General features: G+C 38.0%; 2 pseudogenes; both read left to right on the plus strand.

The window, feature by feature from the left end:
• The first annotated feature begins 2,812 nt into the window (after positions 1 to 2,812).
• LOC116467799 (proliferation-associated protein 2G4-like) lies at positions 2,813 to 4,151 on the plus strand (annotated as a pseudogene).
• A 31,466-nt stretch (positions 4,152 to 35,617) lies between these two features.
• On the plus strand, positions 35,618 to 37,249 carry LOC116467800 (pre-mRNA-splicing factor RBM22-like; annotated as a pseudogene).
• The last annotated feature ends 34,840 nt before the right edge of the window (positions 37,250 to 72,089 follow it).

The following is a 72,089-nucleotide window of genomic DNA, read 5'->3' on the forward strand; positions in this document are numbered from 1 at the left end:
CACCACGCCCGGCTAATTTTTGTGTTTTTAGTGGAGACAGGGTTTCACCATATTGGTCAGGCTGGTCTTGAGCTTCTGACCTCGTGATCAGCCCACCTCGGCCTCCCAAAGTGCTGGGATTACAGGCATGAGCCACCACGCCCGGACACCTCTGAGGTTTTTAATCACATAAAACGTGTATATGGGTTTAGAATAGTACCAGCATGTAATCAAAGCTCAGTAAATATTAGTTATTATTATTCGTATTAATTTAATTATTCAAACAATTGTTAGAATCCATTACGGACAGGTAGATGCTATGTAAAAATGATGAGTAAGACACGTAAGTATTCACACCTATGAAACATATTCCATGGATAACCAACTATACAAACATAAGTGTGTGCTGGGTAAGATGCTTTCCTATCAACCATGCCAGCAAAACACATAAACATAAAATGTCAAGCCCTTTTCAAAAATATCTCTTGTTAGTAACATGTCTCCTTTTCCTAAAAACTAAGAATTCAGGGATTTAACAAAAGTTTTAGAGCTGTTTTCAATCATCATAGTCTCTATAATAGAAAGAACCCTATAGTGAGAGCTAGGAAAGTTAGTTCCAGCTGATAGCAAGTTGTCTGTATGACCTTGGGTAGGTCATTGAAACTTACTGGGTCGTGATATCTTCACTTGAAAAACTAAAAGCAAATATCCAGAAGATAAAGCCTAGGAATTTGCAGTTTAAGAAAGCTCCTTAGGTGCTTTTATTACTAAAACCTAGCCAGCCAGTGTCACAAGGACTGCTAGCAATTCTCCTAATTCTTTTACGCTGACAAGAACTTGAAAAACCAGTGAATGAGTGGATGATAGGGTTCCGCTTTTTTGTGCAGTATATAAATGTTACATCTAGAAAGTCCCTAGTGTTAAGATGAGTGTTATTAATGCATTTTGTCAATCAGGCATTACTTTGGATTCAGAAAGGCATCAATTAAAATGACATCCATTTTGTGGCAATTAGACATGTCAGTTCTGCAGCTTAGTATGAATGACTTTACAATCTCATAATTTTAATATCAATCTCAAAACAATAGGAAGCTTTGGCCATGAGAGGAAGAAACACAATTTTGAACTACAGAGTACAGATGAAATTTTTAGAGGCATTGTGACAGCCAAGGGGTAGAGTCAGGTATCCAGGTACTTGGTAGACAAAGAAGAAATTTTTGAAATTGAGACCTGATGCCAGAAAGAAGATGGGAATGCAGAATCTGTTAATCTGCTCATTTATTCCACAAATAGTTACTGAATTCTGGCATTATGCTGGCCACAAGTTTGCACATGCAATTATAATATATTCCTCAGTCTTAAAGTGATTAGAGCTTACTGACCAGCAATTCCCACTTAAAAAACTTGGCCTAGATCATGATTAAACTGTTAAGCACCTTTAAAAATCATCTTACCAGGCCAGGTGTGGTGGCTCACGCCTGTAATCCCAGCACTTTGGGAGGCTGAGGAGGGCAGATAACGAGGTCAGGAGATCGAGACCATCCTGGCCAACACAGTAAAACCCTGTCTCCACTAAAAAAAAATACAAAAAATTAGCTGTGCGTGGTGGTGGGCGCCTGTAGTCCCAGCTACTCGGGAGGCTGAGGCAGGAGAATGGCGTGAACCCAGGAAGCAGAGCTTGCAGTGAGTCAAGATGGCGCCACTGCACTCCAGCTTGGGTGACAGAGCGAGACTCTGTCTCAAAAAAAAAGAAAAAAAAATTATCTTACCTTTGTAATTTGATAAGACTAATTTATTCCAAAGTTTAGTTTCAGTGATGGTATCCTTCATGACCTTTGCCAAATCACATATAATCTCCATGATTTACTTTATATATTTTTCTTTGTATCAACTTGCTATTTATACCTAAAAACAATTGAGATAGCCAGGTGTTATACCTCAAAACAATTGAGACCACCCTGGAGAAACTCCAACCAGCCTCCCCACTAAGGTGGAGCCTCGGGAAGTTCATGCCTTTTGCAGTGGGGTGGAGCTTGGCCCCTCCTCTTCCTGTGTGGAAACTAGGATTCCAACCATCTGGCAGGAAGCACTGTAATGGAGGGTTTCTCCCTTGTTTTTTTTTTTTTTTTTTACCCCTTTTCACCCAATAAAACCCTGCTTTACTCACTTTTTAAACCATCTGTGAACCTAAATTTTCATGGTTGTGGGCCAGACAAGAACCCCGTCTTTAGCTGAAGTAAGGAAAAGTCCTGCAACACAATTATTTAAAATATAAAGTTTAAATCAGTACCATAACTAAGAAATTAATACCATTTGCCATGAATGTATGGTAAATACACAAAAATAAATACAGTGAAAACCAAATAATACTGTTAAGTCATACTTAGATGCAGTTTCCTGATCAGTGGTCAATAATGGCTTTCATGTTTTTAAGAATGGGTACTAGCAATCATTAGAAAGGTGTTAAAGATATATTTTCAACCAATTGTTGCTTTCTCCTTAACCCTAAGTACCCAAAAACAACAAAAAAATTATCAAGTTACTAATGCTGATTCAATTATACATTATACATAATAGGGAGAACACTAGGTTTAACAAATACAAAAATGTCCTAACAGACTTTAAAAAATAAACATTGACATTAAAATGTATCCCCATATATAGGAATCCCCAAAATCTCACTCTCGCCTGCCTGCCTGCTCTCTTGCTTACTTGTGCTTTCGCTTGCCCCCTTCTCGAGGATCCAGGGCGCTCTGACCACAGCCTGCAGCTGGGATGGGAGACAGAGGAGGTGGCTCAGGGAAAATGAGGCTGCAGTGCTGGTGGTAGGAAGATGTTGGGCAGGGATGAGCAGCAGCAGCAAACTATCGCTGAGGACCTGGTCATGACCAAGTATCAGATGGGCGGGTGACATCGCCAGCTGGGTACTTTGGTCCCTGGTGGAAGCATCCAGCTCAGATGTGTGAGTACTGAGCCTGTGTGAGGAAGGTGACGCCATGATTATGGCAGAAACGGGGAAAATCTTCAAGAAAGAAAAGGAAATGAAGAAAGGTATTGCTTTTCCCACCAGCATTTCGGTAAATAACTGTGTGTGTCACTTCTCTCCTTTGAAGAGTGACAAAGACTGTATTCTCAAGGAAGGTGACCTGGTAAAAATTGACCTTGGTGTCCATGTGGATGGCTTCATTGCTAATGTAGCTCATACTTTTGTGGTGGATGTAGCTCAGGGGATCCAAATGACAGGGCAGAAAGCAGATGTTATTAAGGCAGTGCACCTTTGTGTTGAAGCTGCCCTATGCCTGGTCAAACCTGGAAACCATAACACACAAGTGACAGAAGCCTGGAACAAAGTTGCTCATTCATTTAACTGCATGCCAGTAGAAGGTATGTTGTCACACCAACTGAAGCAACATGTCATTGATGGTGAGAAAACTGTTACCCAGAACCCCACAGACCAGCAGAAGAAGGACCATGAAAAAGCTGAATTTGATGTTTTCATCAGCATAGGAGAGGGCAAGGCCAAGGATGCAGGACTACTATTTACAAAGGAGACCCCTCTAAATAATATGGACTACAAATGCAAACTTCACATGCCTTCTTCAGCGAGGTGGAAAGGTGTTTTGATGCTGTGTTGTTTAAGAGCATTTGAAGATGAGAAGTAGGCTTGGATGGGTGTGGTGGAGTGCACCAAACATGGACTGCTGCAACTATTTAATGTTCTGTATGAGAAAAAGGGTGAATCTGTTGACCAGTTTAAATTTACAGTTCTGCTCATGCCCAATGGCTCCATGCTGATAACCAGTGGTCCCTTTGAGCCTGACCTCTACAAATCTGAGATAGTGGTCCAGGATCCAGAGCTAAAGACCCTGCTACAGAGTTCTTCAAGTTGAAAAACCCAGAAAAAGAAAAAAAAAGAAGGCCTCCCAGAGAACACCACCAGTGGGGAAACATTAGAAGAAAAGGAAGCTGGGGACTGGGGTGGGGCCTTCTCCCCAGATTGCTGCTCCTGCCTCAGCCCCTTCCCACTGTATCCCAGGCTCTGTGAAGTGCAGTTCTTCTTCTACACCTGGGACCACCAGCAGAGCAGGGGTCTCCTTGCCCCCATCCCAGTTCCCCATCCCACCTTCTTCCAGCAACAATCAGCTCCAACTGACTCTGGCCTTGGGAGGTGAGCCTTTCCAACCATGGAAGACTACTTTAAATGAAAAAAAGAAACTGAATAATAAATAAAATATATCAGGAGTCAAAATAATAAATAAAATAAAAATCAGGAGTCAAAAACCAAAAAAGAAAGAAGGAAACTCCCACAGATTCAACAACAAAAAAAATGTCTTGGAACAACATAAAGACTTCTTGAAACTATTAAGGGATTATAGCAAGGTTGCAGAATACCGGTAAATATACAAACATCAACCACTTTCCTATATATGAGCAAGGAACAAGTGGAATTTCAAATTAAAATATATCATCTACATTAACAACCAATACCATGAAACACTTAAGTATAAATCTAACAAAATACATTCAAGATCTATATGAAGAAAATGACAAAACTCTGATGAAATAAATTAAAGAACTAAGTGGAGGGATATTCCATGTTTATTACTAGAAAGACTCAATATGATTTTTCTCAACTTGGTCTATAGATTTAACATAATCCCAATCAAAATCTCAGCAAGTTATTTTGTGGTTATCAAAAAACTAATTATAAATTTCATATGAAGAAGCAAAAGACCCAGAATAGCAAAAACAATATTGAAGGAGAACAAAATTGGGACTACTTGACTTCAAGACTTAGTATAAAGTTACAGTAATCAAGACAGTATGCTATTGCAAAAAGAAAAAATAATAGCCTGGTGCAGTGGTTCATGCCTATAATCACAACACTTTGAGAGGCAGAGGCAGGAGGATTGTTTGAGGCCAGGACTTTGAGACCAGCATGGACAACATAGTGAGACTCTGTCTCTACACAAAAATTAAAAATTAGCCATGTATGGTGGCTTGCAACTATAGTCCTAGCAACTCAGGGGACTGAGGTAGGAGAAGAGCTTGAGCCCAGTAGTTTGAGGCTGCAATGAGCTACGATCATGAAATCTCATCGCTGCACTCAAACCTGGATAACAGAGTGATACTCTGTCTCTGAATAATAAAAATTTGAAAAGACAAATAGTTTAATGGAACATAATATAGAGACTGGTTAGAGACAAGAAATAAGCTCACACAAATGTCAATTGATCTTTGACAAGGAAACAAAGGCAATACAATGAAGAAAATATAGTCTTTCAACAAATAGTGCTGGAGAAATATGACATCTACCTGCAAAAAAAATTTTAAAAAGGAATCTAGACACAGACTTTACATGCTCCACAAAAAATATTTTGAAATGAATCATAGACGTAAATGTAAAATGCAAAAACTACAAAACTACAAAAAGATAACACAGGAGAACATTTAAATGATCTTTGACTTGGTAATGACTTTTTATATATAATACCAGAGGCATGATCCATGAAAGAAATAATTGATAAGCTGAACTTCATTAAAACTGAAAACTTCTGCTCTGCAAAATGTGCTATTAAAAGAATTAGAAGACAAACCACAAACAAGAAGAAAGCATTTGCAAAAGTCACAACTAACAAAGGACTATTATCCAAAATAGACAAAAAAATCTTAAAATTCAACAGTAAGAAAATGAACCACTCAGTTGAAAATGGTCAAAAGGCCTGAACAGACACCTCATAAAAAAGATACAGAAGACAAGTATACATATGAAAAAGTACTCAACATCACATGTCATTAGAAAATTGCATATTAAAACAACAATGACATACCACTACTCACCTATTAGAATGGCCAAAATACAAAACACTGACAACAGCAAATGCTGACAAGGATGTGGAGCAACAGGAACTCCCATTCATTGCTGATTGGAATGCAACATGGCATAGCCAGTTTGGAAAACACTTTGGCACTTTCTTACCATGCAATTTAGCAATTCTGCTCCTTGGTATTTATCCAAATAAACTGTAAACTTATGCCCACACAAAAACCAATACATGGATGTTTACAGTAGCTTTAATTTCCATAAACTCTAAATTTCTTTAAATATAAATTTCTGTAAATTTCAGTTTAATTTTTATAAACTGAAAGCAATCCTGATGTCCTTTATTAGGTGAATGGAGAGATAAACTGATAATCCAATTTAACGATGGAATATTATTCAACACTAAGAAGAAATGAGCTATCAAGCCATGAAAAGACATGGAGGAACTTTAGAAGCATTCAGATTGGTGAAAGACTCCAATCTAAAGAGGCTACATGCAGTATTATTCCAACTACATGACATTCTAGGAAATGCAAAGTTATGGAGACAGTAAAAAAAAATCAGTGATTGCCAGGGATTAGGAGGAAAGGAGGGTAAATACATGGAGTATAGAGGATTTTTAAGGCAATGAGGTTATCCTGCATGATACTATAATGGTGATCATGTCACACATTTGTCAAAACTCATAACAATGTACCACTACTATTCATAGAATTTTATTTTAAGAATCCATAGAATATACCACACTAATAGTAAACCCTGCTATAAACTATGGACTTTTGAGTAATAATGATGCATCAATACAGATTCATTGATTGTAACTAATACATCACTCTAGTGTCAGATGTTGATTACAGAGGAGGCTGCACAAGTGTGGGGACAGCCAGTGTATGGGAACACTGTACTTGCTGCTCAATTTAGCTGTGAAGCTAAACCTGCTCTAAGAAAATAAAGTCTGCTTAGGCCGGGCGCGGTGGCTCACGCCTGTAATCCCAGCACTTTGGGAGGCCGAGGCAGGCGGATCACGAGGTCAGGAGATCCAGACCATCCTGGCTAACACAGTGAAACCCTGTCTCTACTAAAAATACAAAAAATTAGCCGGGCGAGATGGTGGGCGCCTGTAGTCCCAGCTACTCGGGAGGCCAAGCCAGGAGAATGGCATGAACCCGGGGGGCAGAGCCTGCAGTGAGCCGAGATCGCGCCACTGCACTCCAGCCTGGGCAACAGCAAGACCCTGTCTCAAAAAAAAAAAAAAAAAAAGAAAAGAAAGTCTGCTTAAAAAAAAAAAGATAAAGGAAAAAGATGCATCCCCATTACATTCCTCTATTTGTTTTAAAATGTAAACAGATTCATCTTATTTTGTGGAGTTTCAGTAATTGATCAATTCATGGAGGGGTTGTGTTCCCAGGTCAACTTGTATGTCAATTGTTGGAACTCAGAACAAACTTTTCCAAAGAGACAACTGTTAAATCGAACTAAATATGGCCTGAGAAGGACTCCATACTTCTATATTTGAGTCTGTGGAGGAACTGCAACCTAACTTAATATAATAGGTAGACAAAATTGAGAACCTACCTTGGGAGTGTGCACCTGTAACAGTGGCTGAGTCTTGGCCAATCCCAGCAGCCATACTTCAAGCATTCATACACTGTCGAGTGTTCAAACTGTGTTCAACTAAGGCAAACGCTGAGCTGTACCTCACTTCTGATTTCTGTAGGTCACTTCCCTTTTTTTGTCTATAAATCTTTCACCACGTGGCTGTGCTGGAGTCTCTCTGAATCTGCTGTGATTCTGGGGGCTGCTCGATTCTCGAATTGTTCATTGCTCAATTAAACTCCTTCATATTTAATTCGGCTGAACTTTTTCTCTTAAGACAACATTCTCAGAGTGTTTAAATTTCTGTTCTCATCTACAAAAGCCTTTTCAGCTCAGTCTACAGCTGAGCATCTGGACTCAATATTAAAAAAAAACCCAATATGTTAGGTACACCAGTTAGAGCTTTCTACCCATTCTCATAAAAGTAGAACTGTATGAGTTCTGAGTTGCTTTTATTTGGATCTCTGCCCCAGAATTTTTTGAATTAAAAAAATAGGGTAAGAATTCTAGATTTATGGAAGGGGGAGGGGGTGGGGGGGTTCCTGGATAATATACCATACTTGGATGCACAAAAGGGTGGTAGTTTTCAGGGGAGAATACAGCTAGGTGAAAATCTTTGGAGGTTACAGGTTTGGAAGTTGGAGAAGGCATTTATGTATGGATTACTATTAAGTGTTTTCTTTTCTTTAGCTAAGAGTTTCTAACTTATACCGGTATTCTTCCAAATATGAGAATCATAATCATGGCTCATATTTAGTGGGTGGTTTTATGTGCATGAAATTAAACTAAAGACTTGGTATGGATTATCCAGTTAATCCTCAAAACAACCCTAAGAGATAAGTACTGTTATTATCCCCATTTTACAATAAGGAATTTTAAGCTTGGATGGTTTCAATAACTTGCCCACAATCTCAGATTTAATAAGTGGCTATGTCTGGATTTAAATTGACTGAGTCTGCTAGTAGAGCTCAAACATCTAACTGCTGCTTACGGAAGTGGCTCAAATAAGAAAAAAAGAAAGAAAATGCCTGTTTAAAAATCAGCCTTGCTATTGGACTTGTGTCCATTAAACACATAATGTGACCAGAAAAATATACTGAAATAATTTGGGGCTCTGAATAATTCAGGTCATGAAATACTGTGCTAACCCAAAGAATCCAGGTGAGTCTCCAAAGCTCAACACAAGTTTACTTACCTGAAAAATTATACATAGTCACCTCAGTTTTAATTTGCAGAACTGAAAGAGGAAGCAAAAATTTATTGCCTTCAAATTGACATGTGCATAATACTTTTTTATGTCACATCAACTGTGGGTTCGCTTTTACTAAGTGAACCTTGGCTGAAACAATACTTTGTTTCCTGTTTGATTATTTTGTAATAAGCCTGGGCTAAATACTGGAAAAAATGCTGTGAAGAGAAGAGAGGAGTAATCAGAGAACAGAGTAAATGACCTATTTGAGCAGTAGCATCTTTGATTCTTTGATCTGGGGAACCCTCTGATCAATGCAACATGCAGAGGCATGGGTCAGGGGTTCTCTCTGCATCCAGTGGTGAAAGAGATGCTTTGCCTAACTGCCACTCAGGGGAAACAATTGGGCTGAAGCTGGAGGAGCAGAAGAGAGAGGTAGTGAGAGACCCAGTAGGGAGCCCGCACAGAAGCATTCACACCATGGGCTATTATGGCATGACCCGGAAGGCAGTGATGTGAAGTGCATCACAAAAGCAGGACTAGCCTTGTAAGCTTCTAAAACTGAGTTTTCAGCATCTGTGATCTGCCTCCTGAGCATTTGTATCTCTCCATAGGAAGGAGGATGAAACAGCTGCACATGTTTTCTCCAGTGCTATAGACCTGTCATCAGCACTGCATTGTTTACATATGGCTATAAGGTCTTTAAGCCCAGGATCCCTTAGCTATACAGCAGGGACAGATATTTACATGACAGCTGTGTCAATTGGAAGCAGCCTTGTGAGCTTGTTTGTTTCACTGAAGCGCCAATCACCACCACCTGCCCCCTCCCCCACTGCCCCAAAGACACAAATCTAATTCTTCCCTCTTTTTAAAATGAACTCCATGTTAATAATAGAACTGCAGTGCAGATGCTCAAAATGGAAATAGCTGGCATTTCCTTAACAAGACTCATAATTCTGCTAGAAATAATGGATTTCAAGTGAAATAGCTCGAGTCCAAGAAGAGTGGTTATAATTCATGACCAGACGCCCAAATGAAATCAAAATCTGGGAAACATGCAAAGTGCTAATTTTCTACATCAGTGGAATTTATCAAGTTCCTACTGATTAATTTGAACAGTGGTTTGGTTGTTCAATTGATAGAGCTTTGTTTGCCTTGCAAAGACATCTGAGTGACATTGATTTAAATATTATTGCAACTTCCTGGTTTTATGAAAAGCTTTTAACACTGTAAAAACCCTCTGAATCACAAGTGGCTAACATTAATGTTTTTATTTTTATTTTTATTATTCTTTACTATTCGAGGCAAGATTCCTATTTACTTCACCAATGAGGTGAAGAGCACTGTATCTTTGAAGAACAATTACCATGTGTATTTCAAGAAGTGGTTTCTAATTCATTCGTGTTGCTTTAGTTTATGATTAGTTTTTCCAGATAAAGTACTTATTCTATAATAATGACTATTTACAATTAGCTTAGTTGAAAAATAAACCACTCCTAAAATGCTTACCAATAGTTCAATATTGATAATACACCCTGATGTGGTTTGAATGTGTCTCCCAAACTTCATGTGATGGAAACGAAGCCAGGTGCAGTGGCTCATGCCTGTAATCCCAGAACTTTGAAAGGCCAAGGCAGGAGGATCACTAGATCCTAGGAGTTCAAGACTAGCCTGGGCAACATAGTAAGACCCTCATCTCTACCAAAAAAAATAAAATTAGCTGGGCATGGTGGATGTGGCGGCACATACCTGTAGTTCCAGCTATTCAGGAGGCTGTGGTTGGAGGATCACTTGAGCCTAGGAAGTGGGAAGTGGGGCCTAATTGGGAGCTGTTTGGGTCATGAGGACACTGCTCTCATGAATGGATTAATGCTGTCATTGTGGGAATCAATTCATTATTGTAGGACTGGGTTATTTTTAGGTCAAGTCCGGCTCCCATCTTGCTCTCTGTCATTCACTGTTGCTCTTCCACTTCCACCATGGGATGAGGCAGCAAGAAGGCCCTCACCAGATGCTGGTAACTTGATCTTAGATTTCCCAGATTTTGGACTGTTAGAAAATAAATTTCTGTCCTTTATAAATTATCCAGTCTATGGTTGTTTGTTACAACAACACAAAATAAAGACATGACCTAAAACCTCTTTTCCACTATCTTACAATGTAAAATAGAAAAATGTTTTCTGACTTGGTATGTAAATAATGCCCTATTCTCCCACACTAAGATGTCTATGTCCTAACCCCAGAACCTATGAATGTTACTTTATCTGGCAAAATAGACAATGCAGATTAATTAAGTTAAGGACTTTCAGGTAGGGAAGTTATTCTGGGTTATCTGGGTGGGCTGATACAATCACAGGGGTCCTTATAATGGGGAGGCTGGAGATTAGGGCGACTGAAGGCTACAGAATATTGGAAGCAAAGAGAGACTTGAAAGTGCTCCACTGCTAACTGAAAATGGAGAAAGGACCATGAACTGAAGAATGTAGCTCTAGGAACTGAGAAAGGCAATTAAATATGTTTTCCCCTAGAGCTCCCGAGAGAGCCCAGTATTGTCAACAACTTGGTTTCAACCCATGTTGGTTTCAGAGCTGTAAGACAATAAATTTGTATGACTTTAAGCAACTAAGTTTGTGGTGATTAGTTACAGCAGCAATAGGAAACTAATAAACTAATAACACTGACTAACCCCAGGACTTAGACCAATTAATGCCCTTAGATTGGTGGAAGGAGTGACTGTTTCATTAGAACTAGACAATATAGATAAAAATTTAGTATATTCATTTAGCTTAAGGTACAAAATTTCTAGTCATTTTAAAGTGAAACACAATGATCCTACTCCGAAGCCATGTTGGGTGATTTAGGATTCTGTTCAGCTGAACATGGCTGGTCCCAAAAGCAGTGTGCCTTTGGAATACCCAAAGGGTGCTGAAAGGACTCAGATAATAAATGAGCTGTCCAATTATTCAGGAAATTATTAACAGGTGCCGTACAATTCATGTTCTATCATTATACATCATTCATCAAGTTAACAGCTTCAAATTGTTAATTGAGGGTCGTATTTCTCTAAGTCTTTTTTTAAAATTCCAATATATCAATACACAAAATCCCCATTTGTTACCTTATTAAAGTAGTGAAGAGATTTTCCAGCAGGGCAGTAGTTTAGAACTTGGGTTTTGAAATCAGAGAGAATGCAGGTTCAAATCCCAGCCCTACCATTTGTTGACTTTGTGACCTTGAGGCAGCAGCCCAATCTCCCTGAGCCTTGGTAAATGGGGAAAGAATCCTTTCTGTGGGCTTGTTGTAAAGATGTAATCAGATGAAGATGATCAGTGATTATCTGAGAATATCATGAAGGTGGCTTCATCTTCAGCATTGAAAACCTCATCCCAGAGAGTCTTGTCAGTCCTGAAGATCTAGGGCTTACCCTGAGGTCTGAAATCTATATTAAAGTTTCTATAGAATGAAGACTGATCTGGCTGGGAAAATATATCTCACCTGCCACTGAGTTGTGAAGAATGTGAAGTCCAGAAATGAACAAAATCAAGGCCATAGAAGCTGTATTGTTCTCCTGATAAGATCTTTTCACATGCCACCACCCCTTATTTCTTGCTTGTTAGTAACAGAAGGTAGATATTGCTATGGAAAAAACTCATTCTTCTCTGGAAATATATGGTTTAAAATGAAAATAGCTTTGGGAAACTCATAGAAAATAAGGATCTTGGGTGAAAACAATCTCTAGGCTTTCACCGTTCTACCTAGAAGGTGGGTTAGAAACCACAGTAATTGCTGGGCATGCTGGCACACACCTGTCATCCCAGCTACTCAGGAGACTGAGACTGGGGGATCCTTGAGCCCAAGAGGTCAAGGCTGCAGTGCGCCATATTCATTCCACTGCACTCCAGCCTGGGCGACAAAGCTAGATCCTGTCAAAAAAAAAAAAAAAAAAGAAGAAGAAGAAACTGCAACAAATCATATCTAATTACTTTTCCTTGGCTAAGTCACATAATCTAAATTAGAAAACAATTAGGTGATTATTTACTGATGTTTTTCTTCCTAATCACCTATAACCAGAAGTCAAACGAGGTTTGAACATAAAATGTTTCTTATCTATTAATTAATGATGTTAAGTTTTTGTTAAACCAGTTTTCAGAATGGTTTGCGAATGACTATTGTGAAAAGAATAATAAACCAGACATGAAGATTCCTGAAATTTAATTTTAATTCTGCCACTTTACATGTGTAGAAACTCTATGTATATAAATCTATGAATTTCTAGTTTCTTCATTCAAAAATTAAAACAAAAATTTCTCCTTGAAGATTACATAGGCAAAAATGCCTGGCATGTAGTTTGCCTACTTTTCAGGGCATATTCTCTACTTTTGCTTATAAAGCAAATATAGACTTTAGTCCACAAACACAAACATGTACGAAATATAATGTAGATTTATTAGTTTGTCAATACTCAATGCTGAACTCAAGGGCACTGAGTTCCTGTGGGATAAAAACTATAATCTGAGTTCATCCTCAAGGCTTACTTCTCAAGCAATGAAAATGTGTTCTTGTGGGAGCCAAATTGCCTGAGTTTCAATCCTGGCTCCATCAGTAATTATTTCTAAGATCTTGTCCAAGGTATTTTACCTTTTCTGCTTTAGGGTACTCATCTGTAAAGTGGGTATAATAGCAATAGTTTCATCATAGAATTGTGTGACGATCAAATGAGTTAACATATGAAAAGCACTTACAATGGAACTAACACATAGTGAGCCCCTTAATAAATTCTAGCTATTGTTTTGTATTATTATGTGACACTACCAAGTTAATAGTTGGTAACTGAAAGTTGATGGAGTTAGGACAGGGAAGACATGTGCAGCTCTGCATCTTAGATGTTGAAGATGCTAATTCTCCGTATGGCTCTGAATTCGGCTCCTGAACTTCATGGTGAATTCCATTGTCTCTCATATTACCGGGCCCAGCTTATACCTAGAATCTAAGTGTTTGCCCTGCCTCTCAGATACGCCCACACTTAATCCAGAGATACTCACTGAGATTGCCTGAGACCACACGTGCCTGGACAAGCCATATAATGAGTTCTTTTCCAGGGGCTGTCTATACTTTGTAAAGCTCCACCCAGATTCTGTTCCTCGTCCTTCGTAGGGACGTCAATTGAGATGGAAAAGCAGACCAAGTGGCTGGGTTCAGAGTGCTTGGCCTTTAGGGATTCATCCTTTGCTAAATTTTCATTGCTTCTCCTTCACTTGTCCTCCTTTTCCCACAAGGGTGTCAAAGCTTTATGGGATGACGGTCATGTTTCCAAATATACTGTTAGAGATATCTGTTCTTTTCAGATCATCTCAGACCTAGAGGTTATGAAGGTATTTTTCTGCTATTGTTAAGAATCCTTATTTCACTTTTCGCATTTATACCTGAGTCCATCTGAAATTGAATTTTTAGTCTGCTGTGAGGTAGGGTGTCCAGATTAACTTAAAAAAATATGTCCATCCAATTGACCTAGCATCATTTAATGAAAAAAGATCATCTTTCACCTACTGTGGTGCAATATAACTATTGCAATTCTGCTCTATTTCTACTGTAGTGATCTATTTGTCTATGCTTGCTCAAATACTACACTATTTTGATAGCTAGAGTTGTAAACAAAATATTGATATTTGATAGTGTAAATCCTCTAGTTTTGTTCTTCTTCAGTATTACTCAGACCATTCTTAGGTCTTTGTATTTCCATATACCTTTTAGAATCAGCTTGTCATTTCATACACACACACACACACACACACACACACTCTTACATACACATGATACTGATAGGAGTTTGATTAGGCTTCACTGAATCCGTAAATCAATCTGGAAGCCATCTATAACTTTACAATAATGAATGTAATCCATGAACATGATACAACCCTCCATACTGAGGCCTTTAAAATCTCACTAAATTTTGTTACATTACAGAGGTTTTCATTCTATTGATTCCTAAATATTTGATGTCTTTGATGCAGTGTAAAAATGTTAAAATTTTATTTTCTATTAGTTTGTTGCTGGTATATAGAAATACAGTTGAAGTTCATATAATATCTTGCCTCTAGTGGCCTTGATAATTTCTCTTACTGATTCCGATAGTTGTCTGTAAAATCCTTTTGCATTTTTGATGCACACTGTATACTAGCATGCCATTTATAATTAATAAGCATTATATGTCCTCCTTTTCAATTTTTATGCTCTTTATTTCTATTTCTTGCTTTATTGCACTGATTAGAATCTCTAGTACAATGTTACATAGAAGATCTCTTTTGACATTGTCTTCTAGTACACTAGTCTTATCTTTTATTCTGTCGGTTGCTATTAACCCTTTTAAATAATTTGGGCTAGTGTTCTGTTCAGGCCTACAATTTCCAACTGATAATTTTTAAGATTCCAACTTTCTGATAAAATTATCTTTTCATCTGTGTTTCTTTATGTCTATTTTCTTGCACATATGTATTATAATTATTTTTAAATCCTGTCTATAAATTTCTATTCATTTATTAGTATACTAGGACAGAATGCCTACTTACTTTAATATATGGATAGTCACAAGTCTCTTTTCATTCTCTTGGTTAAATGGTCTCATCCCTTGGCATTTCTAGTAATGTTTTTTAACATGGAATTGTAGACATTGGGTATAAAAAATCTACAGAGATTACAAATAATACTACCATTTTCCAAAGAGAAATAATATTTTCTCCTGTTCAGCAGGTGGGGTTAGAGAGCTAATCACCTTAGTCTCATCAGGCATGACGGTAGTGATGGTTTGGTAGTGATGCCTCAGTCTCTTGTCCGCCTCGATTCCTAGGCGATAGCCCACCAGGTTTTTCAAATAGGGCCTTAGGGTGTTTATTGAGGTCCTTATCCCTGACAGATTCTGAACTCTAATCTTGTCTTCTCCATACTACAAGATTAAGAAAATTCGACTCTGCTTCTCAGAAGTCTGTGACTTAGCTATTTATTCTCCCACTTTGTGTACCTTCAGAATTGAGCAGAGGTTAGAGGTCAATCAACTATCCAGTTTTATCACCCCACCTCCATAAACCCTTTGGGAGCCTTCATGGTTTCTCTGTCCCCTGCACTGACTCTCTACCCAGATAAATCTTAGATGCACAGCCTCTATCCCATACTCAAAATGGGCAAGTGCCTCCAGGGAAAAACTGCTGACTGCAATTCTCTTCTGTATAGAATCTCAACTCCGCTCATATTCCTTGCTTACGGAACTCTCTGGTACCCTTTAGAAGATAACTTTGGGGCTGAGCATGGTAGCTCATGCCTGTAATCTCAACACTTTAGGAGGCCAAGGCAGGCAGATCACTTGAGCCCAGGAGTTCAAGACCAGCCTGAGCAACGTGGCGAAACCCCATCTCTACAAAAAATACAAAATTTAGCCAGGTATGGTGGTACACACAGGTGGTCCCAGCTACTTTGGAGGCTGAGACGGGAGAATCATTTGAGCCCAGGAAGTTAAGGCTGCAGTGAGCCATGATCGCACCACTGCACTCCAGCATGGGTGACGGTGCAAGACCTTGTCTCAAAAAAAAAAAAAAAAGATGACTTTTGTATTTTGTATTTACATAAAGTTGTTCATAGTGTGTGCATTGATCTGCCACAAATGAATCCACCTAGTCAGGAAATACACACTTCTATGGATTTTGAGAGCTACTCTTTAGACTTATTTTAGAGAACAGTTCTTTTAAAAAGTAGATTGAAGTGGGGGGGTTGGGCAGGGAACGCAGGCATGATCCATCCTATGGAAGAGTAACAAAAGTAAAATAACTCCAAACTCTAAGGATAAACAAGACTAATCTGGAGGATGGCCACTGTACATGATCACCCTAGACCTATACCCAGCTGAGTTTTATGTGAAGTTTCATTTTTAGTGATATTATTTCAACACCTATGTAAAAAGTTTCTGTGGGGTTTAGGCCAAAAATTGCCCTATTTTCTCCCTTCCCTACTTGTCTCTTAAGAAAGCATTGTCCTGAACATGGATTATATTGCCACTGAAAATGGCTAATTAATATAGTATGCGACCATTTTATCTGGGGCACGATCTTCAAATTTATAGAGCTAATTATAAATTATCTAATGCTTTTGATTACAGTTTTTTTTCCCTAGGAGTCATTCATTATTACACATTTTACCCCATTTTTTATCCCCTCAAAAATTCTCTCCTGCCCGGATTTTGAAGTTCTCACACAATGTAAAAACATAGTGTGCCGCCTTTACCAGTCAGTCAGTTGAGATGGTCTGGTTTTAATTTTTATGCACCAGTCTTTCCTTAACTTGTGCAAATAAATTATTATTTTTTGTATGTTCTATGTCCTGTCTCTAAGCTATCAAATTCTGACTGTCAGGGACATTGAATGATGCTGACCGTGTACATAGAGTAGATGTCCAAAGCAATTCCCATATAATTCTTTCCCATTCCATTATATCTTGGCATAGTGATAGCACGTGAAAAGTAGATTTACAATGACTATTAATATTTGAGGAGCAAAGTCAGTATCCATGCAAATGAGGGATTAATGCTGATCCCTAAATGAAGTGTTGGAGCAGCCAAATGCTGTGACAGCATTGCCTTGCAACCTATTTAAGAGGCATTTCAATCATGATATGATAAATTTCCTCACATTGGTCTATGTAAACTCACTAAAGCAGGAAAGGCCATTCATCCAAAACATAAGCCATTTGGGAACCTGAAAACATTTTGTTTAGCTTCTAAGAGATAAGCCTACACTATTTTGGTTAGATCTTAAAAGAAGAGGTTTGGCCCTATCACTATCAGTAAGAAGTAGTGCTCAGCTTTCATGTTTAAGTAATTTTAACGATGACCACAGTCACTGTTAATCATATATTTTTCATATTCTAGGTTGAGCTGTAAAACTTTGGCAGCAGAATGGCCCCTAGATATTTATGAAATAGTACTGTATAGCACATAGGAAATTTGTACTTGGAAAAAGTAGGAGTAAGTCTCTCTGGCCAGTACATTGTTTAGGGAGTATTGAATTTATGTAAACAAATAGGTCAGTATGATTGGCCCCATCAAAGTAGCAAGCCTTATTTCTAATTCATTTTTGTAATAGATTACAGTAACTTGGGAGCAAAACATAGACTACTTACTTGAAAGTGTCAAATGCAATTATCACTTAGTGATTTTTCACTTTTAAGGGTCACAGAGAATACCTAGGACCTGGAATAATTTGTTCTCGTCACTGTTGCCATTTTGCTTTGAGATTCTGCTTTGCTTTTATGACCAAATAAAATGTAACAAATCTCTCTCTTCTTTCCAACCTCCCACCTTCTGCCTCCTCCATGCTCACGAAAGATACCCTCCAGTCTTTTCAGGCAATCCAAAGCAAATAGAGATCTGAGACACTGCCTCATTTGAGCCTCTAATTACGAAGATGTTTGGTAGATCATAAGCTGTCTTTACTAAGCTAATCATAAACACAAAGAGTTTTATGAATGACCAATGTTTAATCTACATCTTTGAGTTCATGTATTTTTCTTCCAATTTGTGAAACAATTATCTGCTATTATAATTTAAATATGAATTAATTCAACCAGAGACCCAGCCTCTCTCTTAAAAGGCATTGTAGATTAATGAGTAAATATGTATTAGCATGTCTTCAAACTGTACATTATTGACCTGAGAGACAACAGGGAACTATAATGACTGATTATGTAAATCCTCAATTGCAAATTGTTGCTAAACTCCATAATGTCATTAATTTACATTAATGTCAGTCTTTCTTTACTAGACACTTATTAATTAGCTGTTCCTTGACACATACTTTGATATAGACTTTTTGTGAGTCATTAAAGTCCTTTGTGTAGAGACCTTCTTGAAGACCTTTTAGTTTGTATATAATTGACAAACCAGATGACAGCTTTTACTGTTGATCATAGAACTGCAGCCAATTCACTCAGACATTGAATTTATGTTTTGAAACCTTTCCTTTTAATGTTTTTATAGAGAAAAAGTTTAAATGCAGGTACATTTTATTTATTAGATAGTCTAAAATATGCCCTTTTTTGCAAGGTCAAGTTTACAGGAGTTTTCTAACCAAATGCACAACTGCTTTTAGAGATTTTGTAATAGGAAATTCTTCTCAGAGTCACCCACTATGTATGAATTCTCTACAAAAAGTCTCGTGTTTTAAATTAGTTTTTTAAACTAGTACAGATTTTGACATGTTCAATATGCCATCTAACTGAATTCAGCCTCCTGAACATCCAATGACTGACAGCAGCTACCTCCTGGAAAAGTCCAATATCATTTAGATTCAAGGCAGTGCTTACCAACTAAGGGTACTCCAGGTCACAGATTCTTTCCATTTTGTGTTTGTTTCATTTGTACTAATTATATTGTTATTCACTGTAATTCATTCATTTATTTATGCATTCCAAAATACGTATTAAGCACTAATAATTCTACACCCGTAACTATCTAGACAGCAGTGAATAAAAGAGACAAAAATCTTGCCTTCATTCAGATTACTTTCTAAGGTGTGGAGGAGCTAGACAATACACAAGAAAATCACATAGAACTTTAGAAAATAATAAAGTAGAGAGAGCTGCAAAGGTGTAGTAGAGGAAGTGCAATAAAAGCAAGGATCACTATGGGGAAAGGGGATTGCTGTGGGGAGAGAGGAGGGGTAATTTTAAGTCAGATGGTCAGGGAAAATGTATTGGACAATGGTTTGAATGAGAAGAGGGAAGGAACTCTTGCAGACATCTCAGGGAAAGGGGTTCTAGGCAGAGGAAACTGTGCCTGGAACTTCAAGAAGGCTAGTGTGGTGGAGCAGAGTCAGTGAGGATATAAGGAGGAGACAGGTTCAGACAGGAGGTAGGAGAGGTATAGGCAGAGCAGGAGGATCTTGGGGCCACTGAAAAGATTCCAGCTTTGGAGGGCTTGGGGAACATCGAAAAGATTCCAGCTTTTAATCAGTGGTGAGGAGCCCTGGAGAGATTGGAGCAGAGCAGTGACAGGTTCTGAATATATTAACAGAATCTTTCTCCTTTATATAATAAAATAAGCTGTTTGGGATAGGTGAGTAGGCAAGGGCAAAAGCAGGGAGAACTCTTAAGAAGTTATTGCAATAATTGAGGCTGGGTTCAGGGGGTAGTAATGCCGTGTTGAGAAGCGGACGGATGCTAAATACATGTGGAGTATGTAATACAATATGTATAATATAATATATAATCAAGATTTGCTTGTTGATTCAGTGCTACATACAAGAGAAAATCAAGGATGACCCAAACTTTTTGGCCTCAGCAATTGGGCTAGAGAATTGCCATTAACTGGCTGGGCACAGTGGCTCATGCCTGTAATCCCAGAACTCTGGGAGGCCAACGTGGGCAGATCGCCTGAGGTCAGGAGTTCGAGACCAGCCTGGCCAACATAGTGAAACCCTGTCTCTACTAAAAATAATTAGCTGGCCATGGTGGTGGGTGCCCATGATCCCAGCTACTGGGGAGGCTGAGGAAGGAGGATTGCATGAACCCAAGAAGTGGAGGTTGCAGTGATCCACAATGAGAAGAAGCATAGGAGAAGCAAGTTGAATGGGACAGAATTGAACAAGACTTTGTTTTTTAAAACATGAATTATATGATTTCTATTAGATATCTATTGGAGATAACCAGTGGCAGTTGAATATTCAAAACAAGAGTTCAGGGGAAATTTCCATGCTAGAAATGTTCACTCAGGAACCATGAGAATGAAGATGGTATTTAAAGCCATAAAACTGAGAAAGATCACCAAGATACAGAGGACAGAGTAAAGAAGACCCAAGAATGATCACTAGAGAATTCCAGTGGTAAAAGGTTAACATGAATATTAAAGAACCAGCAAAGGAGACTAAGGAGGATTGATTGAAAAATAGGACAAAAACCAGGAAAGTGTTGTGGAATCTGGTGAAAAAAGTGTTTTAGGTATGGAATGTTCAACTATTCCAAACTGCTGATGATAAGTCAAGTAGGAAGATTAAAGGTTAGTCATTGGATTATGTAACATGGAGGTCCTTGGTGACTATGGTAAGAGAGCTGTAATGTAATGGGAGTAAAAGTCTAATTGCAGTCAGTTTAAAGAGGATGGGGGAAAAGGGGTTGGAATCCATGATTATAAGAAACTATTTTGAGAAATTCTCTTGTAAAGGGAAGCATACTGAAATCCAGGATAAGATTTAGCTGATTACAAGAAATGATAGGGCTCTTGAACATGGATGTTGATGTAACATTTTTCTTGAACATGGGTGTTGATGAAATATTTTCTTGGTGTTAGAGAGAGCTCTATTACAGATATTTCTCACTCTGTGTTCCTCCCATGCCCAGAAGTACACCTTCTGGAGCTTTTAGAAGCAACAGAAGCATTCATATAAGAAGAGATTTAGAAAACTACCTGAAGTATTAGGGTCATGGACTTCCTAAATAACCCCCCTTACCTCTAGGAGCCAGAGATCACCACCATCCTGGGTGTTGTTATCAATGAACAGTGCTTGAAAACTCCAGGTCCTTCATCTTTGGTTTTATTTTTGACTCTCAGAATAACCTTAGGTACCCTTTCAAGTTTCAGTTGGTTCAAATTAAAATGAAGAGGCCAAACTAGATTGTCTCTGTGGTTTCTGTGGGGCTGAGATTCATGATGTTGGGTATTAATAGCACTGTAGATTTCTAAATAGTGTGAACAAACTGCATTTTTAGATAGGCTAATGTTGTTTTCCTATTGTAGTTGGAGCCTTGATCTTAAAATTATGTCATCTGGAAAGTGATATTTGAAAGGTTTTAGGCCCTCAATTTATTCTAGGAGCAAGCCTTTTAGTCATATTCATACATTTTCTAGGTAAAAAATATTCATTTGCTTTGTTCTCAAATAACTTCTGGGAAAGCCCCAAGTGAGGAAAATGATCCAAATGCAGATGCTTAAGATGAAGGTTCAAAGTACCAACTTTAAATCATTCTCCATAGATTTAATTGTATCAGGGCATCCCTGCATGAATTTTTATAATGGTAACTGTTTTCATCTTCTTTTAGCTAGCGTAGAAAAGGAAAAATGGGGTTTTCTAGTCTTAATGAAGAAAGATCATGGGAAAGGGGCTTCCACCTATACAAGATGATCTGATCTCTGCAATGTGGTATGAGGCAGGAAATTAGCGGAGAGTTATGCCAGGAATCAGCACTTAAAAGGACATGGCTATTAGACTGTAGGAATAGTGATGTCTGATACCTCAAATAGAAGGTCTTCATTTCTGAGCTGCAAGATTCTTACGTTAATTCAAGCCTCAGTTAAACTAAACAAACAAACTAACAAAGATTTAAAGTGTAGACTTGTGTTAACTGTGCTTTGGGGAAATCAGTGGAGAGAAACTGTGTGCATGTCTGAAAAAGCAGCTGTGAACTAGCTAGAAGTGATGAGAATCTCCGGATAAGGTCTATGGTAAAAGACAACCAAAATAAATCTGTGAAAAACATCAGTGGTCTTGTGGGATTCTCAGAAATGATAATAGAAAACAAATTCCCAGTAGAGAGTGTAGAGTTTGTGAGGTCATTTCCTCTGAGATTTAGATTGTTTAGTTAGACATTAAATAGACAGGTAACCCCTGGGGCTGGAAAACTTGGGGGCATTGGAGTTTACTCCCATTTGGATCTCTGAGCCTATTACTCACAAGAGAATATAGATTGTAAAATAATTGGAACACATTATTCATTGAAGGAAAAATGTTGACAAGATAGGAGTTTTTGATAGACACTGTTAATTGTCTATCCCAGATCCTTTCTCTTCTTCCTCTTTCCTAACTGACCGTAAATATTTTCTTGGGCAGCTTTATGCCCAGCGGAAAAACCGAGCTTCCCAAGCTCTCAGGTAAGGAAACCATGTGGCATGTAAGTTAAAGTCACCAGATGGCACTTGTGGGAAACTCCTTAAATGAGGGACACTCACAGCATGCAGCATTTTGCATTTTCCCCTTTGCCTTTGCTCTTCCGCTTTTAAAATATCTGTAGGGACAGATACCCGGGGATATAGCAGACATCTTGCAATCATGAAGATGACATCTGCTCATTAAGCGTGAGGAAACAGAAAAAGAACAGGAGTCTTGTCCCTTATAGTGTTGTGGAGCCACGAGGCAAACTTCGGACTTCCAACTTCTGGCCATCTCATTGTGTAAGAAAGATAAACTTTTGCTGGGCACAGTGGCTCACACCTGTAATCCCAGCACTTTGGGAGGCTGAGGCAGGTGGATCACTTAAGGTCAGTAGTTCAAGACCAGCCTAAACAACATGGGTCTCTACTAAAAATACAAAATTAGCTGGGCATGGTGGCTGGCGCCTGTAATCCCAGCTACTTGGGAGGCTGAGGCAGGAGAATCACTTGAACCTGGCAGGTGGAGGTTGCCGTGAGCTAAGATCATGCCACTGCACTCCAGCCTGGGCAACAAGAGCAAGACTCCATCTCAAAAAAAAAAAAAAAAAGAGAAATAAACGTTTTTCCTACTCAAGACATTATTTGTGTTTCTGTTATATGAAGCTAAACAGAATCCTAATGTTATACTTTTTACTTCAGTGATTTTTTTTTTTTAATCCTCAAACTTCTACTTATTGTTTCCCTTTCTTTCATTTCCAAAGGGAGTGATCCTGGTCTGGCATTTCTGATGTCTGCATTTAAAGTTGCCATCTAAATCATCAATCTGTTTTCTGCTACTATCACAGAATACCACAAACTGGGTAACAAAATTTATTTGGCTTACGGTTCTCGAGGCTGGGAAGCATGGCACTGGCATCTGCTGAGGGCCTCATCCCATGGTGGAAGGCAAAAGGCAGAATGCAAAGGACAAGCAATCATGAGAGACAGAGAGAAAAAGTAGGCAGACCCCTGCTATAATTAACCCACTCCTGAAATGAGAGCATTGACCATCTTATGAGAGCTCTACCTCTTAAATGTCCCATCTCTCAACACCATCACAGTGGCAGTTAATTTCAACAAGAGTTTTTAAAGGGGGGATGTTTAAACCATAGTAATCATGATAGAAGATTTTTTTGTTTGTCTTTATTATACATATGCAGCCCCCTTGTTATTAACAGTAAGATGGCCCCCTGAGTTTTAGCAGGGCCAGGGGATAAAACCAAGGTGACTTGCCTACCTGAAAACTGCGTCCTGCTGGCTAATTTCATTAGCCTTGTTGCTTGACTTTATGAAATGACTGGTCCAAGATGAAATTCTACTAGTTTTTCTCCCTAATTATGTTTATATATTAGCTGTTTTACCACCTTTTCAAAGTTGTAAGTTTCTGACTCTGTAATCTGATTTCAAAGTCCTGAATTCTGTTATCTCCAAGTAGTTGTACTTATAATATCAAAAATTTGTTATTTTCTAAGTAGATGATATGAAACCTTTGAATTCATTTTTTGGCTGTTACTGTCTTTATGCTGATAAAACGTGGTAATGAGCAGAAATGGAGGTGAAATAAGATTAAACCCATGATAACTTGAACTAAGCCCACCTTTCAATTTTCAAATGTGGAGAACAATTGGATTGTTGAACAGGCTTATCAATCCAGTTTTGTTCCATGTCACCACAAGAGATTCTTGAGGGAATGGGGTGAGTGTTGATTACTGTTTGAGAATTTGATCTCTCCAGGACATAACCTTTTTAAGAACACCATCCTTCAGCACCATTTTTATAGTCCGAGTAATGAAATACAGCTTTGCATTTTATTTTAGTATGTTATCACTGAAGCGCTTGTCACTTATCTGAGTTGGGTATTAGTCTCTTTGATAGGTTGTTATCTAAATTATGTATTAGATTATGTTCCAAATTATTTTGTAATAAATTTCATTGTGTAAATTTAAGTTATATAGCATATTATGGGACATATAGACAGTTAAAAGGTTACTATAGTGAAGCAAATGAACATATTCATCAAAATTGTTTTTCTAATAAATTTCAGTGTGTAAATTTAAGTTATACAATATATTATGGGATATATAGAGATAGTAAAATGGTTACTGTACTTAAGCAAATTAACATTCATCATCTCACATAGTTACCTAGTTTTTTTTTTTGTTTTTGTGATAAGAGCAGTTAAAATCTACCCATTTTACATAAATCCCATATATAATAAAATTTTATTACCTATATTTCTCACGTTGTACATTAGATTTCTAGACTTACTCATCCTATATATCTGCTACTTTGTATCCTTTGACCTATGTTTCCACTTCCTCTCTCCACCTCTGATAACCACTGTTTTGTTGTCTCTGTAATTTGGAATTTTTCTTAAGACTTCACATATAATAGAGATCATGCAATATCTCTAGCCACTTGTGAAACTGAACTGGAGTAATTGAGTAAATAATTATCTTAGTTTTAAATTATTTTTTCTTAAATGTATGTTTAACTCACATTTATTTCAATTTTTAATATTAGAAGTGTTTGGGGTCTTTATTTAGAAGTTTGGTGATGCTTTTATGACCAGAAATATGCCATGGGAACTTAACTCTTGTTTATATCAATTAGACTATGGTAAAATTGGTTTTTTAATATATCATTTCTTTTAAAGTCAGTTTCTAATAACTTATCAATGACATTAAGTGAGGACTTATTATATTTTAAGCTGATAACAAATTAACTTATATCACACACAAAAACCTTAGACCTTTATCCCTGATGCACACAATTTACATTTTGTATGTCACAATTTACATCATCATATAATACTTTACAACTTATTGTTGTTTTTGACCATTTTTCTTTTTAGCTTTTGTACTTGAGGTATGTATTATTAATATGCCACCATTACAGTACTGGAGTATTCTGGATCTGACTTTGTATTCACTTCTAGTGAGTTTTATAGTGTCATATGTAATTATGCTAGGAATTGTCATCTTTTTATTTCCCTTGAAGAACTCCCTTAGGCACTGTCTTAAGGCAGGCTTAGTGGTAATGAGTTCCCTCAATTTTTGCTTGTCAATGACTTATTTTTCCTTCATTTCTGAAGAACAGATTTGCTGGGTGTAGTATTCTTGGCAGAGAGTAGTTTGCTTTTTTTTTCTTTCATCACTTTGATCACATAATCCCCTTCTCCCCTGGCCTGCAAGGATCTGCAAAGAAATTCACTGACAGTCTAGTGGAGACTGACTTTTATGTGACTTGATGCTTTTATCTTGCTGCTTTTAAAATTCTCTTTGTCTTTGACTTTTACCAGTTTTATTATAATGTGCCTTAAAGAGGACTTATTTCAAATAAATCTATTTGGGAGGCTTAAAGCTTCATGGATTTGGATGTCTATATCTTTCCCAAGTCTTGAGAAATTTCCAGCAATTATTTCATTAAATAAGCTTGTGTCTCTTTCTCTGTCTCTTCTCTTTCTAGAAATACCATAGTATAAATACTTGTTCACTTAATGTCTCATAGGCTTTCTTCACTCTTTTTTATTCTTTTTTTCCCCCTCTGACTGGATAATTTCAAAAGACCTATATTCAAGTCCACCGATTCTTTTTACTGCTTTATCTAGTCTGTTGTTGAAGCCCTCAATTTTATTTTTTATTTTATTGATTGAATTTTTAGGCTCTGAGATTTCTGTCTGGTTCATTTTGGTGATATTTATCTCAGTTGAATTATCACTTAGACAATGAATTGCTTTCTTGATTTTATTGAATTGTCTGTTTGTATTCTCTTGTATCCAAGTTTCCTTAAGATCATCATTTTGAATTTATTTTCAGGCAATTTTTAAGTTTTTATTTCTTTGGGATCAGTTGTTGGAGAATTACTGCGTTTCTTTTGTAGCATTATGTTCCTTTGCTTTTTCATGTTTCTTGTGTCTCTGCCTTGATGTCTGTGCATCTGGTGGTGCAGTCTTCCAAATGTTACAAAGTAGTTTTCATAGGGGAAGACTTTCACCAGCAGATGAACCTGAGGGTGAACATTGGGCAGGGTGCAGTGATTTTGGTTCCATGTGGGTGCAGTGATGTAGTCTCTATGTAGCTTCTTCAGTTGTGATTAGTGTTAGCAATGATGGGAGGTTCCGCAGTCATCTAGTTTGCAGGAGTTTGTGGCAATTATGGTGGCTGCCTAGGTTATTAGGGCAAGGGTTTTAGGGATTATCCTGTTCTTGTCTTTCTCATAGTGGTGCATCTTAGCTGAGAGAATCTCCTTGGATTCTGGGTCGCATGGCTCACAGGCAGCCACAGCAGCATGGGATCCAAGTCACAGGTGCTCAGAGCAGCTGTGAATCTCAGTTCCTGGGGTTGGGGTCTTGTAAAACTACTATAGCACCAAGGACTTGAGGCACAGCCGTTAGTGGATGCAATTCTACTAAGACGGGATCTGTTGTTCTGAGGCACACCTAGCAGCTTAGGCCTAGGGCGCTGGGATGTAGCTGTAGTGCTGAACTGTAGAAGGCAGGGCATGGCACTGGTATGGCTTCAGGGAAGTTCTCTGGAAGCTTGAGCCCTGGGGACAGCTGTAATTCATGTAATTCATGATGCAGAACTAACAGGGCACACTCAGGCTCCAGGGAATGAGGTACCATCCAGTGGTGAATCTGGATCTGGGATGGTGGGACATGGCAGCATGTTAGGCTCTGTGAGGCCAGCTGCAGCAGGAGCAAAGACCCAAGAATGACAAGATGCCACTGTGGCTTGGACCCTAGTGGTTGGAGAGCAGCACAGATGACTGCTGTCAGAAGTGGGGTGCCTCAGCAACTTGTACTAGGGGAGCTAGTCTAGTTCTAGGAGGCAGGGTGCTGCAGTTGTTTGTTCTGGAGGGTGGGTGGCACAGGTCAGCCAAGGTTCTAATTCTCTGGAATGCAAGGCACCGCATATGGTTGGATCCAGAAAGTGGTGCTACATGGGCCAGTGGAGCTTCTGGATTCTTGTGGTTTGACGATGGTGACTGTCTGGTGTGTAGGAGGCATTAGGTCCCTGGGAATTGGGGTATTGCCTCAGCTATGACACCAGAGGCATGACTGCTCTGGTAGTTTGAGGCTCTGTGTGCTTGGGGGTAGGGCACACTTCAGGTCAGCCATAAAGGGAGTGTCCACCAGTGACTGGGATGGTGGGGAGGGACTGGCTCTATGGAAGTTTAACCTTAGGGAGTTGGCAATAGCAGGAGCTTGGTCTGGGGATGATGCACTGTCAGTGAGCATAATGCAGCGGAGGCTGAGCCTCAGGGATGGAGGGAAGCAAGGGCTACTTGTCTCTGAAGCAGGATACACTCTAGCAGTGGCTCCAGTTCCAAAATGGCACAGAACAGTAGCAGCACTGGCCACACAAGGGGAGACACAGCATCACTGGCTCCTTCTCGGAGGGTAGCCTGGCAAGTAGACTCTGGGGAACTCCCTCAGATGGGCTCCAAGCCTGTGAGAACTGCAGGTGTCTGCAGAAGTGGTGGGGGCTTCTGGGGTCCTCTTGCTTACCTTTTCTCCACAGACAGAAGTCCCTCCTGGTGCTGAGCTGATCTCAACTAGAGCAGTGGGTGGCGAAAGCAAGCTGTTTCCTGCCCTTCTCTATGCAGCCATCCTAGATTTCTTGTTCTACAGGATTTCTGCTGCTGCTTTGCTAGTATTTGGTACTCCTTTAGATATGTTGGGCAAAATCTAGTTGTTTGTTCATTGTTTTGGGTTATTTTACATGGGAGGAGAGCCCTAGGAGCTTCTAGTCAGCCCTCGTGCAGACATCACTGTCAATTCCAAATCTTTTGTGTATTTGATGATTGAATGCAATGGGATCATGTAATTATTAAATATAAGTTTGTGAAAATGAACACTATGATTTTTGTTTATCACTCAATTGTTCTTTTTATCTTCTATGGATAATCAAGACTGGCTGAGAGATCGGTTCATCTCTCCTCTTATTTCCCTAAACTGTCCCCCTCTGATTAACTCAATAATCCTTATATCTCCCTATAATAACCTACCATCTGCTTCTAGTTTTAGCCTCTTTCTAAAAGTAAGTTGAAAATAATATCTGATTTCTCATACTTTTATTGTTGATAATAGATGAGTATGCCACCTTTTTTGTGAGAATAAGACATTGTGCTGAGCATGGTTTGTAAAAAGGTATGACAAAGTCTCTCTATGTAAGTGATTTGCAGTTTAATTAAAGAGAAGGGATGACTACAACAGTGGAACAGAATAAGTGACAAGTTGTACGGAGGCTTCTTCCCAGCATGACATTCTCCATGTGGAGTCTGAGGGTTCGGATAAGGTGAGACTTAGATGTGCTTTGCAGGAAGGATATTAATACACCACTAATAGGTGTGATAGTACTTTAATAGTAATGGCAATACTGATAGCTAGCATTGATTATTTTCTATGCAAGGCATTATATTAAGCATTCCATGACAATTATCCTATTAAATCTTCATCACATCTCTGGTTTAAAATGAACTTTTATTATTACCCCCATTTTAGAGAGGAAAATATTGAGAGTTAGAGATGTATATAACCTTCCCATGATTACTTAGCTAATAAGTGGTGAAGATGAAACGGATAAAAGCCCAAGACAGTATGACCCCTAGATCTGTCTCAGTTGTAGGCAGGAGGACCTGCAAAGATAAATATGTCTTATTTGGATCCACTTACCATAATTTGGAATTGTTAGCTTTTAAATTATGCACGAATTAGTGAGCCAATTTCCCTGGATTTCAGTATGATGGCTTTAAAATCAAGGAACTGTACATTTTGGTTTACTTAATGGGCTGATAAACGGCCAGGATTGTGAATTCATTGTTAAACATTAGCCTGGAAGTGAAAGATAAGAATGCACATGCTTTGTCTACAGATGGAGCAAGTTGTCATTCAAAGCTGCAAAATACAGCTAAGGAGTTTAAGAACTGAGGGGAACATAAGTTCAAGACCCAAGAGGAGAATATGAGACCAGACAATATGCCAATTAATGGAATTAAACTGAAAAGATTTAAAATGAGGTCCCCTCAGGAGACAATGTAAAAGAAGAGGAAGTTAATTCAATAAGGACAAAAGGATAAGTGAGCTAACTGTGAGAGGATCAGAATATTTAAAGTTGATAGCGTCTTAAGAATTAAAGAACATTGGCTTGTGACTGCTGTGAATTTATTATGCCCCAGTAGTTCGGTCTAATTTGGTCCCCTTCATCCTCTGAACAAATATGCCATCCTGAGATTCCAGGACAAAAGAAATAATCCTTTTCATTGCAGTCAAGCTATAAAAGTGATTATGATCAGCAGCCATTCACAGAGGAATAAATAAAGGACCCATCCATCATGCTAGTAAAGTTTTCTGTCCATCTGCCATGTTGCATTTCAAAGGCTGTTTCACCACATTTTGGTTGTTTTCAAAGATGTACTTTAAAAAAAATAAATTTTATATTTGGAAACTCCCCAGGACACTGAGAGTTTAAGTGTACAAATGTAATTTATCTTGTGCTAAGCAGGTTTTAAAGTGCCGAAGGCATGGTAGGGGGTAGATAATAGGGTGCAATAAAGTGGATCTGTATGTCTCTGTAGCAAATAACTGAAAATATGAATTTAAGAAATTCTATTATGGGATATATTCTCTAGAAAAGCAGTTGTGCAGTGCTGTTATTCAACCATGTTTCAACAAATGTGCCTCTAAAGACCAGCATCTAAAGACCACAGCAGGGAGTGGGTTTAGAATGTTACACCAAAGCATTCAATCCTCTTAACCCAACTTTGGCAAATGCAAATGGGGAGGGACAGCATTGCCAAAGACATACAATCAGTAGCAGCAAATAATATCTGAGGACACAGGCATATAAACTTGAGGAACCATTTATGGGCTAGAATGGTTTTTGCCAATGGGTGTCAATAAGGCCAAAACAAGCACCATCATATTATGGAGGTTTCTCATGTGATATTTATACCTGGAGACTATCACGCTTTATCATTGTTCTGTAGCTAATAAGTCACATTGTTTTATCTTTTATGAAACCCTGGTTTACGCAGATTTTATCATCTGAAAAATTCAGTATAAAACCATTACAACTTAGAGTATTTGGGGTGGACTCTTTTAGGGGGTGTGTGAACGACCTAGATTATTTAGCAAATCAATTCTACATTTAAAATATTTGGGCGGGGGCGGGGGCGTTCTGTTTCACTAAGCCTACGTATATGTACTATGTAACTAAAATTAGTTTCTTAAAGGTAGCAACAAAAAATGTTGTTAGTTCATAATGAAGTATAGTAGTGCTTTACACTCTGTAGTAATTCTCTGTTGTAAAGCATTTCTTAACATATTTGGTTCAAACTGGGGTTGGAGGATGGAGATTCTGCTCTATTAAACAGGCATTCCTGCCTCCCCTGTTTTTTGCTAGCTGTATTTTAAGAAACTCAACATTCAGCTTACTGGTGCAAATATGTCATGACACAATTTCTGCCACCCATCCATGCTAATGAATTGTAGCACTTAACTAAGAATAAAAAAGGATACTAGTGGGGCTCCTGGAATTCCTAAGAGCTTCTTAAGGAGGTCCTTCTCAGGACACAGTAAGTCTGACATTGCCATAGATTTGCTCTCCTAGAACTTTTAATATACTTTTAATAAAAGCTTATAAACATATACTCAAAAGGCCAAGGATGAGAAGCTATAGGTAAACTTCAATAAACTATACCTGAAATTTGAATACACATTTGAAACACATTTATGTTTGACATACAGCTCACTACTTTATGGCACAATCCATAGGTGAATGCCACTTTTCATGTTAGTTAATATTTGTTCCATTTCATGGGCGGCACCAGATTAACAATAGGGCCTTTTTATAATGTTGATCTATGGCAACATTTAGTCCAACACTTCTCTGCAATTCAGTGTCATGGTGGAAATGGAAGCTGCAGAAATAGATAATTAAAATACTCTTTATATTTGTGGAGGATAGATAGTAGGTACAAAAGAAAAAAAAAGTTAGAAAACATGATTCTTAAGAAGCCATAATACACAGATGTGGTACCCTATGCTAAGTGCCAACAGAGAAGGAGGTCGGGAGTGAACTAACAATTTTATGAAGGCTTTAGACTTTAACTCAATGATCTTTTCACGGGGTGGGCTAGAATGTACCAGGAACCTTATAGATTTTAGGTAATTTAATTCTAGTTCAAATAATAGAAGTTCTAAAAGTTAGTGTTGAGAAGATAGAAAATTATTGTGGGTTTGATTATTTGGAGAAGGTTTCATGGGGTAGCTGACCCTACAAATAGGTCTTATGAGACAAGACAGAATTAATTGATGTTGGAAAAATGTGTGTGGTGGTTGTAGGGGAAGAAGTCATTTGAGATAGATTGATTTAAGTAAGGCTAGTTGGGAGGAATCGGTGAACAGTATTTGGGGAATAAGCATTGTGACAGTTTTACTGTGCTTATCATTTGTCATTCCAGTGGCATTTCATTGATCCAAAGCCTATCAATAATTCATCTGACTTGTTTACTTTGATAGCCCCAGAAACACTTAAAGAGAGATCCTTTCATTTTTTTGAGATTCATGGAATCCAACAAATGATCATTCAGCAGAGCTATGGCAACTCCTTGTTCTGCAAATTGCAAATGTTGCAGCAAAGATGTTTGGCCATTGTATGGTCAGTATTGAAAGGTCAATGTTCTCTTTTTATATTTAGAGCAACCAAGGCTGCTTTAATTCCAGAGAAGGTGTCTAACTTATATTGTACCATGATTTGTTTAGTCAGCAAGAAAATTATCTTCTAATATAATTCTGAGATTGCTGACTATGAAATCTATTCAACTGTAAAGAAGCTACTGCTCCTTCAGCCAAAGAGAATTATGTGCCATCCAATCACGTGCTTGAGAAAGTCGCTAATCTCCCTATGAAGCACTCTTGAGCACCATGAGTGATGTGATCAAGCCAGGAGGAAAAGAAAGATCATTCTATAAAAAATAGGTATCAGAAAATTCAGACAAAGGGATCTGCAGCTTTTATTTCTTCTTTTTTTGTTGTTGGAAATGAGGCCAGCACATGGCTGCATGGCATTGTTAAAGTGATGTAGAAGACCTGAGCTTCTCTAGCTTAGCACTGCAAATCCAGAATTTACAAATGCATCCTAAGTTTCTCCAGATTTTCTTGTCTTCTGGACAAGAAAATTATTGTGGGTTTGATTATTTGGAGAAAATAAAATAACTCTAGTCCCTAATTCAGAAGATATTCTGGGCCCTTTCCTAAGAAATGTTAAGAATGCTTAGGGAGTACTTAGTGCAAACTGGGTGTCACTTGTCACCTCTCCAGACTGCCATCCAGGCATCTTCTTTCGTTTCTTCCTGCTGTCTCCTGACTGCTTCTTGTATTGCATTACTTTCCTTGGTCTGCTTTTCCCCACCTGTAGAGCTCCAGCTTACATTTCCCTAAGCCCCACTGAATTTAGACTTTTGTGTTCAAAAAGCTTTAGAAGTGACTTGAGACTATCATAAGAGAATTAACAAAAAAGCATAACTCAGAATTCAGCTGCTCCTAGAGGGCCCCTAAACCACGGTCTGTCAAAGATGGAGAGATGTCATGCTAGCTGTCTCTCTCTTGGGCCTCAGCATATTGGCACATTGCAGAGCCCCTCTCCTGCTTAGGTACACATGGTTTCTCTTTTCTTCTCACATCTTAGTCTTGGGGCCCACCAGGAAAAACTCCAAATTTTTCACGTACCTTAGGAATTTCTGCAGAAATTCAACCCCAATCCTTACCATGAAAGAGACTTCTTTCATTATTTCTAGATAAATTCCTTTTAGTTATTTCCGTCTCTTCCTCCATCCAAAGTTTGGGACCAAACAGCCCTGAAAGTACACCTCTTCTCCCCAGAATGCTGCCTCTACGAGCTGAAGTGCAGAAATAGCTATTGGCATCTGTTGTCCAAAAGACCACCAGGATGGCTAAACAGTAGAAAAGAGAGCTTTATTGGTGATCATGGTTTCCAAGCTGGGAAAAGAAAGTCTCCAGTGTGGAACAAAGGTGCTCTCTCTTTGAAAAGGGGAAGGACAGATTGGGTTTTATGCATTACAGGGTCTGTATCATGCATATTCAGCATGTTTGGGGAAAAAGCTATACATATTTATGGGGGGAGCTGAACGCATGCATAACAGGTAAACATACATGTAACATACATCACATGTTCACTTTAGGGCAGGCTTTTAGCATTAAAATGAGGTGCAGTTTGTCTCTTTACATCAAAAGGTGAACCATAAGACACAAAGACAATCTGTGCACATGGCCAGGCACGGTGGCTCATGCCTGAAATTCTAGCACTTTGGGAGGCTAAGGTGGGCGGTTCACCTGAGCTTAGTTTGAGACCAGCCTGGCCAACATGGTGAAACCCCGTCTGTACTAAACATACAAAAATTAGCAGGGCATGGTGGCAGGCACCTGTAATCCCTGCTACTCTGGAGGCTGAGGCAGGAGAATCACTTGAACTTGGGAGGCGGAGGTTGCAAACCACCCCCCCCAAAAAATCTTAGTTTTTATCCTAAAATGACTAACCTAAAAACAAAATAATATATGTATTTGGAAAAGGGCAAAAAATTTTCAATTTTCTCTGTTATTATTACCTATATCATTGGTACTGATTCTTTTCTAAGTTTACTGCTTTATAACTACATTTGTTACATTTAGTGATGAATATTGTAAAACTTCACCTATGGGCATCAAGTCCAATAAATGATGTTATTTTGGTGATCTTGGGAGTAAGAAATCTCCCCCACTCCCTGTTTTTATAGCTGACCTTTTCGGAAAGAAATCCCTTTTGAAAAGTCCCACTTTAATTTGTTATATTTTTCAAACTAGACTGTCACATATGCTCTAATGACACAGTTTTTCTTAAAGCCCCAAAATGAAACCAACACCATTTCTGTGATTTTTAACATTTCTCATGTGGTCTTATACATTGAGTACAATCTTCATTAATAATGTACTGTTTTGTACATGTTTTCCTTTTAAGGGTGTTTATACCCATCAGGATGGATCTCTTGCTATGCATATCAATAAAAAACATCTTGGAAAATGCCCCATTAGATATTACTTCAATGGAAAAGATCTCCTTAGTCAGAAAGGTTAAATGAAGTTCACAGAGAAGTTCTTTTGTGACTCCTAATATGGGGCTCAGTGGAGTTAAACACTTCCGTTACTTCATGAGAGCATTTAGTTTAGTGCTGAGCTGAAGTAAAGAAGTATGAAGCTTGGAAGATATACTTCTTCATTTATTTTGCATTTGCAGTATCCTCCCACACCTGATAGTAGGAACATCTGGATGCAAGTCTGTTTCTGCCCCAAATCAATGATCTATCATTTGTCTTTTAATGTCTCTAATCCTCAGCACACATTTACGAAAGAAGGAGATTATGCTTGTTGATGCTTGAAATCCTGTCTAGCTGCAAATCATATATATGATAATGGACTGGTATCTAGCATATATAAATAACTCTTACAACTCAATAACAAAATAAGAGGAGAAGAGGAAGGGCAGAGGGAAGGGGTGGGGTGCACCCAGCTCCTGGAAGGCAAGTATAATCAAAGCAACCCTGAACAGCCTGTGACAGATCCCAGTCCCTTGATGATCTGTGAGAAATCAAACTTCAGACACAACTAGTCACAAATGCAGCATTTCACGGAGACACAGTGTCACAATGACAAGGTTCCTGCTATCTGAATACAAATAGTGATGAGGGTAACACTGCTGCTTTGCTGCCAAACAGTATCTGCCATCATTTTTCTTCTATCTCCATTTATAAAAGATATGCACAAAAAAAAAAAGCATACAGATCTTTATAAACTGAAAATCTCCTCTTTCATCCCTTTCTCCTACACTCACTTCTGTCTTGAAACTATTGCTAACAGGGAAATTAATCTCATATTGCATAAAGTCACTTATGAAGAAATGGGACTTCAAGGTCATCCATTTTACTATTCTTGCAGAAAAATCATGAAATTTAGGGCTGGGCCTGATGGGATTTGCAGTGGTCCTGTCTCCCACCTTGAAAGCTACCACTGCCTTCAGATGCTCTCAAGATGGTGACCTCTCTGCGTTCCTCCTACAGCAGGAAGAACTGGGAAGAAGCAGACTTCCCCATTCTGTGCTAGATATGTCTTGCAGAAAACCCAGATATCCAAATAACCAAGGAGAAGTGTGGGAAGGAATGCAAAATCTGTGCCAAATCATTCAGTGTTTGGCTGGTGCCCTGGGGTTCACACGCATTTCAAGAAGACTGAAGAGTACCAAAGCTGCAGCAAATTAACTAATTTCTGTCAGACCTGCCTCTTAGTGGCAGAGTATGGCCTGTCCATCCAAGTTCATGATGCAGGACTATCCTTAGAAGATGACATGCCAAAGTTGGAGGTGAGCAAAAGTACTCCATTCAGAATATGGAAAGAGAGGTTTCTAACTGATGGAACACAGCCGGTTGGTCTGCTGGGGAAAGCCACATCTAGCAGTGACATGCTGAACAAACTGGCCCAGACCATATCCTACCACCTAAGAAATAAGGCCCACATTTGCTCCTTCTAGATGAAAGGAGAGAGTGAGAGAGGAGAGGCGCATCCATAAAGGCATGAGAGGCCTACAGATCCAGATGATACCCTTGCTGATAAGAATATTAAAGACCAGTATTATGGAATCAATGACTCTGGAACTGGAGCATAGAAGCTTCTAAATCAGGCTCTAACGATGCCTCATCTAGATCCACCAGAGGATAAGGCTATCACCACTCTATATGTTGATGGTATATTATAATGATGAGGGTATCATTACTGAGACCAAGCTAACAAATCATCTCTACCTATGTAGAGAGATCTGGATGATCACTGTGCAGAGACAGCAGTGTGCTTTTATTTTTATTTAATAATTTTTATTTTTATTTATTTATTTATTTATTGAGACAGAGTTTTGCTCTTTGTTGCCCAGGCTGGAGTACAGTGGCGTGATCTTGGCTCACTGCAACCTCTGCCTCCCAGGTTCAAGCGATTTTCTCACCTCAGCCTCCCGAGTAGCTGGGATTACAGGCATGTGCCACCACGCCCAGCTAATTTTGTATTTTTAGTAAAGGTGGGATTTCACCATATTGGTCAGGCTGGTCTCGAACTCCTGACCTCAGGTGATCTCCCCGCCTCGGCCTCCCAAAGTGCTGGGATTACAGGCATGAGCCACCACGCCTGGCCAACAGTGTGCTGCTTTTCCACAGGGCAGGCTGCAGAAGTGGCTGCTGAGAAGTCCTTTAATAAATTGACTGTCAACAGCTGCAGACTCAGTGTAAAATGGGGAAGATCCCAAGCAGCCAGAGGAAAAGAAAAAAAGGACAGAACCACAGACTCTGGGATCCAGCTAGAGCTCATTCTAGCTCTGCTAGGAGCTCCTTCCCCTCCTGCAGCAGCAGAAGATGCATCTGCCAACTCCTTCCACCTACTCTCAAGTGGCCCTCCAGCTATGGTGAACATTGCCCCACCTCCACCCCCAGGATTTGGGCTACACATATTCTACCCAACTGGACCACCTGCTCATTTCAAGGAGACTCCAGGATCAATCTACTGTCTCAGGACCACCAGAGGATGGGAGCTCTCGCCAGAAAACACAGCACTCCTGGCGTGTTATCACCGCTCTGGACCTCTATGGGAAAAAAAGGGGCACTTAAGAATCTCAATCAATGAATCTTGGAATGATATAGTTTTTTGTTTCTTGGAAAGAATATTCTTTTTAGTTTCCATGGCATCTGAATGTGTTCAGATATGTGCAGGTGAGAAATGACAGTCATGCTTTCCTATTGCATATTCAAAGCATCAGTGGACCTCAGATAAGCTGCCATCAAAACATCTGGTTGCTATGATAGCCTGACTAATAAAACCTACTGCCTATTCCCCCCACCTCTATGGTCAACAAGAGGCTGGGTGAATTGAACAATCCAACAAAGTTCCCATCCCATGTATACGTTCGTTTTGTCTCTTTTTAAGGGGGGATGGGGAATTGATCTGCAGTAAAAAAGCTTTTAAACATTCATAATCATAATAAAATGAGAACCTAATTTTAAAATGGGCAAAGTATCTGAATAGACATTTCTCAAAGAGTATATACAAATGATAAAATATGTATCACTAATAGTGCCCAACATTTTCAGTCACTAGGGAAATGCAAATCCAAATTACAATGAGATACCACTTCACATCCCCTAGGAGGGCTATAATCAAAAAGACAGAAAATAGCAAGTGCTGACCAGGATATGGAGAAATTGGAATTCTTGTACAATTGCTATTGAGAATGTAAATTTGCAGCCAGTTCAGAAACAGTTTTGCAACGTCTCAAAATGTTAAACCTGAAGTTATCACATGACCCAGCAATTCAATTTCTATGCATATATTCAAGGGAATGGAAAACACACAGCCATACAAATGCTTGGACATGAGTGTTCAGAGCAGCATTATTCTTAATAGCCAAATGTGGAAGCAAGTCAATTATTCATATTGATAAGTGGATGAGCAAAATGTGATATATCCAGAAAATGTAATCCTATTCATCTATGAAAAGGAATGAAGTACTGATGCATGTGACAACATGGATGAACCTTGAAAACGCTATGCTAAGTCAAAGAGGCCAGCTACATATTGTATTATTACATTTATATAAAATATCCAGAATAGGTAAATCAATTAAGACAGAAATTAGATTAGTCATTGCCTGGGTCTGGGGAGAAAAGTAGGAGGGTAGGATTGGGAATGATTGTTAATGAGTATTAAGTTTCTTTTGGGGTGGGTAAAATGTTCTAAAACTGATTTTTTAACTATTGGGTTTTGACAGTTCTTTTCATATTCTAGATACAATTCCTATGTCAGATAGGTGGTTTGCAAATATTTTCACCCAGTTTGTAGCTTGTCTTTTTATCTGCTTATCAGGGTCTATGTGGAGCAAAAGTTTTTAATTTTAATGAGATTCACTTTATCAATTTATCAGTTTTTGCTTCTATGGATTATGCTTTTGGTGTCAAGCTTAAGAACTCTTTGACTAGCTTAGTCCTGAAGCATTTTCTTATATTTTTTCCTAAAATTATTATGATGTTATGTTTTACATTTGGTATGTTATCCATTTTGAGTTAATTTTTGTATAAGAAGTGAGGTTTAGGTCAAAATTCATTTTCTTTTTGCCTGTCTGTAATAGCTCCAGCATCATTTGTTAAAAAGACTATCCCCCATTGAATTGCTTTTCCACCTTTGTCAAAAATCTAAAATAACTTCAGCATATTGGCATAGGTCTATTTCTGAGTTTTCTTTTCTGATCTGTTGATCAATGTGTGTATGATAGGTGTTGATTTTACTGTAGCTATACATAAGCCTTTTCATCACGTAGAGTTATATTTACCATTCTATTCTCTTTTTCCAAATCATTTTAGCTATTCTAGCTCCAGTGCCTTTATATACAAATTTTAGACGAAGATTGTTGTGTTGTACCAAAAACCACTGGTTTGAACTTTAATAGGTGTTTCATTCAACCTATAGATCAACTTTGGGACAATTGGCATCTTTACTATGTTAATTTGTTCAGTCCATTAACTTTGTATGAGTTACTATTTATTTCGATATTTGATTTATTTCATCAGCATTTTGTAATTTTTGGAATTCAGATTTTGTATATGTTCTGTTAGATTTACATCAAGTATTTTATTTTAGAGCAATTATAAATCATACTATATTTTAAATGTCCAAATGTTCATTGTTAGTTTACAGAAATGCTATTAATTTTTTTTAGGATGATGTATCCTTTGCTTTTGATGAACTCACTGGTTCTAAGAGGTATTTTGTAGATTCCTTGGGATTTCCTACATAGACAATCATGTCATCTGCAAATAACAACAGTTTTGTTTCTTCCTTCTCAATATGGATACCTTTTTCTTTTCTTTTCTCTTTTTTTTCCTTATTGTGCTGTCTACAACTTCCAATACTTTGAATAAGAATGATGAGAGCAGACATTCTTCCATTCTACCTACCTAATTTTAGGGAAAAAAACATTCAGTCTTTCACCATTAAGTATGATGTTCACTGCAGGGTTTTTGTATAGGGCTTTTTTTCCACTTAAAAATGTTTCCCTCTATTTCTAGTTTTCTGAGAGCTTTTATCATGAATGAGTGCTGGATTTTGTCAAATGCTTTTTCTGCATCAGTTGATATGATTACATGATTTATGATTTTTTCTTTAGCCTGTTGATATGGTGGATTAGATTAATTGATTTTTTAATGTTGAATCAGCTTTGCATACCTAGAATAAATCCCACTTGGTCTTTGTGTATAATTATTTTTATATACTGCTGGATTTGATTTGCTAATATTTACTTGAGAATCTAAATTCATGAGAGATACTCATCTGTAGCCATCTTTCTTTTTTTCTTTATTACTTTTTCAAACCTATCTTTACCTGATTGTCTAATTTTAGTATCAGCAAAATGCTAGCCTCATAAAATGAGTTGGGAAGTGTTTAGTCCTGTTTTATTTCTGGGAGAGAGTATGTAAAATTTATGTTAATGCCTCTTTAAATGTTTAGCAGAATTATCAAGTGGTGCCATCTGGGCCTGGAAATTCCTTTTTAGGAGGTTTTTAATTTTAAATTTAATCTTCAATGGTTATAGGGTCATTCATGTTATCAATTTCACTTTGATTGTCTCGGTCTGGTCATTTATACAATGATCATGATATATACATTTCAGTACAGTTTCTACTCAGTTTGCCTACAGAGGCCTTTGTACCTTTGGATCTAATACTTCTGATGTTCGGATGTGTTCGGAGTTTCTTCCTTCCGGTGGGTTCGTGGTCTCGCTGGCTCAGGAGTGAAGCTGCAGACCTTCGCAGTGAGTGTTATAGCTCTTAAGGCGGCACGTCTGCAGTTGTTCGTTCCTCCCGTTGGGCTCATGGTCTCGCTGGCTTCAGGAGTGAAGCTGCAGACCTTCGCGGTGAGTGTTACAGCTCATAAAAGCAGTGTGGACCCAAAGACTGAGCAGTAGCAAGATTTATCGCAAAGAGCAAAAGAACAAACCTTCCACCAAGGGGACCCCAGCAGGTTGCCACTGCTGGCTCGGGCAGCCTGCTTTTATTCTCTTATCTAGCCCCACCCACATCCTGCTGATTGGTAGAGCCAAGTGGTCTGTTTTGACAGGGCGCTGATTGGTATGTTCACACACCTTGAGCTAGATACAGAGTGCCGATTGGTGTGTTTACAATCCGTGAGCTAGACATAAAGTTTCCCCACATCTCCACCAGAGCAGCTAGATACAGAGTGTCGATTGGTGCACTCGAGCTAGACACAGGGTGCTGATTGGCGTGTTTACAATCTGTGAGCTAGACATAAAGGTTCCCCACATCTCCACCAGACTCAGGATCCCAGCTGGCTTCACCCAGTGGATCCTGCACCGGGGCTGCAGGCGGAGCTGCCTGCCAGTCCCTTGCTGTGCGCTCGCACTCCTCAGCCTTTGGGTGGTCAATGGGACTGGGTGCCGTGGAACAGGGGGAAGCGCTCGTCGGGGAGGCTGGGGCGGCACAGGAGCCCATGGAGTGGTGGGAGGCTCAGGCATGGTGGGCTGCAGGTCCCGAGCCCTGCCCCGCAGGAAGACAGCCAAGGCCTGGCGAGAAATCCAGCGCAGCGCCAGTGGGCTGGCACTGCTGGGGGACCCAGTATACCCTCTGCAGCCACGGGCCTGGGTGCTAAGTCCCTTATTGCCCGGGGCCGGCAGGGCCGGCCGGGTGCTCCGAGTGCAGGGCCCGCCGAGCCCACGCCCACCCGGAACTCCAGCCGGCCAGCAAGCGCCGAACGCAGCCCCCGCTCCCGCTTGCGCCTCTCCCTCCACACCTCCCTGCAAGCTGAGGGAGCTGGCTCCCGCCTTGGCCAGCCCAGAAAGGGGCCCCACAGTGCAGTGGTGGGCTGAAGGGCTCCCCAAGTGCCACCAAAGTGGGAGTCCAGGCAGAGGAGGCACTGAGAGCGAGTGAGGGCTGTGAGGACTGCCAGCACGCTGTCACCTCTCACAGGTACAAAGAAAGCACTTACAGCCGTTGTTTTCTGCTTCTGTGGCCCTCTGGTGAACTTTGCACTACTCACTCCTTCGAATATGAGGTGTATAGGCACGACGGCCATAGTTTTCAAATCTCTGTACCAGTAGGCACAGTTGGCCTTTAGAGCCTTTTTTTCTTTCAAATCTTCAGATGTCTCAGAAGTCTTTTTATGCAACTTTAATGTGTTATAACTTCATAGAACATAGTAGACTGGAGAACAAGTAATGGGAGATATTTCAGGCTGCGCTTTTACATTGGTTTGTAAGGAGCTATTTTCCTTAAATTAAGGGGATCCTAAAAAAATTATAGCACATCAGCATGAATACGTGCACCAGTGTTCTGACTGATACAAATAGTGTGTTTTCAAAGACTGTTTGAAATGAATTTGAAGAACATTTTATATCCATGCTCAACTATAGGCATAAATCACATTTAAAAAATAACTATATTAAAATATTTTTCTCTACTATGTCGTTAATAATGCACTTTCAGCTGGTTTAGCCATCAAATGCTAACTGCATTTTTTCCACAAAAAATAGCACCTTTTTTCAATATGAATTATTTTTAATATAAATCTCAAAAGATTTTTAAAATATACTATTGTAGACCAAGAAATAAGAATGCATTTCACTAACCTCTTGTATCTAATACATAAGAATGTCCAAAATGGTGACTCTGCCACAAAAAAGACTAAAAATATGTCTGTGGAAAATATGATTGCAGAGATTGAGAATCATAGTAACACGCCAATTTCCAACAGGTTCATGGGCGTTCCCTACTCCGCGTATGTATTAGGCTGTCCCCACAGCACACTGTTTGGTCACCTGCAGTGTCTCCAGCTCTGGTTCTTTATCTTGCCACAGAATGTAAGGAATCAGATCTATGAAGAGAGAATTTAAAAAAAAAAAAAAAAAGATATTGCATATAACGTCTTTGCGAGTTGCAAATGATTAAGAAAGGATGAAGTATTTCCTCTTTAAGAGATATTTACATTTTAAGACAGAGCAAAGTGTCTATTTGGTATAAACAAAAAAATATATATATACTTTTGACATTTTGAACATCAGAGAGCAGGATAAGTAGGTCACTGTTTAAGCTAAAGGGACCCTCCAGTGGGTTTGAAATGATATGTATGACTTCCCCCACACAAGGCCAGCCCTGACCCTTCACCACTGTGAGTGGACTAATCATTTTTGCACCAACGATCCTGGGAAATATATTACCTTACTAAAATCAAAACACCGAACTACATAGAATTTCATCCACCATGATAGTGAAGAATCATCATTAGCATTTAGGGCAAACAACTAGTTTTTGCTTACTGTTGGAATGGTTTAAAACTGCTTATGGTGAGGATAGTTCAATTTTATCCGTTTTGTCGGTATGTTACAAAGAGCTAAGAAAATGGTTTTGTTCTACTCCTCAGGCTATGTCCTCTGCCCATGGTTTGAAGTAAGACTTCCTCCTTTGGCATTGAATAGGGGACAAACTACTCGGGCTGTCTTTCTATGTCAGAGGTTTACAATCTGAAAAAGCAGCATTCAAACGATTTTAATGGGCCCTCATTTTTCCCAACAGTCAGCCCTCTACAAAGTCAGGATTCATTGGTTCCTTGGGGGTTTGCACGGCTTTTGGCCATGGATCTGGCTCCTAGGAACTTTTCCAACATGATTCATGGTATTTAGTTATGCAGCTCTCATAATTGGGTGATTCCTTTCTCCAGATGCACATATAACTCCCATTAGTGTCACTGAGGCTAAAGCTTATATTTCAAGGGAATCTGAAACCTGTCAAGGGTGAAAGGACTTTTTAGTTTTTGCTCCTTTGATTTAGGCCTTGTCTGGTGATTTTAATACCTCTGATGGTTTTTCTTTTCTTCCAATTTGTTAATATGTTACAGAAAATTAACTGTCTGGAAAACAAAGCAAGCAGGAGTTTCTCTCTCTCTCTCTCTCTGGAAAACAAAGCAAGCAGTTTTTCTTTCTTTCTCTCTCTCTCTCTCTGTGTCTCTCTCTCTCTCTCCCTCTCTTCCTCCCTCTTTCTCTTTCTCCTTCTCCTTGTCTGTCAGAGCATTGAATTTTGAGTTAATTTCTTTCTCATTGTTCTTTAGGTCAGATCTTCACTATTTCTTAGTTCTCTTCTTCATTCTAGACTCTCACTCCTAGAGAAAACATTTCTATGATCTTCAGTTTATTCTGTCCAATTTATTTTTAAATGACTCAATTCTGTCTTTTGATATAACACAAAGTTCTTAACTTAAACCTTTAGAGAGGCAATCTATTTTATTTGGTTAGTTTATATTAGCCTCAGAACTATCAGGTAAAGGTTCAAAAAAAGTTTGTCTCAATGTCATAAAAATTTTATCTGGACTCAAAAATTAAGCTGTAATTTTGACATCATTAGGTTCTCATACCTTGTGAAGTCACAACTTTAAATTTAAAACATAGTCAAAAATAAAAATTCTCTACTTTTCCAAGTCTCTTAGCTTTTAACTAAAGACATGAAAGTCACTGGAGCCTGGCTTCTTAACCCAACTTCTATGGAATCTCTATGACTTCATGGATAAACTTAAGAGGATTTGGAGAATTTCAAAAAATTGCTCATTTATGTTTTTATGAATTCTTCTAGGGAGAAGATTCAAACCTTTCAAATGAATTCATAACCTTAAAAAATCTATTAACCATCCATTAGAAATGCATTCCAACTTTCTTATGAAGATAGCCTCAATTCTAATTTTCCTGAAAAGTAAATGACACCTAAAGAAAGTGATGAATTTTAAAAGTTCTCCCCATCCTACCTCATACTTTTGCCTCCTGGTGAGCTACCTCTATACCCTTTAACAGAGACCCAGCAATTACCACTTCCCCCAACTATTAGTTCCTGGTTAATAGGATTCATTGGAATGTCTCCTCATGTCAAGATACCAAGGCTGTAACGCCTTCTTCCTCTCTGCCAAATGACTAGAGGTTCAGCAAATTCAGCAAGGCATGGCCCATCTCTGACCTATAACAAGGCAATCAGAGTTTACTGAATTCAGTTCACTCTGAGATGCTTTATTATAGTTCCAATATTATGCATTTAGGCAAAATAAGGTTATCTAAATACAACTTGTGCTGTGGGTGAACATAAAAGTTTATATAGTGAAACTAAATATTATGAATTATAGTTTTTCTTATTTTCCAAAAACTAATTACACCCATATCTCTGTCAGTTATGATCTGGTAATTTAAATTTGGGGGTCCACACTGATGGTCAGTAACAGTTCATTAGGCAGCCTGACTAGGCTAGTGCCTCAAGACACTGCTGATTTTCTAGGTTTTCATATGTTTCATTTGCTCTGTTATTTATGTTGCAGAAAACTGGCATATTCTTTGCAATTCACTTGTTATTTAATTAATCCCTTATGAAGTCAGTTTCTCTTGTGAATTCTCTCTCCTTCATACCTTCCATACCTTTTTTTCTTGCTCTCTACAAACTGGCCATTGTTTCCTCTAATATTTGCTCTCTGCTTCTGGGCCCCAGGCCTTCAGAAGGGCTTTCAGTTGCTGGCTCTCTTTGTTTGTGTCCTTCCCGATGAACCACTGACTTCATACTTTTGAGGTTGTTATCATTCACATTAGGTATTACTCACTGTAGTTCATGATTTTCCATTTTATTTGTAACTGCTGATTGGTTCTCCTGTTAGGACAAGCTATTTCTGTATTTCTTGCTTCTTTTAAGCACTCTGAGATCTGCAGAGCTATTATATCCTTCAAAGATATCTACCACGCCTTCCAGTTCCTGTTTGTGTGTGTTTGTGTATGTTTATTTAGTCAATTCAACAGACACTAATGTGTTAGGTATTGTGCAAGCTTCAAAAGATAGAAACTTATATCTGTGATATAGTTTGAATCTGTGTCCCCACCCAAATCTCATGTAGAATTGTAATCCCCAGTGTTGGAGGAGGGGCCTGGTAGGTGACTGAATCATGGGGGTGGATTTGTCCCTTGCTGTTCTCGTGATAGTGAGTGAATTCTCATGAGATCTGGTTGTTTAAAAGTGTGTAGCACCTCTCCCTTTACTCTCTTCCTCCTCCTTCAGCCCCGTAAGAAGTGCCTGCTTCCTTTTCTGCCATGATTGAAAGTTTCCTGAGGCCTCCCCAGCCATGCTTCCTGTACAGCCTGCAGAACCATGAGCCAATTAAACCTCCTTTCTTTATAAATTACCCAGTCCCAGTCTCAGATATTTTTATATAGCAGTGCAAGAATGGACTAATACAATGTGTCATGGTTCCTGCCCTCAAAAGGGCTTACCATTTAACTGGAGAATAACTTTGCCCTTAACCTTTTACTGAACAAGGCATTTAGATTACATTTCCACCTTCCAGCACTAGTTAATCACTTTATTTATTTATTTTTTCAGAGTTTTGACACTGCTTATGTTTAGTATGCTGCCTGGAATTACCACCCATTATGCATGCTATGGAAGAACTTTCTTTTTTCTTCTATGTTGCATTTTTATAGCTACAACTCTGGACATCTGTTTTCATTCCTGTTGTCTCCTCGGGGACTTATTCTTCCTGGCTTTCTTATTTTGTCAGAGTCCTGCAAGGCATTCCTCAATCCTTTTTACCTTTTCACCATTTCTTCCATCAAAGACACCAGCTTGCATTTATAGCATGTGACATTGATGAGAGCCTCAGAGAGAAAAACAAGCGTGAAGCTGAGACTGCATGTTACTGCCGTCATTCTGTTCCCCTGTGCTCATACCTCCTGGGAAAAAAGGAGAGACACAGTTCTTTGTAACTCCCTCAAAAATTTTTCCTATAAATGCTTGAAGCAAACTGCCTTTTGGCAGTGCCTGTTTATCGCTGGGCACCTGGGACCACTCTCTTGAAATCAGTCTGGACACTAGCCTCTATTTCTTCCCATTGAGACTTTATTATTCTGCTAAAATGATTTCCTGAATTACTAATTTATATCCTAGGTATCTGTCTTCTTCAGATACCAAATAGACAAGGAGCTTTTGCTCAAATATTCGAGAAACATTTAATCACCTACTGAATTAGAGTTCTCTAAAGGGACAGAACTAATGGGATAGATGAATTTATGAAGGGGAATTTATTAGGAGAGTTAACTCACCCAATCACAAGGTGAAGTCCCACAATAGGGCATCTGCAAGCTGAGAAGCCAGGAAGATAGTCCAGGTCCCAAAATCTCAAAAGTAGGGAAGCCGATAGTGCAGACTTCAGTCTGTGGCCAAAGGCCCAAGAGCCCCTGGCAAATCACTGGGGTAAGTTTAAGAGTCCAACAGCTGAAGAACTTAGAGTCTGATGTTCGAGAGCAGAAAGCATTGAGAATGGGAGAAAGATGGAGGCCAGAAGATTCAGTCAGTCTAGTCCTTCCATGTTCTTCTGCCTGCTTTTATCCTAGCCATGCTGGGATGATGAGAAGTATTTATCCTTGTTGTCACAAGGGTTAAATAAACTATAAAATGGAATGTAAAACACTTCACTTAAAATATAGTAGATGTTCAATAAAATATTTGTTGAATGAACACATGAACAAATGTCATGAACAACAGCCTGGGGAGCCTGTAACCTATGGCAGTGTTTTGGGTATCATAATAATATGGGTTTGAATCACAGCTCTCCCATTTACTACCTTTGTGATCACAGGTGAACAACTTTTCTGCTCTTCAAATTCCTTCTCTATGAAGTGGGACAATAAAACTTACTCCACAGGTATGTCAGAAGAATAGATAGAATGGGATAATGTGCACAAATCAGTCATCATAATGCATAGAATACAAGGAGTATTCAACAAATAATGGTTTTTGATATCATGTAGATTTTCCTAAGATTTTAAAATGTTTAAAGTAGTAAAATCTTTCAGCTGGAAAACCAGGAACTCATTGTCTGTCTTCCATTGCAACAGTTCTCCAGAATACACTAGGCTAAAAGATAGTAAAGATAGTCATGTATGTAGAATTCACAGTATTTTCAGAGGAAATTGGTTATTTTTAGGATTTACTTTTCATAACACCCCAACATCTAGTACATGTCATCTTACCTTAATATTCATTTACCCCATGGAATTTGTTTGCATTATATATGACGTTCATAATCTTGGGTAGATTTTCAAAAGTAGACATAAATTTTTGAGGAGTTAGTCTCACTTTTTCCAAACATTATAAATTCCAAAATTTATATGTGGCCTTCTTCTGGGCATTTCATATTTTCTTTTCAATTTGGATTCCCTGGATTGGTATTTATACCAGAGGTGCTACTTTCCATTTAAATTATTTCTGTAAGCACTAGGACTCCATCATGTGGATCTATTATATTTCACCAACATTTCAAATCCCTCATGTGAGCCCCATGGGTAGAGGGTGCTGTGTTATTTACTGATAAAACCCTAGGCCCAGAACAATGCCAGACATGTCATAGATGACTAAAAATATGTTTGTTGAATTAAAGAATGAATGTGTTTACAGAAAAGGAATATGCATAAGCTCCCAGTTTTCTTTTTTAGCTCTTTGCAATGATATAATACATATTTATGAACTATAGAGGTTTTATTATACTTTTATTAACCTTTTCTAATAATTCTTTACTAAATAATTTGCATATGTAGTTAAGTTATTTAAATAACAATAGTCTGGACCATTGCTTTTCCTTAGCTACCTCTTTTTCTGTTTCCTGTTATCTGCTTGTCTAGAGCATTCAACAGTTTGCATAGCCTTTTTACTAAAATATAAAGAATTTCATTAGGAAATAAATCATTAGAGTATAATCCATTAATTTTTTGAGTTGTATTACGTGGGATATAATAAAATGAATTTGTGCTTTTAGTAGAGAAGGAACTCTATTCCTGTTAATATCCTCACCATCAGAAGAGCACAGCATTTGTTAGAAAATCCCATTCGAAAATAACAGGTAATATTAGTGAATGTTTAAAATGTATTTTATTGATGTGGTGGCTAATTTTATATGCCCACTTGACTGGATGCCCAGATAATTGGTAAAATATTATGCATTATTTCTGGGTATGTCTGAGGATATTTCTGGAAGGGATTAGTGTTTGAATCAGCATAGTGAGTAAAGAAAATTCACCATTACTGATACAGGTGGACATCATATAATCTGCTGAGGACCCGTATAGAACAAAAACCAACCTTTAGAAAAATGGTTTTCTCTGTCTTCTTGAACTGGGACATCCATCCTCTCCTGCCATGGGACATTGAAGCTCCACCCACCATATCTATCACAGCAGAATATCGGGAAGGGAGATGGGTAAAGGGAGCTGTGGAATCAGTGTTATCATTTGTTTTCATTTAAAAGCTGAAATTCAGTGTGCTTTAAAATTTTTACATATAGCAAAATACACTGATCTTTAGTGTGTAACTCAGTGAGTGCTGACAAATGTTTACAAATGGTTTTTCTATTTTGTGTACCCAGTCATTTTAATTGTAATTGTTTTTTCCCTAGCCTGTAGATTGCATTTTTATATTTTCTTTATAGTGTCTTTTGATACGCAGATTTTTTTGAATTTTAAAGAAGTTATTTTTCTTGTTATTTTTCCTTTTATGGTTAGAGACTTCTGTGCCTTATCTGAAAATCTTTGTTTACCTCAAGGTTGCAAGGATATTCTACATTTTGTGCCAGAAACTGTCATTTTAGCTTTAGGATGGAGATATGAGATTCATCTAAAACTTTCTAATGTCAAGGGTGGGCAAACTACAGCCTACAATCTACCCCATCACCTTTTTTTAAAAAAAATAAAGTTTTTTTCTTCTTTTTTTTATTATTATTATTATACTTTAAGTTTTAGGGTACATGTTCACAATGTGCAGGTTTGTTACATATGTATCCATGTGCCATGTTGGTGTGCTGCACCCATTAACTCGTCATTTAGCATTAGGTATATCTCCTAATGCTGTCCCTCCCCCCTCCCCCCACCCCACAACAGTCCCTGGAGTGTAATGTTCCCCTTCCTGTGTCCATGTGTTCTCATTGTTCAATTCCCACCTATGAGTGAGAACATGCGGTGTTTGGTTTTTTGTCCTTGCCATAGTTTACTGAGAATGATGGTTTCCAGTTTAATCCATGTCCCTACAAACGACATAAACTCACCATTTTTTATGGCTGCATAGTATTCCATGGTGTATATGTGCCACATTTTCTTAATCCAGTCTATCGTTGTTGGACATTTGGGTTGGTTCCAAGTCTTTGCTGTTGTGAATAGTGCCGCAGTAAACATACGTGTGCATGTGTCTTTATAGCAGCATGATTTATAGTCCTTTGGGTATATACCCAGTAATGGGATGGCTGGGTCAAATGGTATTTCTAGTTCTAGATCCCTGAGGAATCGCCACACTGACTTCCACAATGGTTGAACTAGTTTACAGTCCCACCAACAGTGTAAAAGTGTTCCTATTTCTCCACATCCTCTCCAGCACCTGTTGTTTCCTGACTTTTTAATGATTGCCATTCTAACTGGTGTGAGATGGTATCTCATTGTGGTTTTGATTTGCATTTCTCTGATGGCCAGTGATGTGAGCATTTTTTCATGTGTTTTTTGGCTGCATAAATGTCTTGTTTTGAGAAGTGTCTGTTCATGTCCTTTGCCCACGTTTTGATGGGGTTGTTTGTTTTTTTCTTGTAAATTTGTTTGAGTTCATTGTAGATTCTGGATATTAGCCCTTTGTCAGATGAGTAGGTTGCCAAAATTTTCTCCCATTTTGTAGGTTGCCTGTTCACTCTGATGGTAGTTTCTTTTGTTGTGCAGAAGCTCTTTAGTTTAATTAGATCCCATTCGTCAATTTTGGCTTTTGTTGCCATTGCTTTTGGTGTTTTAGACATGAAGTCCTTGCCCATGCCTATGTCCTGAATGGTATTGCCTAGGTTTTCTTCTAGGGTTTTTATGGTTTTAGGTCTAACATGTAAGTCTTTAATCCATCTTGAATTAATTTTTGTATAAGGTGTAAGGAAGGGATCCAGTTTCAGCTTTCTACATATGGCTAGCCAGTTTTCCCAGCACCATTGTGAATGGGAGTTCACTCGTGATTTGGCTCTCTGTTTGTCTGTGATTGGTGTACAAGAATGCTTGTGATTTTTGTACATTGATTTTGTATCCTGAGACTTTGCTGAAGTTGCTTATCAGCTTAAGGAGATTTTGGGCTGAGACAATGGGGTTTTCTAGATATACAATCATGTCATCTGCAAACAGGGACAATTTGACTTCCTCTTTTCCTAATTGAATACCCTTTATTTCCTTCTCCTGCCTGATTGCCCTGGCCAGAACTTCCAGCACTATGTTGAATAGGAGTGGTGAGAGAGGGCATCCCTGTCTTGTGCCAGTTTTCAGAGGGAATGCTTCCAGTTTTTGCCCATTCAGTATGATATTGGCTGTGGGTTTGTCACAGATAGCTCTTATTATTTTGAGATACGTCCCATCAATACCTAATTTATTGAGAGTTTTTAGCATGAAGGGTTGTTGAATTTTGTCAAAGGCCTTTTCTGCGTCTATTGAGATAATCATCCTGATACCAAAGCCTGGCAGAGACACAACCAGAAAAGAGAATTTCAGACCAATATCCTTGATGAACATAGATGCAAAAATCCTCAATAAAATACTGACAAACCGAATCCAGCAGCACATCAAAAAGCTTATCCACCATGATCAAGTGGGCTTCATCCCTGGGATGCAAGGCTGGTTCAACATATGCAAATCGGCTGGGCGTGGTGGCTCACGCTTGTAATCCCAGCACTTTGGGAGGCCGAGGCGGGCAAATCACGAGGTCAGGAGATCAAGACCATGGTGAAACCCCGTCTCTACTAAAAATACAAAAAATTAGCCGGGCGTGGTGGCGGGCGCCTGTAGTTCCAGCTACTCGGAGAGGCTGAGGCAGGAGAATGGCGTGAACCCGGGAGGCGGAGCTTACAGTGAGCCGAGATTGCGCCACTGCACTCCAGGCTGGGCAACAGAGCAAGACTCTGTCTCGAAAAAAAAAAAAAACCATACACAAATCAATAAATGTAATCCAGCATATAAACAGAATCAAAGACAAAAATAAAGTTTTATTGAAACTGTTTTACTCAGGTAGTTACATAATGACAGCTTTTGCCCTGTAATGACAGAGTTCAATGGTTGTAATAACAGAGATTATACAGGTAAAAATATTTACTTTGCTAACCTTGCAGAAAAAGGTTGCCAGCCCCTGGTATACGATATGAGAAAGAGATCAAGTTTACTTATTCATACATTTACTTTTCCACAGAAGTATTTCATAACCATTTATTGAAAAGGCTGTATTTTCTTCACTAAACAGCTCTGAAACATTTGCTGAAAATCAACTGGGTCTACGTCTGTGCTCCACTTTGTTCTATTAATCTATTTGCCCTTATGCACTGTACTTCAATTTATAGTACCTCTTGATATTAAGTAGTATAAATACTCCAATTTAGATGACCGTTTTCAAGATTGTATTGGCTATTTGAATCTTTGTTATTCCATGTAAAATTTAGAATCAGATTTAGAATTCCTTTGAAGTTGGAATTGCGTGAGTTTATAGATTGCTTTGGAGAAAATGTACATCTTAACAATATTGTGTTTATCCATCAATGTACATGATATATCACTGCATGTATTTAGGAAGCATTACGTATTTTACTATTTAGTGGTAAAATATTTAACTGTACATTTTTCATAGATGGCCTTTATCAAATTGACAAATTGACCTCCAATCTTTTTTTTTTTTTGCGACGGAGTCTCGCTCTGTCGCCTAGGCTGGAGTGCAGTGGCACAATCTCGGCTTACTGCAAGCTCCGCCTCCCAGGTTCATGCCATTCTCCTGCCTCAGCCTCTCCGAGTAGCTGGGACTACAGGCGCCCGCCACCACACCCAGCTAATTTTTTTGTATTTTTAGTAGAGATGGGGTTTCACCGTGGTCTCAATCTCCTGACCCCGTGATCCGCCCGCCTCGGCCTCCCAAATTGCTGGGATTACAAGCGTGAGCCACCGCGCCCGGCCTGACCTCCAATCTTGATTTCGCTGTCTTTTCAGGAATAAATATTGAATTTTGTTCAATGCTTTTCCTGTATCCATTGAAGTGAGTGTAAGATGTGTTTTTTTCCTTTTTCTGTTAACACAATGAATTATATTGATTCATGTTTGAATTAACAAACTAGTTTTGCATTCCTATGAAAAAGTTTAAATATAAATTGTTTTAGATATTTTCGGGTTCATTTATGAATATTTTGTTAATAATTTTTGAGTGACATTGGTCTGAGGATTTTTGAGTAATATTGGGCTCATGAGTAATACTGGTCTGTAATTATGATGACCTCATAAAATGAGTTGGGAAGTGTTCCCTCCCTCCATCTCTGTTTTCTGAAAGATTCTTTGTACATTAGTATTATTTCTGCCTTAAATGGTTGAAAGAATTCACCAGTAAAATCATTAAGGCCTGTAGTTTTTTTTCAAGGTTTTTCTCTTTAATATATAAAAAGCTTTTAGCTTTCCTTTTCTTTTGCATCAAATTTGATAACCTATGGTTCTGAATTGTGGTTCTCAATTGTCAAATGTATTGGTGTAAAGTGTTTTATTGTTTTAATATCTATAGGCTCTTTACTAACATTTATATTAATTAGTATTTCTCATTTCTTCTTGATCATCTTGCAAAAAGTTTGTTAATTTGTTAATCTGTTCAAAATGTCCAGTTTTGACTTTAATTTTTTTTAGTTTTTTTTTTTTTTATTTCTGCCCTTCCCTTTATTATTAACTTTTCTTAACTTTGGGTTGTATTACTCTTCTTTTTCTAGATTCTTTATGTAGAAACTTAGATTTTTGTTTTCAATCAATTTTCTTTCTATAATATATGCATTTAACACAAGTGTCCCTTGAAGCACTGTGTTACTGGATCCTGCAAATTTAGCCATGCTGTCTTAATATGTGTGTGTGTGTGTGTGTCTGTGTGTGTGTTGATATATGTATGTTTTTTATATATACATATACATATATATAAAATCCTAATATTATTATACTTGGTTTTCTCTGATGTGTTTTTAGATATATTCCTTTATATAATTTTGAGTGCTGTTCAGGAATTACAATATGCATTCTTCTTATTGTCTACTTAAAATTAATATTATACTAGTTTATGTGAAATGTATGAACCTCATAACAGGCTAATTCCATCTATTTCCTATCCTTTGTGCTATCATTCTTATATATTTTATTTTTATATACACTGTAGATCTCACAATAAATATTAATTTTTTAAAATAGTCTTTTAATTTTTAAATAAAGATAATTCTTTTTATTTACTCACATATTAACCACTTCTGGGGTGCTCTAAATTCTTTTTTTAATTATAAGTTTCTACGTAATAATATTTAACTTCAGCTTCAAGAATTCCCTTTATCATTTCTTGTTAGTGCAGATATGCTGGGAACAAATTTTCCCAGATATTATTTAACGTGTCTTCATTTCACTATCATTATTGAAGGAGAGAGTTTACAGTATCTTTTTTCACCACTTTAAATATGCTATTTCATAGACTCCTGGCTGCCATTATTTCTAATAGTAGCTAGCCATCATTCATATCATTGTTCATTTGCATATATATTTTTATTTCTGACCACTTTTAAAATTTGTATTTATCTTTAGTATTTAGCGGTGTTAACTATTACATGCCTAGGTGTGGTGTTCTTTGTTTGCTAAGCATGCAGCTGAGATCCAGAAAGACTATGTAATGAGAGAAAGGACTTATACCTTAACCATGACTTAGGATAAAGAAAATGAAACACTATATTCGTATTTTAAGACAAAGCTTAACAGATACAATAGGATATACTAGCAATTTAACCAGCTGCCAGAACAAAATTCAGCACCTTTCTAGCCAGCCTAGACCACTAACCTCTCCCAGCCATTCACGGCCTCTGGGATTTCTGTACAGCAATTGGGTCTGCAGCATCTGCTCTCTGCTGGGCCTGACGATCTCCCCTCTGCACATGCAGAGCAGCTTTTGGCTAGGGCGTTGCAGGGAAACTGTGCCATTTTCTGGGACAACCATCTACATGACTCCCTCTTCTCTTGCATCCTGCTCCACAAGCCCCAATTGCTTCAGCAATCCCAAGCTGCATTCTTTGTCTTCCATCCTCAGCCCAGTGGCTCAGAGAGGCACCTGCCCTCTACTCACTTTCCATTTTCCTGTTCTTAGATTGAGAAAGTACTACCAGGCAAAACCTGGGGCAAAATGAGTCATATCTCTTAAATTTTCATCCTCTCTAATATCACAGTCCTCTGACTCTGATTGTCTAATGTATGAAAACAATTGCCTTGTATTTTGTTCAATTTTATACTTCCTTACAACTTACTTAGCGTAAGTTCAATACCAGTTGTTGAATTATGGCCAGAAATAGAAGCTCTTTTTTGTTGGACTCCTCAGGTGATTTGGAATGTGTAGCTAAGATACAGAACCACCATGTTACAGCTCCTGAACGGTGGACAGGCGAGGCTACTAACACACTTGTCAGCTGGGAACTCCCAGATCGGAGACCAGGGCAGGAAGAAAGTTTACCAGAGGGGAGATTTCAATGGAACAGTACCCAGTTTTTCCTTCCTAGAAGTCTTTTTTCAGAAGACAAATTCCTGAGACAGCATAGTACAGTGCATACTATTTCAGAGTAAATAGCTTAAATTTTAGTTCCAGCACAGCCAAAAGCTATTGGATGTACATGGTTTAGCTTTTCTTCATGCACAGAGAATTGGATATAGAATGCTTACATTTTCTTCTATCATCTAGAGTCTATAATGATTTCTATAACCATGTGACACACAGGAAGGCATTACAAATCAGCTATCATGAAAAGAAAAAAAAAACCTCATGGAATGGACTCATGCCTTTAAAAAAGGAGATTAAGTGTAAGTTAAATGGGTCTGTAAGAGGCTACAGAAGTTTTAATATATTGTCAAGAACTCTTTGCTAAATTTCAAGGTTTTCCAAAGCAGGACACATGCTGAATCCCAAAGGCCTATTTTCTGCTCTCAAATCTGCTCTATTGTTAAGAGGACCAGTGAATCCATTTTTATTTGATTATAGCCAAGTGAAACCATGGGCAATGAAGAAAAGGGGCATGCACAAAATGACTATTAAACTTTAAACAAATTAATTATTTTGAAAGTGCGCACAAGAGAAGACTTACACTTTGTCTGCATGCATACACTCACATGCTTTCTTACCGAGTGTGCATGTTAAAATAATAAACTTTTCTTTTTTTCTTCCAATTTCTATTTCTTGTCACATATGGGCTGATCATTGAATCCCTCTCATAAGCATTAGAACTGGTTCTTGGGCTGAATTTTCTGAGAGGTATAATTTATTCCAAGGAGAGAATAGCCTAGAAACTCTAGCTAGGTAAAATTTTTGGTGCATGTTGAACTGTAAAACTAAGACATATTTGTCTTTTAAGGCAAGACTTTAATGACAAGACTAAAATTCTAACAGAAAGTTTAAGCTGGGGTTCTGTGCATCCTTGTCTCTTAAACGTCCTGATTTCCAGCCTCCCTCTTATGATAGCATAAATAGCAGACTTCCCATCTTCTTCAGTCCTGCTTAGACTCTGATTTTGCTTTTGCTCATATTGTGTTTCCTACATCAGTAAGAAACTCATTCAGAATTGTCCAGACAAATTTAGTTGGGTTTTCATGGCTTTCGAGAATAAAAGCAAGACAACACAAAACAAAGTATTTATGGAAATTCATTGTGAGACCCATCCCAGGCTGTCTGTAGAAAGAGCACTTTGTGTATAAGTAGGGTGAAGGGGTCTAAATGTGGCATAACCTTGGTAAACTCACACACTTTGAAAAAAAGGCATAGGTGTTAGGGTTAATGACAATTTCACATCAATATCTGGCAGCATGCTATTTACAATAATGACATAAGAACCTGTATTTTAATTATAAGAAATAAAAATTGATGTCAGCAACAAGTAGAAGCAAATTATGCTCTAATGATTTTCTAATAAAGTAATCTGCTCATAGATCACAGGGAATACAAGCAAAACCCTGTTAATTTTGAGCCCAAGTAATTATTTTTTAACTTTTAAATATTAAGCAACTTGTATGAGGCTTCTCAAGGAGTACAAACCAATGGTTTCTTTCCCAACAAGTTTTTGGGGAAGGTGAAAGGGTCAAATGCGGAATTTCAGAGATAATTAAATGCGCTTAAAATGCAAATGTTTACCTGGAAGGGACAGGTTAAGTCTGTTTCTATCCTGTGCCTAAACCAGTTTTTTTACCTGAGGCCTATATGATAAATTAAGAGACCTGTGCAGATTCCTAAAATTCCAATATTTAAACAGGAAGAAGGGAGCACACAGCAGAATCTGTAGAAATTTCACAAAATCTACCCCACCCCATCCTCAACTACAAGCTAATTTAATCCCAGAGAAGGTAAATAGGAGGATTAAATCTAATGACACATATAAAAGTGCTTTGGCAATTACAGAGTAGTATATAAATAGAAGTTATTCAGACACTTTTGACTGGAAAAGAGAAACTGTTTTCAATACTTAATTACATTTCCCTCTGTATTTCTAAAAGTAAGCCATCTTGAAATTTTATATTAAGAAATAGTGAATGATTGTATTTGCATACAGGCAGTAGCATAGAAATTATGTTCCTAGTCAGTGGACCTCCAATCAAGCAAAACAAATCGACAAATTAAAAACACTAGGGATGAACATGTGGCAGTGAAGCCCTTGGCACATGTTTTTCTTCATTATTTTTCTTTGCCTTACGTGGGGCTGCTTCTAGAGTTTATTTTCAAAGGTAAAGAAAAAAATGATAAAGGAAGCAAAGCTAACAAGGCAGATGGCTTGTCAAATTAGAAACAGGAAGCTTTTCCAAAAACAGAATAAAGAATGTGGAGAATTATGAAAGCTAAGTGTTCATTGTGGGCCTGTGGTGCAGTGCCTTCGGATGTAAAAATATGGCATCACCATAGTTCAGTCTTTAATTGTTCTTCCTTCTTAGTGGGTAGGAGTGTTCGTTGTACATCTTCCGATACTCTTAAGGAATTCTGGGCTTTTGCCCATAGTATTTCTCTGATTTTTCTGGAAGATGAACTCTTTAGCAGGTGAACACAGCTTACACAGTAACTCACAGCTATGCCAAGGGCATGAGGCAGGCCCAGCTCTGCACAGCATTGCTGCAAGACAGTGGAAAATAGATCTGGGTTCGAAAATCACCAATTTGTACAATAAATGGGTATTTTTATGGGAAAATTAACTTATTTTAGGATCAGTTTTCTAATCAATAAAAAATAATAAAGACAATAAAACTATCTTGCTAAGTTTTATTCAGAATTGAACATTATCAGGATTTGTTACTTACATACAATTTAATAGCTACCTCTATTCAGTCCTACATATGCGTCACCTTCCATTAAGTACCTTGTATGTATTTCTCATTCAGTGTCCCCAGACAACCCTATCCCATAGGAAATATTATCTCTTTTCAAAACAGAAGCACTGGAGCTCTGCGAAGTTCATGCTTAGGTTCTTACAGCTAAAAAATACAAGAGTCAGTGGGAGGGGCTTGTGTAATTCAGAGCCTGCTTGCTAATTACTATAGTATATAGCTAGTCTAAGGCCATAAGAAAGAAAAACTCATTTTTGTATCCTCAGTCCTTGTGTGATGGAGAAATAAGAAAGTTGTCTCCATGGTCTTCTGCAATGCTAAAATTGTTGACACCTAGAAAAGAAAAATGATGATTCCTTTGAGCAACAGGAGATAAAGGAATAAAAGAAAGGAAAAAGATTAAGTGAGAGAACATCTTGGCTACTCTTATGAACTAAATGTTTGTGTCATTCCAAAATTGAGCTGAAATTCTAATTCCTATTATGATGGTATTGGAAGGTGATGCCTTTGGAAGGTAATTCATTCATGGTGGTGGAGCCTCATCAGTGGTATTGGAGCCCTTATAAGAAGGAACAAGAGAGAAATGATCTCTCTTTGCCATATGAGGATACAAGACCATTGTCTTTAAACTAGAAAGAGAGCCCTCACCAGAAGCTGGATCTGCTGATGCCTTGATCTTAGACTTCCCAGCCTCCAGAACTGTGAAAAATAAATGTTGTTTAAGCCACCCAGTCTATGGCATTCTGTTTTAGCAGTCCAAATTGACTAAGATTGGCTAAGTGTTTTAAGATGAGGGAAAATGTCCCTTAATTTATCAATCCTGCATTTTAAACAGGACCAGTCTTTTTAAATAGATATCTAAATTATAAAATATGCTAGATGTTTACAAGAACTAAAAAAAAAAGCTGCAAATTTTGCCTTTTAAAATCTGAAATTGTAGACACTGGTGCTTCTAGAGAAACTTTTTTATTCAGACTGACAAGGATGAACCACATGAAGAATGACTAGAGACGAAAGATGATGTTGGATGAGTTTCTGTTCTCTTCGGTAACTTTTCCGTTTCCTTCACCTCCTCATCCACAGCACCCTGGGGTGAAGGATAAGCAAGAAGCTGACAGCATTGCCAAGTTTGGGAACATGGAGTCAGATTTTCTTTCTATTGTATTCATCATCTGATGCTATTTCTTTTTTACTATCTGTCTCCACCTCCCTTTTTGGGAGCCTCTGGCTTTCACCTCTTCTATCTTTCTCCTCTCTTTGATGTTGTTTCTCTGCCAACCCTTTGAATACCATCTTCTTTTTTCTATTTCCCTTTCTCTGTTATCCTTTTGTGTATTCTTTCTCTATATAGGCGTCATTAAAAACATAGTCTTTATCTCAAGAAACTGTTTCAAAATAATAAAATATAACTCTGTATTTGTTAGTTTTTGTCCTTTGAGAATCAGATATCAAGAATTAAACATGCAGATGACCTATTATGGAAGATACCAGGGAGAGAAAATGGAGAGGGATACTGGGGAGACCTGGAAAGCCATTAGACCGCGGTGGCGGAGGTCTCATCCTGAGAGGAGAGACGGAGGTGAGGATGCTCCAGGTGGAAGCCCCTAGCCTGCCGTGTAGTTCTAAGGAAAGTTCACGAGGGGGAGGTCTTGAGCCAAAGTCACTCATCAAAGGAGTTCTACATGTATCAGCAATGGGCCTGCTTTAGTATCCCTGATGCGATCAGGCACTGGCTGGGTGCAGCCGGTGGAAGCCATAGCCTCAGTCACAATGTGGAGATAACCTTCAGAATACAGAAGTGAAAGCCATCAGAAAATTATGCTCTGTGATTTGTGAAATGCATTCTCATGGCCACCATACTCTTCTTAGAGATAAAGTCTGAGAGTGTGTGTATGTTCGTGTGTGTGTGTGTGTGTGTGTGTGTGTTTAAAAATTATCCCTCCATTTTATTGATGTAGACTTTGCTTTTTGAAAAAGGATTTGAAACATGTAAATAAAATACCTCTGTGGGCTATTTACCAAATTAGAGACCTGCTCTGAGAATTGTTATCAGATCCACTTTTGCTAAGGTGGTAAAAGTTAAACATATTTTCAGCAGGAAAATAGTTATTTAACAAGCTATGGTGAGACATTTGTGCATATTCCAATAAATGTCAGCAGCCATCACTGCTTCTCTTATATTTTTATCTAAAAAGACATTTATCTGATTGACAAATTTCTTTTAAAATATGTATTACTACAATTAACTTAGGAGCCAGAAAACACAATAGTTGGTAAAAGTTGTCTTTTATGTGAATGTTGGTCTTACATAGCTTTATAAAATCCACTAAGAGAAAAAAGCAAAAACTGAGAAATGTGTTTAGTCTTATGGATTTTGAACTAGTCCAGTTAGGATTAAATGTAAAATTTAATAGCTGTTACTGGATATAAAACTCAACTAAAATAAATGTCTTCTATATACTATACCTTCTAAAGACATTAAGTAAATGGATATAAAAGGGTCATGATAATCAGGAAGCCAGAATTATATGTTCCAATCCTCAACCACTATTGAATAACGCTATATCTTGTCATATGTTCAATGGAGGTAGCATATTTAGCAAGAATATAATGAAGAATACAGCAAAATACAAAAAGGAGAGGGGAAAACTGAGGAGCAGACTAGTTTAAAGATACTATTACAGGCAGGCACGGTGGCTCACGCCTGTAATCCCACCACTTTGGGAGGCTGAGACAAGCAGATCACCTGAAGTCAGGAGTTCAAGACCAGCCTGGCCAACATGGCAAAACCCCATCTCTACTAAAAGATACAAAAACTAGTTGGGCATGGTGGCGGGTGCCTGTAATCCCAGCTACTCAGGAGGCTGAGGCAGAAAAAATTGCTTGAACCTGGAAGGCAGAGGTTGCAGTGAGCCAAGATCATGCCACTGCACACCAGCCTGGGCAACAAAGCAAGACTCTGTCTGAAAAAAAAAAAAAAAAAAAAGATACTGAGATACTGTTACAATATTGATTTCTAGAAAATTTTGATTGATTTTTGATGACATCCCAGGTTTTGGCCATTCTGAGTTCCCAATCACATGATATTCTCAATATGGTTTCATGATTTTGTCTATGCACACCTGTTATTTCAGTAAAAAACAAGTAGAAGTAGAGATGATTAATCAGAAGGAAGGAATGGACTTTGGACAGAATATAGTAAGGATTGAGATGTGGTTTTCTGCCATATTTGAAGACGATAAGACAGGACAGGCAAGGCTGTATAATTAGTAAAAGCAATGGTGATATTGAACTTTTGAAATTGATAAGCTATTAGAGTTCTCAAGAGAACACAACCAATAGGGTGCATGTGTGTGGGGGTGCAAGTGTGTGTGTGTGTATGTACACATACATATATATGTAGAAAGTGTGTGTGTGTGTGTGTGTGCGTGTGCGTATACACAGATGTTCTTTGACTTATGATGGGGTAATATCCTGATAAACCCATCATAAGACAAAAACACATTTAATACACCTAACTTAACAAACAACATATCTTAGCCTAGCCTACCTTAAATGTGCTCAAAACACTTCATTAACCTGAAGTTGGGCAAAACTAACACAAAGCCTATCATATAATAAAGTGTTGAATATCTTATATAATTTATTGAATACTGTACTGAAAGTGAAAAACAGAATGGTTCTATGGGTATTCAAAGCATAGTTTCTACTGAATTTGTATGTCTTTTGTAACACTGTAAAGTCAAAAAATATTAAGTCAAATCATTGTAAGTCAGGGATCATCTTTGTGTATGGGAGCGTGTATAAAAATATTTATTATAAAACATTGGCTGACATTACTATGGAGGCCAGCAAGTCCAGAATCTGCAGGATGTAGGATGGCAGGCTAGAGACTCAGGAAGGCTGATGCTGATGTTCCAGTTCGAGTCTGAGGCCATCTGCTATAGAATCAGGAATTGCTGATGTTGCCAATGAAGGCTGAAGGCAGTCTGCTGAATTCTCTCTTGCTCAAGGAAAGCTAATCTTTTTGTTTGATTCAGGCCTTTGGCTGACTGGATGAGGCCCACCACATTACAGAGGGTTTTCTGCTTTACTCAAAGTCCATCAACTTAAATGTTAATCTCACCCAGAAACATCCCACAGAAACACCCAAATAATGTTTGATCTTTTCAAATATCTGGGCAACCCATGGCCTAGCCATGTCAACACATAAAATCAGCCATTATACAAGTCTTCCAGGTTTCCCAGCTCTGGCAGCAGGAATAATTAACTAGGTGATGTACGGCACACTCTGATGCTATGTAACAGTGAAAATACGTCAGAGAAGTTGGGTCAAGTACCTCATAAAAAGCTTTTGGAGACATATGCTCTCTTCTTAAGCTTAACTGCTTGCTGAAATTTAAAGGGCATTTTTCTACTGGCCTTTCTATTATGCAATATTTTATTGAGGTATCGCATACAGGCAGTACACTACACAAATCTTAGATGATAATTGAATATTTATATTCATGTAACCACCATCTAAAGCAATATATAGATCATTTTAAACACTCCAGAAGAGTTCTTCCTTTCTCTTTTCAGTTCATATACCCCAGAGATAAACACAACTCTGATTTCTATAACTGAAGATTAGTTTTGCTTTGTCCTGAATGTAACAGAAATCATACAAAATTTTCTCTATTAATGTCTGGTTTCCTTCATGTTGTCTGAAACTATAACAGAACTGTGTCATAGTTTTATATACCTGTGCTGACAAAAGAAAACAAAGGTCTGTGTAAGAGACACAGACTCTTTATTACTCATAGTTTTATATACCTGTGCTGAAAAAAGAAAACAAAGGTCTGTGTAAGAGACACAGACTGTTTATTACTCATAGTTTTATATACCTGTGCTGACAAAAGAAAACAAAGGTCTGTGTAAGAGACACAGACTGTTTATTACTTATAGGAAAAGAGTAGCCAAAGCAGCATCTCAGCAGCAGTTTCCTGTTCTCCAATCCCCACAAGCTGATGCAGTGACAGCCAGATGCTTACCTACATATGCAATGGGCTTCCATCACAAGCGAGGAACCCCAAATTATGAGACTTGCAACTTACATATACTGGCTGGCACACCTGTCACTCTCCTTCCCAGAAAGAAAGACTTCTACTCTGCAATTTAAACATATCTTCTGGGAAAGAAGAAGATAAGATTACTATCTGTAATGTGAACAAACGTATCTGAAAGAGAGGAAAGAGACTTTAGTCTCTTTAGTATCTTTAGGGAGACACCATCTCTAGCTTCTAGGGCATGTTTGCCAAGACATCTCCTTTACTCAGAATGCCTAGATCATGCATACACCCTGAGCTATCCAAGGACAATTGTCTCCCAACAGCATTATTTTTTCTTAAGATTAACACATGTGTTTTTATATAGCAGTCATTTATTCTTTTCTTACTGGTGCCTACTATTATTGAAGTCTATTTACTCAGAAATTAGTTGTTGAGTACCTTCCATGTGCTCAGACATGATATTTGGCACTGAGGCTACAATAATAAAAGGATTGATGTGCCTATATTTATGAATCATGGCCTCTAGTGCAAATTTTAATATGTAAGTTCCATAGGTCTCTTAGTAATCTATGTTTGGTGTTCAGGTAGCTCATGATTCTTTCAAATTTTTGTGTAAAATTTTGTGCCATGTTATATACATTCCTCTGGAGAGAGGAGTGATTGCTTTTATCAAATATATAAAGATGTCTATAACTCGAAAGACTAGGCATTGCTGATGTGATAATTCCATCTCAGAGAGATCTCAACAGACTTTCTTTAGTCTTGCTTCTTCCAACTTATTCCAGACCCCAAGTGTGATGATTAATTTTATGTGTCAACCTGACTGAGTAAGGGATGCCTAGAGGGATGGTAAGACATTATTTCTAAATGTGTTTATGCAAAGAGATTAGCATTTGAATCATAGCCTGAGTCAAGAAGATCCACCCTCACTAGTGTGTGCAGGCATCATCCAATCCATTGAGGACCTGAGCATAAAGAGGAGGAAAGGTGAATTCTCTCTCTCTCTTCCTGAACTTGAACATCCATATTCTCCTGCCCTTGGACATGGGAGCTCCTAGTTCTGGGGCCTTCAGAGTCTGGGACTTATACCAGCAGTTCCCCCACCCCTTTCTTAGGCTTTCAGAGTGGGATTGAATTCCATCACCAGCTTTCTGGTTTTCTAGCTTGCAGACAGCAGATGCTGGGATTTCTCATCCCCCACAATTTCTGGTGAGCAAATTCTCTATCTGTTTGTCTATCTATCTATCTATCTATCTATCTATCTATCTATCTATCTATATCTTATTTGTTCTGTTTCTCTGGAAAACCCTGAGTCATACACCAAGCCTATAGTTTCCTTTCATTGTCCCCATTGTCTATCTTCTCCCCTGAGCAGTCGAATTTCCCAAGAAAATATGAAAAGAATAATTGAAAAAGGAGGTGGTTAAAAGTGGTCACTAAACAGCATGCCAAATGAATAATTTCACAATTTTTGTGACTCCTTTTTATTATTTTTTTCTTTTTTTTTCCCTTGGACTCTGTTGCTAGGAAAATCTGGCTTCTTTTTAGTGTCTTAAGAAACACTAATATAAACACTCAAGACTAATAAACAATAATAAAAAAACACTTGAGGCCCACATTAGCACTGTAATGTTGCCAAGACTTAATCCAGAAAAACACTCTATTGTCACTAAATGTTCAGAACTGCCCTCCTTAGCAGGACACATGTATAGCAAATCTTCCTAAACTCAATACTCACCTGCCTGTGTTCAATTTCTTCTCACCTAGCATTAAAAATAAATGTAACAAATTGACTATCTTTGTCACTTGAATTTTTGCCTTTTTGGAATATTTGCATTTTAACAGGAGTATGCGTGAAAAATAAGTCTTTGCTCGAGGGAATGTATTGCTAATGTTAAAATGTTAGACATTTGTTATAGTCTAGTTGAAGAGAGATTTAAAGATGAGTGAGTTTTTCTGTCATGCTGTCACATAGCAGTGCTCAAATCATATCCTGTCATTGTCTCCTTATGTAGGCCTTTATAAAATCCTCTTTCCTTGTTGAAAATGTTGCTTTTGGGAACAAAATGGCTGCATAGTCACAATATGATGTAGTAGAAAGAGCACCTAACTAGACCTCAAAGAACTAGCCCAAATCATGGATCTGCCAATCAGTCTAGCATGACATAGCTCATGGCAATTAATCTCCTAGAGATCCAGTCTGATTACTGGTAATACTGAGATAATTATGCCTGTGATAAAACTTTATTAACTGAAATGTGTTTTGCAAACAGGTATTGTCAATGCCACCATTATACCACAATCATCCCACATGACCTTATCTGGACTTTATCTACTAGTGATAAAGATAATTCTTAAAAGCTTAGAATTACAATGCTTTCAAAATAAAAATATCAAAATGTGGTCCCGTTGGACTTTGGATAATAGTTGAAAGGTTGAAGGAAAGAGGGGAGGAAAAGAAGAGTTGAGGACAAGAGATTCTGCTGACTTGTCAATGTGCCATAGTTATTTTTTGCTGGAAGAAACGTTATAGTTACAGGTACCTCTGCAGCGTAGAACTCATAAGTATAAAGTTTTGGTGCTGCTATAAATCAAGAGCATGTTGCATACCAATTTAGAGATCACTTCAAGTGTCTCCTCATTAGTCAATGGGATGAGAAAGATCAACCATTCAGTCACCAAGATATATGGAGTGACTTAATAGTGCTGGTCTTCTAGGCACGTTGATTATAGCAACTTGGTGGAATGATGAGTGTGTTTCACATCATAATCTATATGCTAATAAATTTTAGAGTGTTAAAAGAAAGCAAACACATTCACTGCTTTTAGAAAGCAAGACACAATATTTTTCATGGACAGCATTAACATTGAACAATTCATGAGCTGTTGGAAGCCTATTGTTTCCAAATTTATAGTAACACCTGTTAAAAGGTGGAAAACAATAGAGAAAAGTAATTAATCATATTCTTTGGCTTAGAATATTACCAGTTAGGTCAATTGCTGTTGTAGTCACATCTTTGTCTAGAAGAACTGCAGTTTTAACTTGCTTCATAGCTTTTCAGCTGAGAATTTTTCTCAGTGAAGAATGTCTCCTATATTTCTAGATGATAATGAAAATAGTAGCATGTCAGCTACTCTTTAGAAAGACAGAACAAATACAGAATCCAAAAGTGGCATACTTAATGGAAGGAATTGGAAAGACTATATTCTTGCACTTGGAAAGACGAGACATAAGGATAGGGAAGAACATAACTAACTTGTTCCTTTCTTTTCCCTCCCATTTCTACCAAATCATGTACAATTTGGAAAAAAAAAAGATGTGCCATTTTTATACTTAATACTCCATCATATATGAGCAGCAAACAATTAAAGAACATAATAAATGCCTTTTGGTACTTGAGGAACAAAAATGGAAGTATAGAGTTCAGTGTTTCCAAAAACACTAAACTATAACTTTATGTTTTCTTGGCATGATCACATCAGTTTTTGGCTCCAAAGGTGATCTAGTTTATTATTCTTGCAACTTAACATTCTTCCAGTTAGGTTTGAAATTCTGACATGTCAACGTCACAAGAACAGACGAAGTATTTATTAAATAATACAAAGGCCAACAGAAGACCATTACTCAGTGATATACTACTTTGAAAAGAACTAGAAAATTAATATGCTCTTAGATATGACCCGAGATGTTCTCCTGAGATATATGAAAAGCTCTAGCTGGTGGGCTTTGTAACCCTCCCTTCATACCTGCAACCCGTAAAGTTGACTTATAGAGTTTTAAGTAATGTTGATAAAACATGTTATTTTTTTCTTGGCCTCTCAGATAAGTCTTGTAAGAGAAGAAGTAAAAAGTATCATGGCTTATACAATAGTTTACTAAAATTCCAAAAGAATGCAATAGCACTGTTCTATTCTGTAAATGTTAACTGCATTTTGTTTGTGGGGGAATTTGGAAAGACTTGCCTGGGATTCAAATGGAGCTTCTTCTTCTAGCCTCTACTACTGTGCATAAAACTTGAAGAGTTGGAGACCATGTTCACCAGCCCAGAAGATATACGTACACTTGGGATTTTTGAGGTATGTTGTAATCAGGTCAGGTTTATGAGTGTTCTTGGTTGGGAGAATCTAGTTTGTAGGTTTACAAAACGTATAGAACAAGTTCTGTTTTAGTATTCGGAGGTTTCCTGTGAGCCCAACATTTTATGGGATGCGATTTCCAAAAAAAATTAATATTTAATATAATTTTAAAAATTATTTGCTTCTTGTAATATTATTCAGATAAATAACTTCTAGAGCATTTGTTCTTAACTTCTGATCCTCTCTTCTATAAGTCATATATATAGAAACATAGAAATGTAAAAATTTCATAGACCCTCTGAAACTTACTCTTGGTTCAACAGATCCATGTTCTCCAAGTTAAAAACCATTGTCCTGGAAAAACTGGAGTTGTATCTGCTTAAATGTATTAGTGTCATTTCCTAGGTAGTGCAGGGACTTGGTAAGCACTTCTTAAAACCTTTTGAAGAAAATATCACATAGAATATTTTCTATTCTCTGCCCTAAAATCGCATTTACTGTACCACTCAGAGACCCAATAAGGTCATAAGTTGTCACTTCGAACATTCTTTCCTTTCATTGCTTGAAGAAGAGTGAGGAGAAGAAGAGTCAGAAGAAGAGTCAGGAGAGTAAAGTTCCTATTTCAGCATTTCATGAATCTGATCATTACATGACCTCAGAAAGTTACATTACGGTCTTCTCCCTTGTATTTTGTTTGTGACACTGCGTTAGCTAATAAAGGGGACTCAATGAATTTTAAATGGTTTTGTAAAAGAGAGACAAATATTTTGTTTGCTCTTTTTAAATTTTTATTCAATTCTCCCTCCCTCTCTCTTTCTCTTGGCACACAAAAGGTTGTTGGACATTGCGAAAATTCTGTAATACAGTAATGAAACACTTGGCTCATGAGAGGCGAATAAATGCTTAGTAATTCCACTAAAACAAATAGAATCACATGAGTTTTATAACATGGTTTTAGCTTCAGATACCACATCAAAATTCATCTGCCTGCCCAACCTCATCTGTCATAATTTTACTTCCCTTGTTACTTTGTCATTGAATTAGTCTGGTTTTAAATCAAATGAAAAACAATTTTTTAAGATGAGAACTATAAAGAAAGGTTGTGTAACTCAGTTTTTTCTGACTAAAAAATTGATATACAAATTCACCTGTGTAAATGAAAAGCTACAGAAGTAATAATTTTCATCCCTGATTGACTCTAATATTTTTGTCATTAATATGAGAAACAGCCAAACTAGACAAAAGAAAAGGACATTTTATTTTCACAGTGAAACTTGGGCACAATATTAAGATGTTCTGGGACTATATGTATGCTAAAATTTGGTCTTTTATTCAATAACTTACAAATTGAGTGTTTTAAAAATTTATCTTAAGGAAAATATTAAATGTATACAAATACAGACAGAATAGTATGATTCTGTGACCAGTCTTTAAACTGATTTTGAACTCACTGATTGAGTTGTGATATTTCAGAAAGAGTAGATAGTTACTGCTTTATTTCCTTTCCATTCACATTTCTTCTCCTACGTTATTAGAATTGAAGCTAAGTAAATGCCTTTTGTGTAAAATTAATAGTTGCTTGTTTAGAAAAAGCCAAGCAGTTCAAAAAGTATAAAGAAAACATGTTCTTTAAACCATATGAATTTTCACCACCTCCACATTACTGTAGTTATTATTTGCTGAGCACCATTTCATACACCTCCTACGGAGAGATCAGTAGGAAATGGAGCAAAAAGTATTATCCAAAACAGCATGGTACTGGTGCAAAAACAGACACATAGACCAATGGAACAAGATAGAGATTTCAAAAATAAAGCCACACACCTATAACCACCTGATCTTCTACAAACTTGACAATAACAAACAATAAGGAAAGGACTCTGTTCAATAAATGATGCTGAGATAACTGGCTATCCATACAGGGAAGACTGAAACTAGGCCCCTTCTTTTCACCCTATAGAAAAATTAACTCAAGATTGATTAATGACTTAAACGTAAAACTGAAAACTATCAAAACTCTGGAAGAAAACCTGGGAAACACCATTCAGGATATCAGCCTTGGCAAAAATTTATGACTAAGTCCCGAAAAGCAATTGCAACAAAAACAGAAATTGGTCGGGCATGGTGGCTCACGCCTGTAATCCCAGCATTTTGGGAGGCCGAGGCAGGCAGATCACGAGGTCAGGAGATCGAGACCATCCTGGCTAACACGGTGAAACTCCATCTCTACTAAAAATACAAAAAAATTAGCCAGGCGTGGTGGTGGGCACCTATAGTCCCTTGCTACTTGGGAGGCTGAGGCAGAAGAATGGCGTGAACCCGGGAGGCAGAGCTTGCAGTGAGCCGAGATTGCTCCACTGTACTCCAGCCTAGGCAACAGAGTGAGACTCTGTCTCAAAAAAAACAAAAAAAACAAAAAAAAAAACAGAAATTGACAAATGGGATCTAATTAAAGAGCTTCTGCAAAGCAAAAGAAACTATCAAGAGAGTAAATAGACAACCTACAGAATGAGAGAAAATTTTTACAAACTATATATACAACAAAGGTCTAATATCCAGAATCTATAAGGAACTTAAACAAATCAGCAAGCAAAAAACAAATAACCTGTTAAAAATGGGCAAAGGATGTGAACAGACACTTTTTGAAACAAGACATACATGTGACCCACAAATATATGAAAAATTCTCATCACTATTAATTATTAGAGAAATGCAAATAAAAGCCACAATGAGATACCATTTAATCCCAGTAAGAATGGCTATTATTAAAAAGTTACTGGTGAGATACTGGCGAGGTAACAGAGATGATGAAACACTTATGCACGGCTGGTGGGAATGTAAATTAGTTCAGCCACTGTGGAAAGCAGTATAATTTCTCAAAGAACATAAAACAAAACTACCATTCAACCCAGCAATCCCATTACTGGTTATATACATAAATCAGTCTACCAAAAAGACACATGCACTTGTATGTTCATCACAATGCTATTCACAATAGCAAACACATGAAATCAACTATGATGCCCATCAACAATGGGCTGGATAAAGAAAATGTGGTATATACACACCATGGATTTATGCAGCCATAAAGATAATGAAATCATGTCCTTTGCAGCAACATGGAGGCAGCTGGAGGCCATTATCCTAAACAAACCCATGCAGGAACAGAAAACCAAAAACCACATATTCTCACTTATAAGTGGGAGATAAACAAGAATACACATAAAGATAAGAATAATAGATCCTGGAGACTGCTTGAGTGTAGGGGGTGGGAGGAAACATGGGTTTGAAGATTACCTTTCAGGTACTATGCTCACTATTTTGGTAATGGAATCATTCACCCATCAAGCCTCAGTGACATGCAATTTACCCATGTAACAAACCTGCACATATACCCCAGAACCTAAAACGAAAAAAAATTATGTAAAGTATTATCATACTAGATTTGCTGTTTAAAATAAAAATTGTGGAATTCAAATAAAGTAAAAGAAGCTAAGTAAAACCGAAATAATGGTTTCTTCAAGAGATATTCAATCCCTTAAAATCTTTACATTTTAATATAAAAGGATTTATACAAAATTACTTTTCTATTTTAAATTGTATCTATTTTTATTTTTTATTTGAAACCATAATTCAGCGCTTAAATTGATTCACTATTTACAGCCAGTCTTTTTACCGTGACTTCTCCATATGTAAGTTTTTGGTTTTTATATTGAGACAGGGTCTCACTCAGTCACCTAGGCTGGAAAGCAGTGATGGGACAATGGCTCACTGCAGCCTTGAACTCCTGGGTTCAACCAATCCTCCAGCCTCAGCCTTTTAAGTAGCTAGGACTAAAGGCACACACCACCATGCCTGGCTAATTTAAAAAAAAAAAAAAATTGTAAGGACAGAGTCTCGTCATGTTGCCCATGCTGGTCTCAAACTCCTGGGCTCAAGCTGTCCTGCCTCGGCCTACCAAAGTGCTGGAATTACAGGTGTGAGCCACCATGTCTGGCTCATAATTGAGTTTTTATTATGCTTCATCTCTTGTCTGACTGGTATCCATTCTACTAAAGAGTGCTTTGGTCCCTAAGTTGTTAACAAAGTTACTGACTTCATGGAAATGTCTCTTGTGTTTTGTTTGAAGGGCAGATGGTATAAACTACTGGGTCACTCATTCAGGACTTTTCAGATATTGTCTACTGTCTTCAGGAATTGAATGTTGCCTTAGAGACACCTGTAGCCAACCCAATTTTCCCATTTGTACACCATTTGCCTTTCTTGTCTCATGCTCATTGTCTGTCAGTTTATGCTGCTGTAGCAAAAATACCAGACAATGGTTGACTTAAACAGCAGAGATTTATTTCTCACCATCCAGAGTATAAAAAGTCCAAGATTATGACACCAATGGATCCTGGTGGGTATCTAGTGAGGGCACTTTTCCCGGTTGTTGATGGTCTTCTTACCTCTGTACCTTCTGTTGAGGGAGAGCAGAGAGAGTTAAAGAAAATGCCCACTCATGTGTCCTCTCCCTGGCCCCTTTTCTTTTTATAAGGGAACTAATCCCATTCATAGGGCTCCAGCTCCATGACCTAATTACTTCCCAAAAGACCCACCTCCTAATACCATCACATTGGGGATTAGGATTTCGGCATGTACATTTCAGAAGGGACACATTCAGTCCATAGCATTCATATTATGTTTTTCTGCATTGTTGAAGTCTAGTAAGTTTCACAAAATGTCTCAGATGATTCTGTGTCAATTTTTCAGGGTGCACTTTTAATTTGAATATTTGAGTTCTCATTTCTGTGACATTTCACCTGTGATATTGCTTTATAATTTTAATTGCTCCATGTTTTCCATACTCTTCTTCAGAGACACCAGTTATGTATAGACAGGATCTCTTTTTCTTTCATACATATCAACTTCCAAGCAATCACTGTTGTTTCCA

Source organism: Hylobates moloch, unplaced genomic scaffold (genome assembly GCF_009828535.3).
Source record: "Hylobates moloch isolate HMO894 unplaced genomic scaffold, HMol_V3 SCAFFOLD_5, whole genome shotgun sequence".
Lineage (NCBI taxonomy): Eukaryota > Metazoa > Chordata > Mammalia > Primates > Hylobatidae > Hylobates > Hylobates moloch.